A 64,756-nucleotide genomic window follows, 5' to 3' on the forward strand; every position below is an offset into this window, starting at 1 on the left:
CAAAATACCCTGAAATATTCAACCTAATACTATAAGCCGTTATTAATATAGTACTGGTACATCCTTTTCACAGTTTGCATACACATAATGTATTTCAGTTTAACTCAACATAACCCTCAACATTTCCTGAAATATGTTTTTAATACGCTTAGCCTTAGTAATAGTATTAGTAGCAGCATAACTTTTCGTGGCAGTATTAATATAGTATTAATATTAATATAGTATTAGTATTAATATTCCTTTCGATGGTTTCCCGTGTCACTGTTCATCCTTGTGCGGGGTCGGCCATTTGTGAATACGGTCGATGGATTGGCACATATGACTTTCCCGAAGTTTACAATACCGGGCTTTTGGAAACTAAGGTATTCGATTTCAGTGCCACGTTATACAGTCAATACCTAAAGATCTTTACAACAAAATCATTTGTTGTTAGTGAATACGACAAACCATGGATATCTCCAGCTATTAAATCACTAATAAAAGAGAGGTCTCGCCTCTACTCCCGTGGTGATCTAATCAACGGCAAGAAATTGTGAAACAAATAGTCTCTTTGGTAAAGAAAGCCAAAGCTCGGTATGGTCGTGAAACCCTGCCCTCCCAATTACTTACTTCAGACCCCAAAAAGTGGCACAACGCTGTGAAAAAGGTGGCCGGCCAAGCTTTTGACAGCAGTGTAAAGATCAGCAATGATACGGGTCCTTAATCAGTGCAGAAGAAGTGAGTGAATTCTTCACCAAGATCTGTACTACCTATCCAACTATTAGGGCTCATGAAAGTCCACCATATTTGAAAAATGTGAGCCTGAGAACAACATAATAGTCAGTGAGTTTGATGTTTGCACAGAATTACGGAAGATCAAACCGAATACATCTTCATACCCTGGTGAATTACCTGCCAAACTGCTACGTGAATATGCAGCCTTCATAGCATTACCACTGTCCAGCATCATTAACGAGTGTTTTGATTCTGGCTTTTCCCGTCACAGTGAAAAAGGGCCTATATTAGAAATATTCCAAAAAGGCGCGCCACTAGTGCATGTGACGATCTCCGCCCGATCTCACTTACACCTTGTTTGGCGAAAGTAAGTGAGGCCTTTATACTCAAGTTTCTTCTGAAACAAATTCATGGGCGTATTGATAAATTCCAGTATGGTGGACTCCCCAAGTGTAGTACTACAATCTACCTAGTACGGATGTTTGACTGCGTTCTCCAATGGCTTGAAAAAGGTAGCTAATTTCGTCGACATTTGCGCAGTGGATTTCCGAAAGGCCTTTGACCTAATCCGCCACCAGACTGCAGGCATGAATCTCCAGGAAATGGGGGCCAAACGATGTACCTTTGGCCTTGTTCTTGACTTCTTAACTGGCCGAAAACAAAAAGTCTTTGCACTCCTCGATTACGATTCGGATTCATCATGGTCAGATACTTCTTGCTGGGCCCCACAAGGCACAAAATTAGCTGGAATAATTTTTCTGGCTGTAATTAATTCCCTGCTTAACCATCACGGCGACCGTTACAAGTTTGTAGATTATCTGTCCATAGTGCTCGCTCACCTAGTCGAAAACACTATCATAACAAAGCAGTTTTCAGACCAGTTATTTAATCAGCGAAAGACCAAATGCTCAAGTCATGATGTTACCATTAACGTAGCAAAGTCGAAGATAATTCGTTTCAACCCTCTGAAGCGAAATATAGATATGCCTCTAGCCTCTTTCCCGATTGTGAACGAAAAAAAATCTTAGGAGTAACTTTCACTAGCGACTGTAGTTTCAGTGCCCATATTAATTTAACCGTCCACAAGGCTAATGCAAGCCTTCAGACACTTACCAAAATGAGGCGTTTAGGGTGTAATACTAAAAGCCTTCTCCATGCCTACACGTGTTATGTTCGCCCGCTGCTCGAGTACGCGTGCCCGATGTGGGGCCCATCTGCTATCCGCACAGCGTACCTATTACGCGACATAGAGTGCATCCAGAAAGGAGCAACAAGGATTATACTCCGAGACCATGGCATACCCTACGATGAAGGACTACGATAGTCCGGACTACGATAGTCCGGCTGGAACACCTTATTCACCAATTTGGAAAAGTCATCCTAGCCAATAAGAGCCACGGATCTTTACTACCCGAACCAGCCCCTCCCAATAGCCGAACTTATTACAAAATAAACTTTTACCCCCTAAAGTACGAACCAATCGATACGCAAACTCATTTGTGCCTTTTTTCACATCGGTTTTTAATGCTGAGTTGTAGTGTGTGATTTTGTTTAAATGTATGACTTTTGTGAAAAAACTGAATTTAGCTCTATGCTACAATAGTTTTTAAATATACCAATCTCTCTCTCTCTCTCTCTCTCTCTCTCTCTCTCTCTCTCTCTCTCTCTCTCTTCAGCATGCACTGAAAGCTTTAACTTAATAGTATAAGCTGGTTCTCGGAATAGCTGATACACTGTTTTTACAACATATATCTATATATCCGTTTATTCATAGTGGTACTTCCACCGTCAAAATATCTTTGTTCTTGATTTTGAAGTCATAGTATAGTACAATTAAATGTTGAGCATATGTCTAAATACCCTTATTAAGGCATTTTTCCCTTATATAGCTTGAGAATTGGGAAAATTGGCAACGGATAATATTTTGCTTTATATGTTTAAATTTTTCAAGAAAAGCTGAAATTTCACCCATTCTTGTTTAAAATTGAGGCTGCCCTCTTGTAATTGTAAGTTACCCTAATTAAAATTTCTGAATAAATCTGTTAAATATGCGTTGTCCGCTATGAAATTAATCAAGCTCTTTCTTTTAAATCTGAATATTTGCTTTCCCGAAACTGATTCCCTAAAAACTTATTGAAAAATTAATATTTGCAGCCTATACTGATAAGAAAACTCACGCCAACAATTTAGTTCTTCACTATTTAAGTCACATGAATTTTTGTGCCCAGTTAACGAATTGTGGACCTCCTATTTTTTGTCAAGTCAGCGTATAGCTTTCAAGTCTCCCTTTGGCCCCTATGGGTCGACCAAAACCACTTTGGGAATCACTACTCAAGACAAGCTACGCGGTCATTGTGATTTAACTCAATATCCTCCTAAACATTCGCTGAAACTCGAAATTAAGAGTTGCAATAGCTTTAGCAGTAGTAGTAAAATTAGCATCAGTATACCCACAGTACCTTTTGTTTTTTTTCAAAATCCCCCGTTAGAAAAAAACTTGCTGATAGTTTTAATTCAATACCGTGATCAGTTCTAAGGGTTTCACTTATATGTCTTTTTGCAACATGCATGCAAATAGTGCATTTTGAATTAGCTCAACCTTATCAAAGTTTTTCTCCTTAGTATCATTAACTTTTCCCAGATAAAAAATATTATCAGTTGTTGTTGTTCTTGACCCCAACAACAAGCCTCATAAGTTTCTACTACATGCTTCAAGGCGTTCCTGAGATATTGTTGATAATCCTGTTTGAAAACCTGCATGCACAAAATGTTTTTTGATCCAGTCCAACTTCTACTTCGACATTCACTGTAACTTAAATTTTAATACCCTTAGCCCTAGTGGTAGTAGTAGTCACAGTATTATTAGTAGTATTAGCACTAGCAGTAACAGTAGTAGTAGTAATAGTAATATTAGTAGTATACACATGCTGCCTTTCGGTCAATTGACAATCCATTTCATTAGGCCTTGGAATTTTCAACGGAATATACTAGGCCCTTTCTGAGATTTTCCTGATCCACCCTTTTGACAAACATTATTCGCATATTTGTTTTTTGAATTAGTTTAAACTATCCCTCAATAATTTTAACCCGAATGCCTTTAATCTTAGTAAAAGTACAATAGAAGTAGTAGTTGCAGTAGCAATAATAACAGTAGTAGCAGTAGCAGCAGCTTGTATATATTGAATATTTTTCAATTTGTCATCCCTCTCATTAGTATCTGAAAGTTCTAGTTTAATACCCTAAGCTACTACTGATATACACCAATTAGCCAACTTAAATTTACTTAACGAGTTTTGGTTTAGTTAATTTTCTCTAAATACTCCCTTGAATTTCTAACTTCATATCTTTAGTCTTAGCATTAATAGGAGTAATTTTTGCTATAATAGGAGTAGTAGTAAAGATAGTAGTAGTATTATAGCAGTACCATTAGTAAGAACAGTAGGAATAATATCAGTAGCACCCTTAGGAAAAAAGCTGGAAGTTAGGCAATTCTTTCGTTGTTTACACATAGTATATGATATTGAGAAAGGTATGCACGTTTGAACTTTACTTTCCATCAAGACGAAGGGCATTCAGTTGAGCCTTTAAGAGAATGTTGAGGAGAGTTTTAAACTAAATCAAAACAAGTTATGTGTATACGGATTATCAAAAGGGTGTAACACAGGAATAACTGAGTATTATAATTTGGAAAATCTAGAAAATGATAAGGAAGATGATCAAAAAGGCAAAATTTGCATGCTACAACTACCACCACTACTACTACCACAATACTCCAATCGCATTATATAGTGGAAATTTGAACTAAAGCAAAAGGCGCAATGTACATGCAAATTGTAAAAACAGCGTATCTCATGAATTGATTTGGGTATTGAGTAGGAACGTTCAGATAATGCTTAAAGGGGAAGATCGTCCCACCAAAATGCAATATGTGCAAACTACTGCTAATACTACTGTTACTGCCACATTTACTACTATTACTACTTCTTCTGTTGCAACTAATGGTAAGGTTAATAGCATTGGTATGAAATTATTAAGAAGTATATGAAGATATTGGCTATCAAATGGATATATGAGCAGTATCATAGCAATGGCTAATTGTATTAAGTTGAAGCTTCCTGAACCTTATGAGAAGGATATTCTACTGGCCAAAAGGCAATAGGTTAATACTACTAATGCTAGTAGTACTACCACTATTCAATACTATTACTAGTAATATCAATACTACTACTGTGACTGCTATTTTAACTATGCCTAAGGCTATGAAGGTGAAATTTTCAAGGAATTTTGAGGGTGGAAGGTGAAAAACCAAAACATGCAGTCTGTGAAAACAGCAATATCTTTGGAACAGTTGGGTGTGTTGAAATGAGGGATGTTGAACTACCCAAAAGAAAATATTTGCATCCTAATTCTACTACTTTTACTCATACTACTACCACTGTTACTATTATTACCGCCGTACTTCTATTACTAAACAATCAAGAACCATTAGACCACTAACCTTACTTCTACTGCTACTACTACTCCTACTACTTTTAAAACAAAGGATATTAAGGCAAATAGTTTTGTATGTATAGAAATTGTATGGAACTAATTTAAAACACACTATGTCCACAAAGGTTATCAAGCAGACGTATTAGAAATGCTTCAGGAATGGTTGACGGTATTAAGCTGATGGTTTCAGCGTGTTTTGAAGGGGATGTTGAAAAACAAACTGTGACCTAACAAACTATGTGGACTTTCAAAAAGATGACAAAGCAATACCTGAACAAAAAACAATTTTATTAAGTTAGACCTTTAAGGGTAAGTTGAGAGGGATTTTGAACTAGCCAGAAGCCACAACGTGTATACTTTTATTACTACCACTACAATCGCTATAACTAAAAGGGTACTAAGGTGAAATCTTAGTAAACGTTTAGGAGGAGTTTTTATTAAACAAAAAAAATGTTTGCTTGTAGGTTTTCAAAAGAGTATATAAGCCTTATCATAGGTAGCACCACTCTATAAGTACTAGAAATATCATTGAAATTTGTCAAGGAGCTAATTCGGTCAAAATAAAGTATTCTAGTGCCCTATTTAAGAATAAAAACAGATTGGAGGGCAAGCAGCCTTTCTCTCAAGCCCATATCCATTTTAAACGCATCCAGTCACCATTTTGTTAAGCATAATAGAACGGTCCAGCAACTATGTGCTTAGGGATAAGGGGCATGTCAACCCCCCACAATGATGCAATTGGCACATTATGCTTTAAAACTAAATGTTGCTTTAAACAAAACAAAAAGAAATTGTGTTTATGGTTGCCAATAAGACACCAAAATAATATATCGAGAACTGCTGAGGGTATCAAGTTGAAACTTTTGGGGCTACTACTTTTACTTCTACTGCTATTACAATTTAAATAAATAAAAAGAGTGTATATACATCCAGGTTTTCACAGAGCATAGACATAATCTTTTAGGAATGATATTTATTTTATTTTTCAGGTCAACTTCAGGAACTAAAAAATTAAAAATATTGTTTGTGCCAGTATTAAAAATTGTAGAAAAAGTTTCTCTGACACATAAAAAGCAGCCCAAACTATGCATTCTTATAGAAAAAACTGAAAAGATATAAATCTTTTTTCCATGAAAACTGACTATATCGACAAAGTACGAACAGAAAGTAATTTAACAAACTTTCTCAACAGAACAAGTTTTTCAAAGAAAAGTAAAGAACTCCATTTTGGCAAGAATTAGCAAAATAATGTCAAATAATCTTCTAAACGTAAGACCACACAAACCACTAAAAATAAATAAATAAAACACAAAACGAACAGAAATTACAATAAATAGCCATGTCAAAGTCAAAATGAGCAGAAATCAACATGAGTAGGGTAATCCTAATGCCTTCAAAAAAACAGAACATAATTTACAATTTAATGAAAACAAAATAAATTTCAAATGTTTTCACTTTTTTACTATCATAGACAAAAATTGTCAAAAATTTTAAAAATAGATATCAGTATATTTTGGGGGAGTTGGATTGGGTGTTAATTCGAAAAATTGAAAAAAATGAGGTATTTTTAACTTAAGAACGGGTTACCTTTCGGGAGGTATTTTTAAATTTGATATTTAGAAGGAACTCATGTCTCAGAGCTCTTATTTTAAATCCCGAATAGATCTGGTGACATTGGAGGGGGGAGCCTGAGGGGGAAACCGGAGATCTTGGAAAACGATTAGAGTGGAGAGATCGGGATGAAACTTATTGGGTAGAATAAGCAAATGTCGTAGATACGTGATTGACGTAACCGGACTGGATCCAATCTCTCTGGAGGAGTTAGGGGGGTCCAGTGCTATGGAGAGTTCGGTGCTTCTGGACGTGCTAGGACGATGAAAACTGTTAGGCTTGTCAGGGACCTGCACAAATTGACTTGATAAAGTCGTTTTCCCCGATTCGACCATCTTGGGCAGCTAAAAGCAAAGGAAAAAATAGAAAAAAATATGTATTTTTAACTTACGAGTGGGTAATCGGATCTTAACGAGTTTTGATATTTAGAAGCACCTCGTGTCTCAGAGCTCTTATTTTAAATCCCAACCGGCATTTACCCTCTGATTTTCCTCTTAAATCAATCTATTGATTCTTAAGACATTAGTGGAACTCATGCCATATGAGCTCTTGGTTCTTGGCTCTTCTGACCTCATCACAAGTGCCATATCAGCTCTTATTAGTATTAGTTTTAGTTCAGTTTTAAAAAACTTTTTTAAATGTTTGGCCTTGACTAACACTTTTACAAACAATATCGGATTGAATCACATTTTATAGTTATTAAATCCGGAATTTGCTATTGTATTGGGCAGCAAGCCTAGGAGGAGCTAAATCAAGCAAAGGGTTTAAAGCAATCAAAAATTATAGAAAAAACTGTTCAGCTACAGAGGCAGAAATCTCGCACAGTGGTGCTTATCATAGTAGCCTCCAAAAAAACATCACTGCGATAACATTACGAAATGTTGGTTTTTCTGACCTCGTCAAAAGTGCCAATTGAGCTTTTGGTTTTTGTTTTAGTGTTTAATAGACCAGGGAGAAATTTCAGTTTAAAATGGATTCTTTTGGAGAAGTTGTTCACTTGATTAGAAGAAATTGAAGAAAAACTTGAAAACGGTTATTGTAATTTTGGCCTCTACTCCCGTTCCAAATGCAAATACCGAGGAGGAAGCAAACGAGGATTCTCAATGTTTCAGCAGAAATTCAAAACCAGGTTGGATGTTTCTCCTCCGTTGACACAATTGAACTATTGAACTGCAGAAACATCCTTCCCTGCTCAATTAATCCCCTCCTTTGTCTGCTGAAACCTTATTCAGGAAATTGTGGCGTAACAGAAAGCCCCAACGAAACATTTAATGAACCAGTTTTTGCCTTGGAAGTTCTTCAAGGCACCATAGTCCCTGAAATATTTAATGTAGAACATCAAGGCATGGCGAAATCCCCTATTACTATCAATCAATCGCAAGACCAGAGTTACAACATTCTACTATCTGATGGAACAAAAGTCTGAACAAAGCCACCATGACAACTGGCAACCCAGCAGGCGAGTCAAAAGAACCCTCGGTAACCTCTTTGTTTTCGGTTTTTGTTGTTGTAAGGCCCAAATTTCATTATTTTTTTGGTTGGTTTTCCTTAAAAACACCCAAATTTGCTTCGATAAGGGCCTATTAATATCCAATCACAATAACTGTTTAAACATGTTATCATTAAACATTAAAAGTCGTATTGTTTAAATTGGAGGCTAGCTTTTGCCTTTTCACTGTTATTTGCCTTAAAGATTTTAGTAATATTAGTAAAAGTTTAGTCGGTTTTGGAAAGCATTTTGTCTTCTAGAAAAAAATATTCAACACTATCCCTTGGGCTTAATTCTCCCCAAGTTTCAAACATTTACCTCTGCATTCCAAACTTTCTAATCATTTCCGTGTAATGGTCGTGAGACTCACTTGTTTGTGTAGTTTTTCTTTGGAAACCATGAAAGTGGTATTCATGGACTAAAATTTTTCTTATGAATATCTAAACTTCACTGAAATAAGATTTATCATTTTTGAATAGGCTTTTATAGTACTGAACTTCAGGAAACAGGCTTTGTTAATTTTCATGCTTTTGCAAACGTTCCTTAGATCATAGGAAATTATTTTATGTTCCTGTACGTGTCTAGGATCTGTTAACTACTAACCTTGTCTTAGAGTTGATCCTGAGTTCTTGACAGAGCTACACGGCTTAAATGGTTACACTAGTGTGCTAATTACCTGCATTATCTCAAAATTACCAATACTTGTGTATTATTTAGATTGTTCTGAGCAGTTATCATGCCTGTTATCTTGTTCTTCCAAGAAATGGTGTACATACTTGAAATTGAGATTCATTTTCAGACTGTTCTGTTTAAATTAAAGTTTTTAATATTTCACAGAAAGTTCTTAATTTCAAATTTCATTTTGATTTCAATATTTTAATGCAAAGCTTTAAAAAACCAGACGTTTCTAATTTAAAACAGATAACTCGTTTAAAATTTACTTTTTATCTGATCCTGATGGTGAAACAATGGTTACTTATTATGTCTCCACCAGCACCAAAAAAAATAGTAAGCATTCTTAAATCAAAGATAATTTACTGGCAGCTTTTTCGTCCATGACTGGAAGTGTTCTATAAGATACAGTTTTAGATCCAAAAACACCTTTGCAAGTCTCTTCCGTTTATAAAATAATGAAGAAGACTCTGGTGCTTCCATTTCCTGTACTTACGGCTTTGAAACTACTAACCTCAATGAAGAAGATATAGAAACTCATAGAAATCTAAATCTCACATCAAATTTTGAGGATCATAAATTAGATTAGTTTCCTCTTCCACCCTATTTAGTGTACTAAACATACCGTTGTTATTTGTAAACGGTGTCTGAAAACAGATGAACTCTAAGTGGCTTGGGTCTCTTGGTTCCAGTTTTATTCGTTAAACAAAAATATTGTGTGAAATTGCTACACTCTTTGTGAAACTGTTACTGAGCATTTTTATTAATTTCTTAATAAAATTTTCAAGTTCTTGGATATATTTCTAATGAAATTGGTAAATTTTTGGTTTTCTAGATTACTCTGCTAGCTAAAAGAGGATCATAGCACTCCATCCAAATTTGTGACATATTGGGGTCAGATATTACCCTAGACTTTATGTAGAAATGGACGTCGGCTGAATTGGTCGGCTTGCATTGTTTTTTGAGCTTACTGGTAGATTGTGCACAAAGCTAAATTCCGGCCAATCTGAAGAAAATTAGGGGAAATTATAATCTTTCTTAGGCTTATATTTTGCACCGTCTACTCAGGCATATGTCAGGAATGGTTGACCACCACATCAAACGGTCCAGATCCCGAGACCATAGCTCATTTTCAGATGATTGTATAACTCTTTCCTCATCATCAAGGGAACAATAGTGAATTAGCTGATTTTATTGTAGCCTAATCTTATATCTTGCGCCATTAAGAGTGAGGGGATAGACTGAGGAAAATAATCATTATATTTGAAATGTGTTTAAAAGGTAAATCAAGTCCTATGCTCATTTTTTAGCCTGCAAAGTAGTCTTGGAAACTGAAAATTTGTCATAATATTTTAGGCTGCTCTTGCTTTTAACTGCTAAGTTTTATGATTAATTAAAAAGCATATTAACCCAATGAACTTTGGGCAAGCGTCTCAAGGGCTTTTTACTGGAAATAATTTCATTAAATTATTTTGGTAAGATTGAAAATGGATTAGCTTCTTGTTTGTATATTAAAATTGAACCATTTGCTTTTAGGGGGCGCAATATGCAGTTGAAAAATACTAAGAGCAATCAATGCGTCATAATGTAGGTTTAACGTGGTCATTTACAAAAAGGCAGCGGCAGGACGTGCAAGGCTACAATCTCAAATTGAGGTACAAACGAAAGACAAGAAGGATTCAGGTATACAACCTAAACAAATATTGATTCGTCTTTAATCTTTATCTTGAATTTGAATATTATATTTCTGAAACTGATCGAATGTTTCCAAAATTTTTTAATTTTGCCTTTTATCTCAGAATTAAAGTAAAACTACAAACCTAAAAAATAAATTCAGAATCTAAAAAACTAAAAAATTTTATTGACTGTTGATGTATATGACATTTATTATTCCTTTTAGACTTTTAAACTTTTGGATTGACACTTTTATTTCTTCTTTCGTAGTAGTTTAGTTTTGTTAGGACCTGAATTGAGAGCATAAGCGAAGAATTTAAAGTTGCAATTAGATCAGTCAAAGAGTTCGTGGTAACAAACTGTAAGCAAGGAGCGACGCGGCTAAATATTAAGGGAAACTCACGGAAACAGATTTTTGATAACAAGAAATTGAACAAAATAATCCAATCTTTATGCTGATTCGAAGTATGTAGAGTTATTTAAGTTTAAAATTACCCATCAAAAGTTGTGAGCCTGAGGAAATACATCTAATTTTGAAAAAGCGTAAAAACACCTCCAAACAGTCAAATAATTTTAATGACATTGCCATTATCCCAATCAAATTAAGTATTTTAAAGCAATCCACTGTAAAGGTTTCAAGCTTCTTTGTACAAAAATTTTTAATTTTGCAATTTTGCCAGAAGAAAGTTCTCAGATGTGTGATTATTTGTTTGTCTTCCCCAGAGGTGATCGTCTTGAACCGGTCATCTTAGAACATGAAAGAACGGCTCATTTGATAGAAAATAAAAAGTTCCATACCCTTCTTAAGGGACCGAAAAGATGGGACGTGAGCTAGCCCCCGTCTTACGTTTTCCTTCTAAAAATCGCCGATCAAAATTCTGAGATAGCCAATTTGTCCAACATAGTTGAAAGCTTTAATAACTATGTATGGAAAGGGCTATAATTTACAAAAGTTCCTCTATATTTAAATTTATATCTTTCATTTGTTATTGGAAGCAAACAATTGTTTCATTTGTGTGTTGGGGGATTTTCCCGGTGTGGATTTTTTGTTGGGAAGGAAGTTTTCAGGGCTTAAGCTGTCCAGGACAAATTTTACAACTATCTCTGCCGACTAAATATAGTAGGTGATATTTCCAGGAGAAAATTTTCAGAGGGAATGAAACTACTTTTATTATCTCAGTGCTTCTATTTCAAATCTCGACCAGATCTTTTGACATGGAGGGAGGGAGTTGGAGGGGGAAATCTTGGAAAACACTTGGAGTGAAGGAATCGGGATGAAGCTTGGTGGATAGAATATACAAATATCCTTGATATGTGATTGAAAGAACCGTACTGGATTTGCTCTCTTTTGGGGAGTTGGGGGGAGGGGTTTCAGTGATTTTGCGAGTTTGTTGCTTCTGGACGTGCTAGGATGATGAAAATTGGTAGGCGTGTCAGGGAGCTGCACCATTTGACTTGATAAAGTCACTTTCCCAGATTCGACCATCTGGGGCTAAAGGGAGAGGAAACATTCGAAAAAATTAGGTATTTATAAGTTACGAGTGGGTGATCGGATCTTAATGAATTTTAATATTTAGAAGGACATCGTGACTCAGAGCTCTTATTTTAAATCCTGACCGGCATTAAGCCTGTTATTTTCTTTTTTAAATCAATCTATTGATTCATAGGATTTTGTTTGAGCTCATACCATGTGATCTCTTGGCTCTTAGCTCTTCTTGCCTCGTTGCAAGTGCCATATGAGCTCATAGCTCTTGTTGGAAACTTACTCTGTGTTTATTTATTTTTTCTTGAAACTTAATTTGTTATGTTTTTTTTGTGAAACTTGCTGCAGGCTGGTTGTTTCTTCCTGAAAAATGATGCATACTGCATTATTTGTAAAACTTGCTGCAAGTGTATAATTTTTTCAATAAATTTAACGTATACTAATTTATGTTTTTGAAAATCATGTTGTATTTTATTTTTCTAAATGAACGTTGTTGCATGTTGATTATCTCGAATGGTTGATTAGGTTGAAATATTAATCAGGTTAGGTTAGATGGTTTACCATCTAACCTACAGTAATTAGGTTAGGTCAGTTAGATTTAGGCAAGGTTAACTTAACCTACTCCTATGTAAGAAAAAAGGTGTAAAAATTCCATTTAGAGATAAAATCGAGATGCAATAAGTTTAATGACGAAAATTAAATCTATAACGAGTTCCTCGAAAGCATAAGTCAATATACTTTAAGTTTCTAGAACAAAATATTTCCACCTGAAACAATTTTCACGAAAAAAAATCATCAGGCATAATGTTTCACGAAAACATAAACAACAAGCAACAAGTTTCAAGTAAAATTGAATGAATATACAGCAAGTTTCACGATGAAAAATATTACGAAAAATTAAGTTTCACGAACAAAAGTTAGAGCACTACAATTTCCACAAACAAAATCTGTCTTACGAGAAGATAAACGAGTGTACAAGTTTACCGTAGAGAAAAGTCAACATATAACAACTGTTACGAAGAAGAAAGAAAAATATAGCAAATTTCCCAAAGATACAACCAAAAGTAATTTAAATTTCTTGAAGAAAGGAGTTGCTTACAAAAAGTTTCACGAACAAAATCATCAAGTATCATGTATCATGACGAAAAAACCTTATGCATCATGTTTCACGAAGAAAAATATCATAATAAACTAAGTTAAACGACAGAAAAAATACATTAAGTTTCACAAAGAAAATATTTAAGTAAGTTATGCTTCACGAACAGAAAATCAGCCCGCAACAAGTTCCATGAGCAAAACTGCTTTTACGAGGAGAAAAATTAATGTAGTCATTTCAAGAACAAAAAAATCAACACGCAAAAAGTTTGAAAAAGATGTAATATTTCTTCTCGAACATGAGCAAGTTTCTTGAAGACAAAAATCAAGATTAATCATGTCTCTTTAAGAAATAATTTACATGCAACAAATTTTTTTACGAACTGAAATTAGCATGCATCATGTTTCATGTTGAGAGAACTAACAGGAAACGACAAAAAATATCCTGAAAAATCAAGTATCACGAAAGAATAAAACAATGTAAAATGAGCTTCAAGAAGAATAATATCAAGATGAAGTAAGTTTCACGAACAAAAATGAGCCAGCAACAAGTTCCACGCAAAAAACCGGTTTCACGAGGCGAAAAATTATTGTCAAGGATTCACGAATAAAAAAGTCAACATGCAACAAGTTTCATGATTAAATAATAAAAATAAAACATGTTTTTCAATGACATATAACTGTATACATAATTTCACGAACCAAAATCAGCAGCCATCTTTTATTCACGAACAAAAAAACTAACAAACAGCAAGTTAATGGTTACGTTCGCGAAACTTGTTGCAAGTGAATTATTTCTTCATGAAACTTAATGTATCTTGATTTGTTTCTTCAAAAAACTTGTTATTTTTTTGTTTCTTCTGCATTAAACTTGTTGCCTGTTGTTTTTCTCTTCGGTGAACTTGTAAAATGGATTTATATCCTTCTGAAACCAGTTTTTTTGTGGAGCTTGTTGCATACTGTTTTTTTTTTATTCGTGAAACTTTATTTGTTTTGATTCTTTTGGGAAAACTTATTGTGTGTTGATTTATTCTTTCGTGAAACTTAATTTACCTTGGTTTTTCTTCGTGAAACTTGTTGCAGGTTATTTTTTTTCTTTGTGTAAAATGAGGCAAGTTGTTTTTATTTGCAAAACTTGCTGCATATGAATTATTTCTTCTAAAAACTTAATGTATATTGATTTATGTTTTTAAAAAACCTGATCTGTTTCTATTTCTTCTACATAAAACGTGTTGCATGTGGATTTTTCTCGATATATTTATTAGGTTGCATGATTGGTTAGGTTAGATGGTTCACCATCTAACCTAATCTAACCTATTATGTGTAGGATATGTCAGTTACATTTAGGTAAGGTTAGCCTAACCTACTAACATATAAGAAAAAGGCGTACGAGTTTCACGAAGAGAAAAAATAAAAATTCAATAAGTTCATAAAGAAAAAATATATAATGAGTTTCTCGAAGACGTAAATCAAGATACATTAATTTTCTTAAAGAAATAATGCACTTGGACCAATTTTCATGAAAGAAATCAGAAAGTATCAGATGTCACGAAGAAAAAACAAGCATGCAACAAGTTTCACGAAGAAAAATATCATGATTAATAAAGTTTTACTAAAGAATAAATCAACATACTAGAACTTTCACAAAAAACTATTACGATCAGTTAAGTTTCTTAAACAAAACTTAGCACGCAACAATTCCCATGAATAAAAAATTCACTTGCAAGAAGTTGCACGAACAAAAAATTATCATGCATCAAGTTTCACAACGAAATTGACCAATCTGCAACAAGTTCCACGAAAAATAAATCATGGTAAATTAAGTTACACGAAAGAAAATACCAACATACAACAGGTTTCACGAAGACTAATGTCAAGATAAGATAAGTATCGAGAGTAAAAATCAGAATGCAACAAGTTCCATGAGCAAAACTGGTTTCACGAAAAGAAAAATCAATGTACAAGTTTCAAAAACAGAATTATCAAAAGCAATGAATTTCAAAGAGAAGTATTATTTCCTCTTGATCATGAACAAGTTTGAAGAAAACACAAATCAGGATAAATTAATTTTCTTATAGAAATAATGCACTTGCAGCAAGTTTTACGAACAAAAATTTGCATGTATCATGTTTCACAAGGAAAGAACTAACAAGGAATAAGATTCCCGAAGAAAAATATCATGACCAATGAAGTATCACGAAAGACTAAAATAACATTAGATAAGTTATACAAAATACATTAACTTATGCAATAATTTATAATACAAAAACATACACGAAGAATAATATCAAGATAAATAAATTTTTATAGACAAAATCAACGCGCAACAAGTCTTATTAATGACACCTGTTTAACGAGGTGATAAAAATCAATGTTCGTGCTTTAAAACGATAAAAATCAACTTGTAAAAATTTTAATGATTGAAAAATAAAAATATAGCGAGCTTTACGATGACATAAATAAAAATACATTAAGTTTACTTAAGTTATGCAACAAGCTTAATGAATTAAAAAATAAAAATGTAACATGTTTTACTAGGAAAAATATCATGATTAAGTTTCACGGAAGAATACATCAACATGCAATAAATTTTACAAGGAAAATGTCTAGACAAATTAATTGTCACGAACAAAAATCAGGGCGCAACAAGTACCAAGAAGAAAACCGGTTTCACAGACATAAAAATAAGAGTACTAGTATTACGAAGAAAATAAAAAATATAACGAGTTTTTCAAAGACACAAATCAAAATACTTTGAGTTTCTTGAAGAAATAATCCACTTACAAGAACTTTCACGAACAAAAATCATTATGCATCATGTTTCACGACTAAAAATAATAATCAACAAGTTTCCTGCAGAAAATTTCATGATGAATTAAGTCTCCCAAAAGAATAAATCAATATTACAAAAGAAGTAAAAAAAAAGTCAAGATAATTTTTTTTCCTAAACAAAACTAGCCGGGAACAAGTCCCATGAGCAAAACCGGGTTAACGAGGAGAAAACGATGTATAAATCTCTGGAATAGAAAAATATAAATGCAAGTAGTTTCATGAAGAAATTTTATTTCTTTTCTTTTCTTGAAGACAAATTTCAAGACACATTGAGTTTCTTGAAGAAATATACCATATGCAACAAGTTTTACGAACGAAAATCAGCATACATCATATTTCACGAAGAAAAATTTGGCAAGAAACAGGTTTCGCAAAGAAAAGTAACTTTACAAATAAAGTATCACGAAAGAATAAAACGATGTGCAACAAGCTGCACAAAGAAGAATTATCAAGATATATTGAGTTTTCCGAAACAAAATCCGCACACAACAAGTTTCATGAACAAACTTGGTTTCAAGAGGAGAAAAAACCATTTACATGTTTCACAAAGAGAAAAATCACTATGCAACAAATTCCATGAACAAGAAATTAAAATATAAAATTGTTTCGAAAACATAAATCAGTATACATAAAGTTTTTTGAAGAAATTATCCATATGTAACAAGTTCCAGGGACAAAATCAGCTTCCATCACGTTTCACGAAGAAGAAACAACTAACATACAACAAATTTCACGAAGAAAAAGTATAATGGTAAATTAAGTTTCACGTCACAATAAATAAGCATATATATCTTGAAAAAAATTTCAAGATAAATTAAGTTTCTCAAACCAACAAAAATCAGAATATAACTAGTTCCACAAATTAAGTATCACGAAAGAATAACACAACATATAGATTTCACGAAAAAAAAATGTAAGGATAAATTAAGTTTAGCTAGCAAGCATGCAGTAAGTTCCATGACTGAGACTGTTTTGTATCGAGAAAAAATCAATAAATATGTTTCACGATGAGAAGATCAAAAAACAACAAGTTTCATGTAGAATAAATTAAAAATATATCAAGTTTCCCTAGAGATGCATAAGAACTCGTTTGGTTTCCCAAAGAAGAGATTCACATGAAACAAATTTCATGAACAAAATAAGCCTGTATCATGATGCACGAAGAAAAACCTACATTCAGCATGTTTCACGAGAACAATTATCAAGATAAATCAATTTTACCATCAAAACTCAGCAAGCAACAATTTCCACGTACGGTACCTGTTTTAAAGGAGAAAAATCATTACATAAATTTCACAAAGAGAAAAGTCAACATGCAAAATGTTTCATGAAGAAGAAACGAAAATACAACGTGTTTTTCAACGACATAAATCACTAGACATTAGGTTTCTCGAAGAAATAGTCTATTTTCAACAAATTTACAAACCAAAATCAGCATCTGTTTTAACTAAGAGAAAGTTTCACGAAGAAAACTATCATGATAAATAAAGTTTCGCGAAAGAAAAACTAAAACACAACAAGTTTCACTGAGAAAAATATCAAGATAAATAAAGTTTCATTAACGAAAATCAGCACGCGATAAGTTCCATGAATAAAACCTGTGTCACAAGGAGAATCTCATTGTAAAAGTCTGAGAAAAATCAGCGTGCAACAAGTTTCATCAGGAAGAAATGAAAATATAACAAGTTTTTGAAGACATAAATCAAGATACATCAAATTTCTTGAAGAAATAAACTACAAACAACGAAATTCACTATTTAAAATCATTGTGTCACATTTGACGAAGAAAAATATCATGATTAATTACTTTTCACGTAAGAATAATTATCATACAACAAGTTTTACGAGGAAAAATATCAGGGTAAAATGAGTTTCACGACTAATAATATGCACGCAACACGTTTCATGAACAAAACCACATTCACGAGGAAAAAAATTAGTTTTCACGTTTCACGAAGAGTAAAAACAACATGCAGCAAGTTTCAGATAGAAGAATTACAATTAAAGTTTCATGAAGAAGATATAAAAATATAGCAAGTTTTTTGAAAACTTAAATCAGGATACTTTAATATTTTTGAAGAAATCATCCACATGCAGCAAGTTTGATGAATAAAAACCAGTATGCCTAAAGTTTCGCGAAGAAAGAATAGCATGGTAAATTAGGTTTCATGAAGAAAGAAAAGCATGGTAAATTAGGTTTCATAAAAGAATAAAGCAAAGTACAATAAGTTTTACGAAGAAAAATATCAAAATAAATTAAGGTTTAAGAACCCAAGAAAATCAGCCCGCAACAAGTCCTACGAACGAAGTTGATCTCACGTGGAGACAAAATCAATGTACGAGTCTCATGAAGAGAAAAATTAACACGCAGCAATAAACATGAAAAAGAAATAAAAATATAACTATTTTTTGAACCCATCAATCAAAGATAAGTTTTCTGAAGAAATAATCCACATGCAACAGGTTTCATGAACAAAAATCAACATGCGTCATCTTTCACGAAGAAAAAAAATTGCAATACCCTTCAAGTATGTCAGCTAACAACAAGTTTTTCGAAAAAAAATCAGAATATTGCATGTTCCATGAACAATAAATCAACATGTAGCAAGTTTAGAGAACAAAAAAAAATATGCAACATTTTTCACGCAAAAAAAAAGCAGTAAGATCAAATAAGTTTCATGAAAGAAAATTTAACTCACAAAAAAATTACAAAGAAATCTAAACGTACAACAAGTTTCAATAGAAAAAATTAACATGTAATAGCTTTCAGCCAGAAAAGAATCAAGATAAAATGAATTTCACGAAACAAAAATTAACGTAAAACAAGTTTCATGAAGAAAAACTAAAAGTGCAGCAACTTTCACGAGGAAAAAATAACATGCAACTGGTTTCACGAAAAAATAATCAAGATACAAATACAAAGTTTTAATGTACTTTAAATGGAGCTATTTTTCCAATTATTTACAAAACTATAACGGGGTATTGACTAGGTGGTAAATCCCCTCATACATGTAATACTTTAGGTTTATTTTAAGGTTTAATGTTTCTCATTTTTTCAGTTGAGAAAGCTTGTTTTATTAATTTAAATTTTAAAAGGTATAGGAATAGTCCTACAAAAGAAACGGCTAACTTAGACATTTATGTGAGCCGTAAAGACTGTCCCTCAAAAAAGCGGGGCTATCAGGCATTTTGTTATATAAAATAACAATTCTAGTCAAAATAAGTTCAAAACGCTATTAGATAAAACTTCTGAGATATTCAATTGATTCGGTAAATTTTACGCTTACTGAGCTTCGATTATTAGAGGCAGTAATACGAGTGGTGGAGCATTTGTTTCTAAATTTGTAGGTGCTCCTAAGAAATTTGTGAGGTAACTCAACAATTCTTGTCAAACAAGTTCAAAGTTCTATTACGTGAAAATTCTAATATAGTCAATTGATTTAGAATTGTTGAAAAAACTGTATGCACATTTAGCCTCGAATTTTAGAGGCAGTAGTGCCGTACAGGGGCGCGATAACTTTTAAAAGCTGCAAGTAGTCCTATTAAATAAACGGCTAATACAAAATTTTATTTTAACGCTTCATATAACTAGATGATTCGGTTTTGGCTTGAAAAAAATTCTATACACGCTTTAAAAAATAAAAAATGCAAAGCCTGGCCCTGGAACGCCTCTAGACTATTATGACCGGTTGTAAATCGTTAAAGTGTTTTTTGAGCGTCGGCAGATTAAATTCTTGAAACAATGAGCCTCCCTTTCTGTCACCATTAGAAGTCACTCCAGTTGCTTCGAAAAGAGACTCAAATATTTCTAGATATGAGCTGGCGCTGAAATATACCAGCAACCAGTGGAATTGATTGCTAGGCCACCCCTCCCCTGCTGTGATTAGTTGCTAGGGTTCCTCTGGTGGTGAAATATGTTGCTATTGGGGCTGGTGGGATTAAATGTCAAGGGCCAGGTGGGATTGAATGCTTGGGCTCCTTCCGAAATTGCTTGCTAGAGTTCTCACATTTCTTTTATTCATGTTTTTTTACTTATATTTTATCCTTTATAAGCTTTAATCACTTTTTTTTCGTTTGTTGAGGTTTAACTGCTTTTCTCTGTGTTCTAATAATGCTTGTAAGTATGTTGTTTAAAAAAAAATGTATAAATCATTCTTTAGATTTATTATTCAAGAGCAAATCTTCAATATGTTTCACTAATGCAATTTAAGCATCGTTTAGCCTATGTATATAGGTATGCTTGATCATGATTGTCTCTAAAATAATTGCTAAATTTTGTTTAGTGAGGAGGAAAAGAAAGAATTTGATCATATATGACGATGTACCATATTCTAACCATAATAATACTTTCACTTTTATTTCATCTCTGATAATATATTCAAGTCTCAATAGAGTAAAAGACTTTATTACTTAGAAAAAGCGTTATGAAGAATCCCCAATAGTATCTGATAACATGCTCTTAAGCCTTACTTAACATGCTGGTCCATATCAAATGTAAATGTCTTCTAGTAATCGACTTTTCCCTTTGCTTGTAAAATACTGCGGCCATATTGGAACACCGAATTCATTTAACGGTTCTAGAAGGCGGGCAGTTATTTTTCCGAGCCTGCAATAGGTTATCATGTAGAAAGTGTCCCCTAAATCATAATATTAAAGAAGCAATTATAATACACCTGTCTAGCCCACCATTCTATGGCAGCACTATCTCTTTCGAATGCTAATTTGGACAAAAAATATTTGGATTATAAATGATCCCTGATAAGAAAGCCTTGAAAGCAAAAAAGTACTTTGAAAGAAAATGAAATCCTAAAGAAAAAATCTCTGAAATTATATGTAACAACCCACAGTTAGTTCCACTCCTTTACGACTAGGGATTCTTCGCTTGCCTGGTGGACTCTAGCAAGTCCTATTATATAACAGCCAAAATTCAATAAAGCCCATTACGTAATAAGCACATGATGGGTGAAATCGCTCTTTAGGGTCCCCAGTAGCCTCCCAGTAGGATGGTAGGGGCCTCGGTAGGTTTTGTTGCTAGAGCCCCTGTGGAATTGCTCACTGGGAGCTATCACGTTGGATTTGATGTTTTGGCCCCCGTAGGAATAGGTTGCTAGGGGCCCACTGAAACTGGATTCTACTGCCCCTTTGGAAATAGACGCTAGGGCACCAAGGAAAAATGAAGGCAAGGGCCTCCGGTGGTGATTTAAGGTGGAGGGGCCCAGTGAAATTGGTTGTTAAGGACACCGTTAAAATTGCTCTAGGTCTCTAGGTCTTAGGTTGAATTGATTGTTAAGGGGGCCACAAGGTGGAATTGCTCTTTATGATCCCCATGGAATTGACTGCTAAGGTCCCCCAGAAAAAAGCCTGCTAGAGCCCTGTTGGAATGGCTCACCAGGGTCTTCTGGTAAAATTGGTTTCTAGAAGCCTAGTGAAATCCCTCACTAGGGTCCTTCGTTTTGAAGGCTCCCCACTAGCGGGCCTTGTATGTTTTTCCCTCGCCAACGCAGGTTTTTGAGAGAAAATAGTCTCTAATGAGTAATAAACAGACCCTATGAGGTAATATCCAAAGAAATACTTATTTGCTGGGTCCTGAAAGTTTCTCCCTACACCCTTATTCACTCTGAGAAACTGTGACGTCACAATTAAGGAAGACATGATATTATCGAGGTCCTGCAGGCTTTTTTAAGGAATCAAAGAAAACCTATTAAGTTATTAACACATGCATCGTTTAGAAAGCGAGTTTCTAAAAAGTTTCTAAAAAAAAGTGTTAGGACAGTGGACCTTAAAAGCCTACACTACTTACATATAAAGAGTTTTTTTTTCAAATAAATACATATAACACGTTCACTATGTTCTTATATTCAAAAAAATCTAGAAGTCCTAAACTTAATTAAATTTAACGCTTTACCCTTCTGAAAAACACGTGACGGTCGTATTTAAGTTTATTTAAGTCTTTTATATTTCAGGTGTTATCTTATCACTGTTTTATTTTTATTATGTTTATTGAATTCCAGATTGCTCGGACAATTTGGAAGATAACACAGCAAGCAAAGCTCATCCGATATTTTTTTCTTGTACTTTTGCATTGTTTCGTTGCTGTTTAGTTAATAAAATTTAGTCTTCTTTTGTCAGGTAAGTTCTATAGCCTAATCCATCTAATTCACTTATACCCACAACATACCCAGAAAGTTTCAGTTTAGTAGATTAAGTCAAATTTTAATTGTCAAAAGAACACACCAGTTATATCTTAGGAGCGTCTGATGGCATCAAGTTGAAACTTTCGGGGTATGTGTATAAGGGCATGAATTTTATATAAAAGCAATATGTAATACACTTGATTAATAAGGAATGCGGAAATCTCCGTTATCTAAAGGGCGAATCTGATATATCTCAGCAACAACAAATGGCATTTTGCTGAAAGAATCGTTGAGGGGAAGTTCCAATAAAAAAAAACATATTAATTAGAACTAGAACAATATATTTTAATTCCCAAGGTAAATACAGGAAAACTGGGGAAATATTCACAATAAAAATATGACAATCTTTCAACTGTAGTAATGAGCGACCCGGCTCAATAGTAACCAAAACTTTAAAAAATTGAATTTTGGTATCAATAGCTACAGCAAAAGAATTGCGTTTTAATGCTGATTTTAAATATATAAGTTTCATCAAGTTTAGTTTTACCCATCAAAAGTTACGAGCCTGAGAAAATTTGCCATATTTAAGAAAATAGGGGAAAACACCCCCTAAAAGTCGTAGAATCTTAACGAAAATGACACCATCAGATTCAGCGTATCAGAGAACCCTACTGTAGACGTTTCAAGCTCCTATCTACAAAAATGTGGAATTTTGTATTTTTTGCCAGAAGACAAATCACAGGTGTGTGTTTATTTGTTTGTTTGTTTTTTTTTTGCTTTTTTTTTCCAGGGGTCATCGTATCGAACAAGTTATCCTAAAATGTTGCAAGAGGGCTCATACTCTAACGGAAATGAAAAGTTCTAGTGCCCTTTTTAAGTGACCAAAAAATTGGGGGGCATCTAGGCCCCCTCCCACGCTCATTTTTACTCCAAAGTCAACGAATCAAAATTTTGAGATAGCCATTTTGTTCAGGATAGGCAAAAACCATAATAACTATGTCTTTGGGGATGACTTACTCCCCCACAATCCCTGAGGGAGGGGCTGCAAGTTACAAAATTTGACCAGTGTTTACATATAGTAATGGTTATTGGGACGTGTACAGACGTTTTCAGGGGGATTTTAATTTGTTTGGGAGTGGGGCTGAGGGAAGGGGGCTATGTTGGAGGATCTTTCCTTGGAGGAATCTGTCATGGGGGAAGAAAAATTCAAGGAAAAGGGCGCACGATTTTCTAGCATTAATATAAGAAAACAATGAAAAATAAACATGAAAACGTTTTTTCAAATGAAAAGAAGGAGTAGCATTGAAACTTAAAACGAACAGATACTATTACGCATATGAGGGGTTCTAAAAATACTTTAGCATAAAGAGCGAGGTATTTAGAAGTAGATAAATACCTCGCTCCTTATGCTAAAGTATTTTTAGTAATTTCAACTATTTATTCTACGGCCTTTCTGATTCAGGGGTCATTCTTAAAGAATTGAGACAAAAATTTAGATTTAGTGCAAAGAGCGAGGTATTAATGAGGGTACAAACTCCCTCGTATACATAGTAAAAATATCAGATTATGAAAGTTTGTTACGTAAGTTAATTCTTAAGTTATGTATGTTTTTTACTAATAAAAACGTTGGTTAAAAAGTAAAAGTTCTAGTTGCCTTTTCAAGTAATCGAAAAATCTGAGGGCAACTAGGCCTCCTTCTCCACCCCTTATTTCTCAAAATCGTCTGATCTAAACTAAGAGAAAGCCATTTAGCCAAAAAAGAATTAATATACAAATTTCATTTTAATAATTTATGTGCGGAGAGCCAAAACCAAACATCCATTAATTCAAAAAGGTTCAGAAATTAAATAAAAAAAACTATTTTTTTTAGCTGAAAGTAAGGAGTGACATTAAAACTTAAAACAAACAGAAATTACTCCGTATATAAAATGGGTTGTCCCCTCCCCAATCCCTCGCTCTTTACGCTAAAGTTTGACTCTTTGCCACAATTCTACTTTTTAAAACAATTAAAAGCTTTAGCGTAAAGAGCCAGGGATTGCGGAGGGGCCAATCCATTTTATATACGGAGTAATTTCTGTTCGTTCTATGTTTTAATTTCGTTCCTTACTTTCAGCTAAAAAAATTAGTTTTTTTATTTAATTGCAATAAAGAACGAGCAAAATTAATTCTAGAAACTATTTGGGAAAAATATTTTCAAAGAAAAGTAAAGAGCCATATTAATTTTAAAACCAGTAGATCTAGAAAGTATGATGATTCAAATTCAAACTGACCACAAATCATAATTCTAGAATAATTGATCACTCAAATGAACAGATATCATATGCAGCGTAATAGCGCAGCCTAAGTAAAGAGCGATGTTGGGGCGAATTTTATTTTGGACCAAGGCACTTCATTAGGAAAGAATTGTCATATCATTTTTAAAGAAATCATTCCATGGGATACTGAAGGTTCTAGTATCCTCTTTAAGAATGAAAAGACACTAGAGAGCAACCAATCCCTTCCCCCCCCAACTGTTTCTCGACAAATCAAATGAAAACTCTTGGATTGTTGTTTTGTTCAACTTAATTAAAAGGATCGTTAATTCTGTCTTTGGGATGAAAATCCTCCAAAGGCCACAGGGCAAGAGTTTTGAGTCAAACGAGCTGTCATGCTCGTTTTTATGGGAACATGTAAAGTTTTTATGGAAATGATTGTCTTATATACTTCAAAGGAAACATTTAATTGAAAATCCAAAGTTCTGGCTTCCTTTTGAATAGTCAAAAGTGATTGGAGGACAACAAGCCACCCTTCCCCAAGCTTTTCCCTAAATTGCACGCAACAGAAATTTGAGATTACCACTTAGTTAAAAAAAAAAAGTTCAAAGATTACATAACAAAGCTTTCAGAGTTGACACAACCCCAAGAGCCTGGAAGCAGGGGTTAAAAGTCATGCCCTGAGGGCTTACAATCCTCTTATTAAATGAGTGGATGTATAAACTGGAGAGGAGGTTAATTTCATTGTACATTTTAAGTTTTAGCCTGTTTTATAAGTAAAAACTAATAAGTTTTTCTTATTGTCTTCTTAAGAATCGAAAGTGAAAAGTGGGCCACCAGCCCCCCCCCTCTGCCCATCATTAGCTCTCTTAAGATTTCGATTGGACGTATATCCAATCAAAATTTTAAGAGGGTTATTTTGTTCAGCACTATAACCCTTTGGACAATTTCTGTAAGTCAAGTAGTTCGTCCATTTTCTACATGTGGTATATTCAGATTCAGCACAATAGCGCTGCTGAAGTGAAGATTGATGTGGGCACAATTTATTATTTGTTTACTAATACATTTTCTTTTACCAAGGTATGTTGTAAAGACAGATTTGTCACAAAAGATTCAAAAGAAGCATTTTTGATTAGAAACTTAAGGTTCTACTACAGTTTTTGAGAGTCAAAATTCATTAAAGGGCAGCCAGTCCCCTCCCACGCCCATTCTTTCCCAGGACATACCCAGTCAAAATGTTGAGATTACTGTTTTGTTCAACATAAAAGGTCGTAAAAGGTCTAAAGAGTCCTAAAGTTAATAGGCCCAGTAATCATATGTTTTGGGATGACATGTCCCGCACTCTCCTCAGGGAAAGGGCAGTTGGTCATTCTAGTTGCCATTATTAGCTTGTAAAGCTCTTATAGAAGGGCTGGTCGTATAACGTTCGAAGGGGGATTGTTCTATTGTTAATCTTAAGTCCTAGGGTGTTTTATTTTGCACTCTTGAAAGATCCAGTAATTATATCTTTGGGGATATTTAGCCCTCCCTCTACCACCCTCAGGGCAAGGGCTGTAAGTCAGGTAGTTTTGTTATTATTAGGTAGTAGTATATCAGGTAGGTAGTAGTTTTGGTAATTTTGTTATTATTGATGTTTTTTCAAGAGGCAGTTTCTATGGAAGTGTCTGTCGTGTAAACGTTCCGGGGAGCTCCTGTGACTAGAAATTGTATGTTCTAGTGCCCTATTTAAGATATAAATGTGATCAACAGGCAAGTAGTCTCCAGACCCTTTTTGCAAATGCATCTGATCTTAAGTTTAGATAAAAAAGTTAGGTAACCCCCTGACCCTGGGGGTAAGGATTGTAAGTTACAAACCCCGGGCTTATAGGGTCATTTTAGAAGGGAAAGCAGTATAAACTTTGAAAAAGGCTCATTTGATCAGAAATATAGAGTATTAGCTCACTATTTTAAGTCAAAATTGATTGGAGGGCAAAAGGCCCTCCCCATGCCCTCTTCTCTTTTAATACATTCAATTGAAAATTTATGTTTGTCATTCTCTTCCAAATAATCAAAAGAGTATATAATATCACCTCCGAGGTTTACACAACTCCCAGAGTCCGTGTCAAGGGTTTTATGTTGTTTCCAGGGCGCAAATAAGGTTTTTATGGAAGGGGTGGATGTAAAGACTTTGAAGGAGGCTCATTTGATTGGAAACAGAGACTTTTGGTTCCTTTTTCAAGAGTTAAAAGTGATCCGAGGGAAACTAACTCCCTCTGTGGCCTTTTTCCCAAAATGTATGTTCAAATTTTGAGTTTTGTTTTCATTTTATTGAAGGTCCAAAGATCATGCAGCAGTGCCTTCGAGGTTTACATGACTACCAACCCCCTCCCCCCTCCCGAACCCATTTGCGAGGGTCGCGAGGCTTGGCTCAGTGGCATATTGGGTGGTTATACAAACTATGAAGGAGGCTTATTTGATTGAAAATTGAAAGTTGTAGTTATGTTTTTACTGTCAAAAGCAGTTGGTGGTTAATAACCCCCCCCCCTAACTCTTTTTTTCAAATGCGTCAGATAAAAATTTTGTCTTAGCCATTCTGTTCAATATAGTCTAAAGATCATATAATATTACCTCTAGGGTTCACACACCCCCTCAGAACCCAGGAGTAAGGGTTTTAAATTGTGCCCCGAGAGTATGCAAGGTTTTTATTAAAGGGGTTGTCATATAAACTTTAGAAGAAGCTCATTTGAATGAAAGTTCTTATTCGCTATTCAAGAGTCAAAAGTGATTGTTGAGCAACTAGTACCCCCCACGCCCTCTTTCCTGCAATAGAATCCAATCGAATGTTTAAGTGAACCATTTTGTTCTCAATTGTATAAAGGTTAAATAAAAATAGCTCTAGGGTTGTATAAGTTGAGCCCCAAGTATAAATGATTTATAAAAGGAATGGTCACATAAACTTAAGAGGGAACTCATTTAATTAGAAATTAAAACTTTTAACTAAGTTTAAAGAGTCAAAGGTGGTTAAAGAGTAACCAGCGCAACCCTGTACTCCCTTTTCCCCATAAAAATCCGATCAAAATGTTGAAATAATTGCATTATGTTTTCCATATTGGTTTAAATAGTTCATTAGTACAGACAAGATAAATATAGCCTATATAGCTTGCTTTTAATAGAATTTCGGACAAATTGAAATTTGTGTGTGAATAAAACTAGATTAAATATTGTTTTGTGGGTCAGGGGGGGGGCTGGTTGAAGCCATATCTTTGTTTTATATAGTTAAATCCTTTCAATACAAAATATGTTCTTGTTACAAAATATTTTACATGATGATTATTCTTCCATGAAATTTGTTTCAATACCAAAACTGGAGCTTAGGATATAATAAAAAAATTAACTTGCGTTTATCCTAAATTCTATTGCTTAAAACTGTAATAAAGTGATGGCTATGACAGTCCATGATTAAATAAGTTTTCAATTGCTTCATTTGTTCTCAAATTTGATCTTGCTGCTGTTTGCGGTTTGAATTGTTTGACCAAAAGCTCATATGCGTTCATATCACTCGATTATTCTGTGCCCTCTATAATCATTTGTTTGCTTGGGTGTCACTTCAGTCAATATTCACTGAACCAGATTTTGCATCGCTTACTGGTCTGTTGGCGGGGATTATTTACGATTAACACAATTAAAGTAGACAGGGCAAATGCACATCATTCCTGTCATATATGTCCAAATATAAAAATATAACCATATAAAGTATTGATAACAAAAGAAAAAAAATAATACATGTGATGACTCTAAAACAAACTTTTATCAGGGTAAGAAAATAAAATCTTATAGGGAATGATCCTAACCAGTAGTGTTAACAAATCTACCTAAGAGTTTTGCGCTTAGTCGTCTAGCTGACCAAAAGACGTTTGATGTCCCAGAACAGACCGCATTGTGAATGCCTCAAATGCCTTCTTGCAGTAATTTCTTAGTATTTCTCTCTCTTTTTCATATTTTCTACAGTTGACGTGATGTGATGTATTTCTGCATATACTCCACCTTTGTCGCAGCTGGGATACTTTCAAATGGAATAGCGTTTATTTTGTCTTTGCTTGGCCGCATCTAAGACGGAAGAAGCAAGTTGAATGGATGCCAATGTTGAGGTATATTGCTTTTGATGGCTCCTTATAATCATATAGATCTAGGAGCTGGGTATTGAGAAAATGGAGCCAAGCGTCTTCTTCCTTAAAAATTATAAAGCTGATTGAAGACAGGAATTCACGACCATTAATAAACGTTTGAGTGATCAGACCCAGATGGGAGAATTGTCTTGCAGGCTGGTCTGCTAATTCATTTCCTCTTATAACACAGTGTACTAGAACCCATATAATAGGACTGATATACTATTTCTTGTTAGTTGTCTAACCAAATTTTCTATATCAATCGTAAGATATCTTAATTGATGCTCATGGTGTAAAAGGTAATCTAGAGCTGACAGTGAATAAGTGCTGACAAAATACATCTAACGTTTGATCTTTGTTTCGCTAGATATGGCTTGAAGAGAAAACTTAATTGCCATAGTCTCTGTAGAGAAAATTGTCCAGTTTGTAGGTAAACGGTAAGAATGAAGCAGGCTCTGGGAGGGTATAACTACTGCACAACCACATTTTTTCTGTCTTTGAACCATCTGTTTAAACTTGGATGTAGTCCTCGCACTCTGATAACTTTCCCAGGAATGTAATTTTAATCAGTGCTTGGGGAAAGCTTTTCGTTTTTCACAAAATTGATCTTAGGAATAATCATCTTAGGAATCTGATCTTACGAATATTCCCCGATTTTTTGAAGACACTAGGATAATTATTATCCAAATTAACAGTCAGCCTGCCATTCTCCATGAATTGTTCCATGCCAGGAAGGCTGAGGAAATCTCTGGAAAGAAGGCATCTCTGTTAGTTTTAAGCGTCCATCAGGGCTCTGGTGGCTTAAGATTCCTTTGTAGAATAATAATAATGTGGTTCTTCAGTCTTATCTTCTTTGCAAAATATCTTGCAAGGAGATATTTTCATCTGAAGTGAAGAGACTGTATCCCCACTTCAAAATACATAGCTACAATAGGAGTTGATTTTAGGCTACCAAGGGATCTTCGTAAGATTACAATGAGGGTGGTGTCAAGTTTCTTCAGGAGACATTTCTTAGCATATCCATGCAAAAATGAGCCACCGTCTATTTCGGATATCACCACTGACTTAATAATAGTTAAAGCAAAGGCTGTGGGTACTCCTCTTCTTCCAAGGCAGAGAGCATTAAAAAAGTTATGTCTTTGTTTCAGACTGCTAAACAGCTCATCCAAATGAGGTTTCCATGTCATTTTTTGGTCAAATACAACTCTCAAAAAGCGTGCATGTTTTCAAGCTAGAATATCTTGTCTACTCAGTTTCACCAGTGGTTTGAAAGCATTCAGGTTATGGCAACATATTTGACCCTCAATTACATAGCAAAACTTGACTTTGATCATTCTGGTAAAAGGAGAGGGTTGTGAGAAAAATGGCAGAAAAGCACCAAATTCGGCCCTCAATTACACTGCAAAATTAGAATTTGAACATTCTTGAAAAAGAAGGGGATCAAAGAGAGCTGGCTTAAAGCGCCACATTTGACCCTTAAATAAACTGCAAAATTTGATTTTGTTCATTCTGGAAAAGTGAGAGGGTCAAAGACAACTGGTATCAAGAACCACGCTTCCCCTTAATTACAGAGATAAATTTGAATTGGTTGATTCTTGAAAAGGGAGAGGGTCAAAGAGATCTGACCTGAAGCTCCACATTTGTACTCCACCATTAATCATGTACCGAAATTTGAATTGTTTGGTTCTTAAGAAGCGAGAGGGTCAAAGAGAAGTGGCCTAAAGCTCCACATTTGACCCTCAATTACACTGCTAAATTTGAATTGGTTCATTCTGGAAAAGGTAGAGGGTCAAAGAGAACTTGCTTAAAGTACCACATTTAATCCCTAATTACACAGTAAAATTTGAATTTGTTCATTCTGGAAAAGGTAGAGGGTCAAAGAGAACTTGCTTAAAGTACCACATTTAATCCCTAATTACACAGTAAAATTTGAATTTGTTCATTCTGGAAAAGGGAGAGGGTCAAAGACAACTGGTCTAAAGCACCACACTTGAATCTTAATTACACAGTGAAATTTGAATTGGTTGGATGTTGAAAAGGGAGAGGGTAAAAAAGAACTGGCCTAAACTCCACAGTTAACCCTTAATAACACAGCGAAATTTGAATTTGTTCATTCCAGAAAATGGAGAGGGTAAAAGAGAACTGGCAGTAAAGCAACACATTTGGCCCTCAGTTACACTGCAAAAATTTAATTGGTTCATTCCGAAAAAGGGAGAGGGTGAAAGGAAAACTGGCCTAAGATACCACATTTGACTCTCAAGTATACAGCTAAATTTGAATTTGTTTAATTTTGGAAAAGCGAGAGGTTCAAAGAGAACTGGCCTGAAGTACCACGTTTCACCCTCAATTGCACTGCTAAGTTTGAATTCGTTCATTCTGGAAAAGGGAGTGAGTCAAAGAGAACTGGCCTAAAGTACCACATTTGATCCTCAATTATACTGCTAAATTTTAATTGGTTCATTCTGGAAAAGGGAGAGGGTCATAGAGAACTGGTCTAAGGCACCACATTTGACCCTCAAGTAAACAGATATATTTGAATTTGTTCATTTTGGAAAAGGGAAAGGGTCAAAGATAGTTAGCCTAAAACACCATATTTGACCCTTAATTACACAGTAAAATTTGAATTTATTCATTCTGGAAAAGGGAGAGGGTCAAAGAAAACTGGCCTACTGCACAACATTTGACCTTCAATTACATAGCAAAATTTTAATTTGATCATTCTGGAAAACAGAGAGGGTTTAGAGAGAACTGGCGGTAAAGCATCACATTTGGCACTCAATTACACAGCAAAATTTGAATTTGATCATTCCGGAAAAAGCAGAGGGTAAAAAAGAACTGGCCTAAAGCACCACATTAGCCCCTCAATTACACAGTGAAAATTCTTGCTAACACTGATAAATTGTGGCATCTCTTACTTTATGATTATTCAACTCTTATGGCGTTTAAGTGTTATTTCCACATTTTTCTAAATATGTCTCCGTTTCATAAACAATGACGTAAGGAATCGTCGACATAATATTGTGCAAAAAGTAATTTTATATCTTGTTATCAGTTTTGCTTGGTTTTCTTTGTTGTTAATTTAAGAAATTTTGGATTTTTCGGTTTTTGGAAGTTTTATAAATTTATTCTTCTATATAGCCTATTAAAAGTGAAATTTGACGTTTTTTAATTTTGTCAGGCTCCTCAACATCAGACTTAAACAGTTTAGGAACTTGAACTGTGCGTAAAAACAAGATTTTGTTCAGAAGTCCTTCGGAGGTTATATTCAAATTTTGTTAGGTGGACCAAAATCTACAGTTTTCAATTGTATTTTTGTTTTCAGAATTAAAAATCCTTCAAATGCATTGGGACAAAAAGTTATAACCCTTATTTTCTAATAAAAACCAAAGTGAAGTATCTAGAGAAAACAGTTTGTATAATATTCCACTCTAGTGCTCTTACCGCTCATTTATAATGTCAAAACGGTTTCAACTTTTATGATCAACAGGAACCGAGTATATCTCCCACTATCAGCCCATTTGATGATTTTTCCGGTGATTTCTCATTTCTCCAGTGCAAACCCAAGTGGTGCTCCTGTCCCCCACTTCCTTAGAAAAAGGGAAGTTTTTCCTTTCAATGACTTCTGTTTGCTATAAAAATTTGAAATTCCTTTAGTATTTTCAGGATATCCTTAGGATATCAAATTAATTGATATCATCAAGCTAAGGTATATCCGTTTTTCAGTTGAAAAGCCCAAAGATACATAAAGCGTAATTACTAATCCATAAAATTTGAATATATGTGAATGGGTTCTGAAAGCTTGATTTTGGAATATATGTTGTGCTTAAAATTATAAATTAGGACCAGACTATTTTACAATTTGCAATTGTTGTTGAAAATGTTGAAAATATTAAATTTGTGGTGCTTGGATTACTTCATAAACAAAGTAGGCTATATCATAGAGGATGGGGAATTAGTCACATTTTCGGGGACAATGAAAATAACGAAGTTAATTATTTTAGCTGAAACCACGGCCAGTGTTTTTTATACAAATTTGCTTAAATGATAGCAAACGTTAAGACTTTGCTGGTTATATAGTAAAATAAAAAATATTTTTCCCATTTTTTATTCCCGCTGCTTCTATAAGTCAGCCGTTTTTTTGTGGAACAGACGTAAACGCCATTATTAAAAAAAATTGAGATACTGGTACTTTCTATAGTAAATTTTCGCGTTCTTTCCATTGGTGCCATCTACATTTGTCTCAGTTAAACAGTTTAGAAGTTGAAATTTTGTCAATAGACGTATATTCACAATTTCTCTTGCTTTTATCAACTTTTCTTTTTCAAAAACACGTATATCCTAAGCCCAATCAAAGCTGATTCCTTTGTCACGTGGCTTGATATACATCTTTGTCTTTTACCAAGAAAATGCACCTACGTCTGTTTCAAATGATCGTATTATAAATGTTGGTTGACATAAGTCTCTCTTATTTGGGTACTACAGCACCGTTCGTCTGTTTCAATTGTAGAGCTAAGTCAGAACTATTTATGTTTTAGTGAACTTGTCTTAGCTCATCCAAAGCTTTGTGAAGGAACATGTCTCAAATAGCTCAGACCATGGTTCAAATGGCTCGTGACATAGCCGCCAAAAGGTAAGGAGAAATCTGATTCGTCTTCTTTATAGTTTAACTGAAAAGGAAAGTGATTGGAAATTTAGGTACCCATTACTTATTAACTTGAAGATGCTTGAAGACCCGATGCAAATGCGTTACTTTTTTTTCAGCTATTCATGAATAACCAATTTTCAAATAGTGGAATTTCACTGTAGTTTGTGAAAGATCTATCTGCAAAAATCTCTATTTATCTATTTCAATCTATACAAAAGCAGCTTTTGTCAGTATTGTATCACGAAAAACAACTATTCAACAGTTAACGAAAGCAATTCACGAAAAACAACCGCTCACGCAGTGTGCCAACTTCCTGGAGCTGACCACTGACCACAGAAAAGAAGTGTTTTTGCTGAGATTCCAATTTCCCTCGTAATAGAGGAAAAATAAAAAAAATCTGTTAACGCAATCAGCATAATCCATCAGCAGGGTCTTATTATTCGAAATTCGAGTGTCATATGATTTAGTTTGTTTGCTGTTGTATATGTATGTATACGGCCTGAAATGGCTTTGAATGAAGTCATTCATTCGTTAAAAAACAAGTGCTTGCTTGTAATTTGTACTGTTGTTTAATTTCTTTGCTTGTTTGTCATTTATTTATACTTATGTGTGTATATGACCCATGGGGTTTTGAAATACACTTATCCATTTATCTATCTAATGAAGTATATTCAGTTGAATGATACAAAAATAAGTTTGCTTTTCAATTAAACTTTAAGGTTGCTCGATGAACACTTAGTTTACTCAAGTCTAGGTGTCTTGACTTTTGCAGTCCTGTTGGATTTATTGGCTTTACTATTTTTGCTTGGTTTAATTCTCTTTTACTGTAACACAAGTGGTAATCAAGGGTTGAGGGTCCTTTTCACTGAAATATTATGTTGTTCTTAATACATATGTCTTATTCGTTTTTACAAGAAGCCAAGTGGTTTGGAAGATAGGCAAAATGCTTTGTATATTTTGCTTCCAGGCCAGTCAGTGGACTGGGAAGAGTTTGGCAGGGACGTCAACGACATGGTGGACGGTTGCCTTGGAAAAAAAGTGACTGGGAAATTTTACACTCGTGCTGTTAATTGTTTTGAAGTAATTGGCAAGGAAAATTGGAAGTGATTGGTAAGCAAAAACTCTATAAATAGCAATTGGTCGGTAGCAATTTCCTGAGTTGGAACTATCTTTCTTTTTAGGACATAAATTGAAATGCCGAACATATACAGTTTCAACCAGTCAACAATTCATGAAATTAACGATACTGGGATTGTTATAAAACATTACCAAGTTGAAATTTCGCACGACAAAGAGATTGGTGACACCAACAAATCCCGATTAACTGAAAGAGATATTTTAGTTGGGAGAACTGAGATGAACTTGGAGTATGAGCAGCAGCCGACACTTCAAGAAACCTTTAATGTTCGCATAGATCTAGAGCTTCAGGCATCTAGCGGAGAAGTAGAAGATATGGGCATCTCCGGGCTAACATATATTCTTGCTAACACGAATGATATGAGCTTTACACCCCTTCTCAATCATGCTTTGCGAGACGATTTAGACAACCTCAGTCTTGCAGTATCAGTAGTATTATCAAGTGACATCCAAGAAGATCAGGCTCTCTCGATGAATAATACGTCTACTTTGTCTTCTATCCAAGTCTTCTCAGCTGATGCTACTGAGGATGTCCTGCCATTAGCAGAGGGACTACATGGCACTGACGTTGACCAGTCCAGGTCACTTATCAGTGAAAATGAGCTTAGTCCACTTACTCTTTCAACAAGTTCGCGTATTCAACCAGCTGCAAAACCAGTTATTGAGATTGACGAAGAAGTGTCTTTGATCAAAGAAAGACCCATTCTCTCTGGGCGTGATTTGGGGAAATGTAAGCTTCAGTGCTTACTTATTACCCAGGAGCTGCGAAAATGGCTAAATCAGTCTTTTTGGTCGTTGGGATTTGAGCAGAAACTCAAATGGCTTATGCCATACATCACTGCCAGCTAGCTAAAGCGAAGGCGAGTCGAAATTGCAGAAAATTCTTCTATCAGAAAAAATAAATCTACAATTTTTTGCTTCCCAGTTGATTCTGAACTTAAGCGGGTCTGCAAACAAACGTTTTTGGCAATCTTGGGCTACCCCCCAAAATCCGACAAGATCATTCAGTATATTCTTCGCAAGTACGAAGAAGATTCACTCAAACTCAGTATAATGGTGGACAAACAAATGGTGGAGAAGCACGAAATATGCTCATTAGACAACACATTATGACATTTGAGCCTTCTATGATGCACTATAGGTGCGTCTTTGAGAGACATGAAATGTCTCTCAAAGGAAATTACCACTACTTTCCTAGTAAAGGATTTTAAAGAAAAAAATCACGAAGTGGAGATTGGTTTGAATATGTATCAAGAAGAACTGAAGATACAACATGTGTCCTTGAAAATGCCTTCTATTGATGAATGTGATACCTGCTCAAACCTATCAGCCAGAATCAGTGCCGGATCAGCTTCTGAAATTAATGAAACAAAGCTGAAAAAGCATCAAGAGAAGTATAAAATGTGAGGAAACTTTACGCTACTGACGCCAATCGTGTATGGAAAAACACCGAAGGGGGCTACAGCTTCGACTTGCAGAAGATTCTTCTTCTGCCCATGATGCCGTCTTCGAAAAACGCTTTTTTCATCAGTCGTCTCATTACCTTCAATGAGACCTTGGCAAGCGTTAAGACAAGGAACCCGACTTGTCCCTCTTATTGTGTGACTTGGCACGAGGCAATTCCTGGAATAAATGCGGAGAAAATTGCAAGTGCTGTTCTTGGAGTGAAAGACATCATAGTGTACTGTGACAACTGTACCGCCTAAAACAAGAATTGAACACTATACTGCTTTGGTTCAGATTGTCAACGCTTCAGAAAACGCAATCAACCGAATTGATCTTCGTTACTTGACCTGTCAAGTTTCTAGTTTTATGTAAATCATTTTCTTGTTGGGTTTGCCAATGAGTTATCTTGTATTATCAGGGCTCATAAGCTATTCAGCATCGACTTTTCTGTATCTACCCTGAATAGTTAAGCTGCAATTTTCCTTGAAGGGTATACATTTATATAAATATTTATCTACTACTTCTTTACATGAGTAACGTTGAATTTGTATACATTTAAAAAGCAACTTATATCATACTATTGAGCGATGAAGAAGCACAAAAGAATCTCTGATTAAAGGCAACCGAAAAAACAACGCAGTTGCAATGTTCAACGGCAACAAGCTGCGGCACAAAACCTTGTTCTAACCATAATCAGTTAACTACAAGACATTGGGACACCTCAGACTTGCTTGTGTTGACTGCAGAACCCTACATTTTCCCCAAAGAATGAGTAGCAAGTAGGGGTTGTTATAGTCCAACAGTTCCCAAGCAAATTTTTTCGCCTTTTCTTATGACGTCAATCGTTCGCTAGTAAGTTCCACAAGCGAATCTGATACTTAAACTCGTGTTTCATTTTAGCTCTTTTCGATGTAGTTCTATTCTATATGTTGTATTCTATATAGTTTCTATAATACATAACTCTATTGTGTTTTATATTCTATCTAGTTCTAATCTAATCTACTTTCTATATTAATATAGATCACCTTATTTGGGGATTCGATTGCTCGACTATGTAAGTAATGATCGACCATCAATAATTGCAATGATTTTCCATTCTAAGTACCCTAACAAATTTACAAAAAAACGAATTTGAATGCATATCTGTTAATAAACACTTTTCGAATCACCTTCATATGGCCAAATTTAATTTTTAAACTCACTTTTAATCCCACTATACTTTTTTAAATGTAGTTTTTATTGTTTACGAACTTATTACACATTTTCTAAGCTAAGAAATAAGTAGCAAATCAATAGATCTGTTAGAAGATAGATTGAGAGCCCAAAAACAGTTATGCCAAGATTTATATGAGGATTTGAGAAATGGAGGATGATGTAAGTTTTCGTAGTGCAGCAATAGGACTTCAACCACTAAATGTGCAGTTTATTCTTATTGTGCATAATCCCACTTAGAGTAGACCTTTCTAACTTTTTATAATTCTAACCTTTTATGTGTAAGAAGCTATGTGTTATTCTTACGCTCAACACTGGTCACAATTTTCCTTCAAATGTGATTGTCATAAAACGATGCAACAAAATTTTTGTTACTTTGAGAAACATCGGCTACCGTGCGGAGACCTTTGCCTTTCAATTGATTTATCCACTTGGAAAGCCAGGTGTTTCAGTAGGCTTGCCACTTCAAATACCTAGTGCAAGTCACCCTTATCCAAAATGACTTGACTTAAGTGAAACATTGTGTTGCTTTTCGGTTTGAACACGTCAAACTCTTTCATTGCAGGCTGAAACACAATCCTAACGTTGGACTTTGCGCTTTCTATTTTGTGTAAAAACTAAAATACACCATCTTAGCAAAGATGACACAAAAAACGAGTGGGAATTCATTTCTGAAAGAATTTATAATATTGGGGTTAAAAAATAAAAAATATTTAAATGTATTTTATTTTTGTTAAAGTCCAAATTGTTTTTTAGTATTTACAAATCTTAGGGGAGGGGAGGTTGTCAGTCCTACCTTTTAAGTTTCTACTTGTTTTAGTTTGATTCGTTGATTGTTGTAATTTCTGTTCGATTTGGGTCTAATTTTGTTATTGATACTGATTCGTTGTAGTTCTATGATTGAATTATTATTAAAATTTTGATATTCATCTTTGGTTTAATATAGCTCTTTACTTTTCTTAAGAAAATTTCTTTTGTCAAAAAGGGTTTTTGAATTATTTTTCATCATTTTTATTTGGCAAATTTTTAAATCTTTCTAGTTTTTTTTTATGAAAAAATCAACATTTTGCTGTTTTATTTTGCTCGACAAGATTTTTCAACAGTTTTTAATAGTATATTCCCTTCCAAAAATCTGGACTGACATAATATCCCTTGATTTAGTTTTATACTTTCTCAATCTTCCCTGAAAAATAAACCCTAATACCATGTCCTCTTCCCAGAAACATTGCATCGATCGTATTCTGGCAACCTGGGTGCATTTACACTCAAAATCTTCATGAAAAGGCCCTGAAAGTTCTACAATAACGCCACGAGCCTAAAAATATGGCACGTATGTCTATTACTATTACTGTAATGGCAGTAGTCTATTACTGTTAGTATCAATAGTATGCCAATAATGTATTTTTATTAGTTTAACTTGGCTCTCAATGTATCCTGAAAAATTCGACCTAATACTTTATGCTGTTGTTAAGATAGTACTGATGCATCCTTTTGAAAGCCTGCACACACATAGTGTATTTCAGTTCAAATCAACATAACCTTCAGCATTTCCTATGAATATATTCTTAGTACGCTTAGCATTAGTAATAGTATTAGTAGTAGTAGCAGCAGAAGTTTTGGTGGTAGTATGAATATAGCTCCTATTGATGTTTTAATATCCTTCTCAGCATACACTGAAAGATTTTACTTAATACTGTAAGCTTTTCCTAGGATATAGGCGATGCGTTCCTTTTACAACATGTATCTATGCGTCCGTTTATTTATGTTGGTATTTTCACCGTCAAAATATCTTCATATGTGATTTTGAAGTCATATTGTAGTGCAATTTAATGTTGAACGTATGTCTGAATGTCCTCATAAAGACATTCTGCCTTTAACAAGCTTGAAAGTTGGGAAAATTGGCAACGAATAGTGATTTGCTTCACAAATCTTATTTTTTCAAGAAAAGCTGAAATTGCACCCATTCTTGTTTATAATTGAGGCTGCCCTCTTGTAATTGTAAGTTAATCTAAATGAACCTTCTGAACAAATCTGTTAAATATGCTATGTCTGCTATGAAATTGATCAATTTCTTTCTTTTAATTCAGGATATCTACTTTCCAAATACTGTTTCTTTAAAAACTGATTCAAGATTAATATTAAATAACCAATATTAAATATTAAATATTAAATATTAAATATTAAATATTAAATATTAAATAACCAATTTTCAAATAATGGAATTTCACTGTAGTTTGTGAAAGATCTATCTGCAAAAATCTCTATTTATCTATTTCAATCTATACAAAAGCAGCTTTTGTCAGTATTGTATCACGAAAATCAACTATTCAACAGTTAACGAAAGCAATACACGAAAAACAACCGCTCAGGCAGTGTGCCAACTGCCTGGAGCTGACCACTGACCACAAAAAAGAAGCGTTTGTGCTGAGATTCCAATTTCCCTCGTAATAGTAGAATTTTGCACAGTGAGGACGATTTTAGATATTCTGAACGTTATATTAGAGGAAAAAGTGAAAAAAGATCCTTTAACGCAATCAGTATAATCCATTAGCATGATCTTATTATTCGAAATTCGAGTGTCATATGAATTAGTTTGTTTGTTTTTGTATATGTATGTATACGGTCTGAAAAAATGGCTTTGAATGGAGTCATTCATTCATTAAAAAACAAGTGCTTGTTTATAATTTGTACTGTTGTTTAATTTCCTTGCTTGTTTGTCATTTATTTGTACTTTTGTGTGTATATGGCCCATGGGCTTTTGAAATACACTTATCCATCTATCTATCTAATGAAGTATATTCAGTTGAATGATACAAAATAAATTTGCTTTTCAATTAAACTTTAAGGTTGCTCGATTAACACTTAGTTTACTCAAGTCTAGTTGTCTTGACTTTTGCAGTCCTGTTGGATTTATTGGCTTTACTATTTTTGCTTAGTTTAATTCTCTTTTACTGTAAGACAAGTGGTAATCAAGGGTTGAGGGTCCTTTTCACTGGAATATTATGTTGTTTTTAATACATATGCCTTATTTATTTTTACAAGAAGCCAAGTGGTTTGGAAGATAGGCAAAATGCTTTGTATATTTTGCTTCCAGGCCAGTCAGTGGACTGGGAAGAGTTTAGCGGGGACATCAACGAAATGGAATAAATTGCCTTGGAATAAAGGCGACTGGGAAATTTTACATTCGTGCTGTTAATTGTTTTGAAGTATTTGGGAAGCAAAATTGGAAGGGATTGGTAAGCAAAAACTCTATAAATAGCAATTGGTCAGTAGAAATTTCCTAAGTTAGAGCTATATTTTTTTTAGGATATAAATTGAAATGCCGGATGTATACAGTTTCAACCAGTCAACAATTCAAGAAATTAACGATACTGGGATTGTTATAGAACATTACGAAGTTGAAATTTCACACGACAAAGAGATTGGTGACACGAACAAATTCCGATTAACTGAAGGAGACATTTTAGTTGGGAGAACTGAGATGAACTTGGAGTATGAGCAGCAGCCGACACATCAAGAAACCTTTGATATTCGCATGGATCCAGAGCTTCAGGCATCTAGCGGAGAAGTAGAAGATATGGACATCTCCGGGCTAACATATATTCTTGCTGAAACGAATGATATGAGCTTTACACCCCTTCTCAATCATACTTTGCGAGACGATTTAGACAGCCTCAGTCTTGCAGTATCTGCAGTGTTATCAAGTGACATCCAAGAAGATCAGGCTCTCTCGATGAATAATATGTCTACTTTGTCTTCTATCTAAGTCTTCTCCGCTGATGCTACTGAGGATGTCCTGTCATTAGCAGAGGGACTACATGACACTGAAGTTGACCAGTCCAGGTCACTGACCAGTGAAAATGAGCTTAGTCGACTTACTCTTTCAACAAGTTTGCGTATTCAGCCAGCTGCAAAACTAGTTATTGAGATTGACGAAGAAGTGTCTTTGATCAAAGAAAGACCCATTCTCTCTGGGCATGATTTGGGGAAATGTAAGCTTCAGTGCTTACCTATTACCCAGGAGCTGCGAGAAAGACTAAATCAGTCTTTTTGGTTGTTGGGATTTGAGCAGAAACTCAAATGGCTTATGCCGTACATCACTGCCAGCAAGCTAAAGCGATGGCGAGTCGAAATTGCAGAAAATTCTTTTATAAGAAAGAATAGATCTACAATTTTTTACTTCCCAGTTGATTCTGAACTTAAGCGGGTCTGCAAACAAACGCATTTGGCAATCCTGGGCTACCCCCCGATATCCGACAAGATCATTCAGCATATTCTTCGCAAGTACGAAGAACATTCACTCAAACTCAGTATAATGGTGGACAAAAGAGGAATGGCTGCAAGAGAGAATGCCAAGATTTATAGAGAAGCACGAATAATGCTCGTTAGACAACACATTATTACATTTGAGCCTTCTATGGCAAACTATAGGTGTGTCTTTGATAGATATGAAATTTCTCTCAAAGGAAATTACCCCTACTATCCTAGTAAAGGATTTTAAAGAAAAAAATCCCGAAGTGGAGATTGGTCCGAATATGTATCAAGAAGAACTGAAGATACAACATGTCTCCTTGAAAATGGCTTCTATTGATGAATATGATACCTGCTCATACCTATCAGCAAGATACAGACCCGGATCAGCCTCTGAACTTGAGGAAACAAAGCTGAAAAAGCATCAAGAGAAGTACAAAAAGTGAGGAAACCTTACGCTACTGACGCCGATTGTGTATGGAAAAACACCGAAGGGGTCTACAGCTTCGACTTGCAGAAGATCCTTCGTCTGTCCATGATGCCGTCTTCGAAAGACGCTTTTTTCATCAGTCATCTCATTACCTTCAACGAGACCTTGGCAAGAGTTAAGACAAGGAAACCGACTTGTCCCTCTTATTGTGTGACTTGGCACGAGGCAATTCCTAGAATAAATGCGGAGAAATTTGCAAGTGCTCTTCACAAATTCATTGAAGTTTAGGCTGTTCTTGGAGTGAAAGACATCATACTTTACTGTGACAACTGTACCACCTAAAACAAAATTGGACACTCTATATACTGCTTTGGTTCAGATTTTCAACGCCTCAGAAAGTGCAATCAACCGTCTTATGGAAATCATTTCCTTGTTAGGTTTACCAATGAGTTATCTTGTATTATCAGGGCTCAGAAACTATTCAGCATCGACTTTTCTGTATCTACCCTGAATAGTTAAGCTCCAAGTTTCCTTGAAGGGTATACATTCATATAAATATGTATCTACTATCTCTTTACATGAGTAACGTTGAATTTGTATGCATTTAAAAAGCAACTTACATCATACTATTGAGCAATGAAGAAGCACAAAAGAATCTCTGATTAAAGGCAACCAAAAAAACAACGCAGTTGCTATGTTCAACGGCAACAAGCTGTGGCACAAAACCTTGTTCTAACCACAATCAGTAAACTACACAAATGTTAACTACAAGACATTGGGACACCTCAGACTTGCTTGTGTTGACTGCAGAAACCTACATTTTCCCCAAAGAATGAGTAGCAGGTAGGGGTTGTCATAGCCCAACAGTTCCCAAGCAAATATTTCGCCTTTTTTTATGACGTCAACCGTTCGCTAGTAAGTTCCACAAGCGAATCTGATACTTGAACTCATGTTTCATTTTAGCTCTATTCCATGTAGTTCTATTCTATATGTTATATTCTATATAGTTTCTATAATACATAATTCTATTGTGTTATATATTCTATCTAGTTCTATTCTATTCTACTTTCTATATAATTCTATGTAAGCAATGATTGACCATCAATAATTGCAATGATTTTCACTTCTAAGTAACCTAACAAATTTACCAAAAAACGAACTTGACTGCACATCTGATAATAAACACTTCGAATCACCTTCATATGGCCAAATTACTTTTTAAACCCATTTTTAATCCCACTATGCTTTTTTAAATATACTTTTTATTGTTTACGAACTTATTACACATTCTCTAAACTAAGAAATAAGCAGCAAATCAATAGATCTGTTAGAAGATAGATTGAAAGCCCAAAAACAGTTATGCCAAGATTTATCGGAGGATTTGAGAAATGGAGGATGATGTAAATTATCGTAGTGCAGCAATGGGACTTCAACCACTAAATTTGCAGTTTATTCTTATTGTGCAAAATCTTACTTACAGTAGACAGTTCTAATCTTTGATGTGTAAGAAGGTATGTGTTATTCTTACGCTCAACACTGGTCATAATTTTCCTTCAAATGTGAATGTCATAAAACGATGCAACAAAATTTTGTTAGTTTGAAAAACATCGGCTACCGTACGGATACCCTTGCCTTTCAATTGATTTATCCAGCTGGAAAGCCATGATTTTCAGTAGGCTTGCCATTTCAAATACTTAGCGCAAGTCACCCTTATCCAAAATGACTTGACTTAAGTGAAACATTGTGTTGCTTTTCAGCCTGAACAAGTCAAACTCTTTCATTGCAGGCTGAAACACAATCCTTACGTTGGACTTTGCGCTTTCTATTTTGTGTAAAAACTAAAATACACCATCTTAGCAAAGATGACACAAAAAACGAGTGGGAATTCATTCCTGAAAGACTTTATAATATTGGGGTTAAAAAAGAAAAATTATTTAAATGTTTTTTTATTTTCGTTAAAGTCCAAATTGTGTTTTAGTATTTACAAAGCCTAGGGGAGGAGAGGTTGTCAGTCCTTCCTTTTAAGTTTCTACTTGTTTATAGTTTGATTCGCTGATTGTTGTAATTCCTGGTCGTTTTGGGTCTAATTTTCTTATTGATACTGATTCATTGTAGTTTTACGATTGAATTATTATTAAAATTCTTATATTCATCTTTGGCTTAATATAGCCCTTTACTTTTCTTTAAAAAATTTATTTTGTGGAAAAGGTTTTTGAATTATTTTTCATCGTTTTTATTTGGAAAATTTTTAAATCTTTTCAGTTTTTTTATGAAAAAATCAATATTTTGTTGTTTTATTTTGCTCGACAAAATTTTTCAACAGTTTTTAATAATATATTCCCTTTCAAAAATCTGGACTGACATAATATCCCTTGATTTATTTTTATTCTTTCTCAATCTTCCCTGAAAAATAAAGCCTAATACCATGTCCTGTTCCCAAAACATTGCATCGATCGTATTCTGACAACCTGGATGCATTTACACACAAAATTTCTTGAACAGGCCCTGGAAGTTCTACAATAACGCCACGAGCCTATTAATATGGCACTAATGGCAGTAGTCTATTACTGTTAGTATCAATAGTATGCCAATATTGCATTTTTATTAGTTTAACTTGGCTCTCAATGTATCCTGAAAAATTCGACCTAATACTTTATGCCGTTGTTAAGATAGCACTGATGCATCCTTTTGAAAGCCTGCACACGCAGAGTGTATTTCAGTTTAACTCAACATAACCTTCAGCATTTCCTGAAAATATATTCCTAGTACGCTTAGCCTTACTAATAGTATTAGTAGCAGTAGCAGCAGAAGTTTTGGTGGTAGTATGAATATAGTTCCTATTGATGTTTTAATATCCTTCTCAGCATACACTGAAAGATTTTACTTAATACTGTAAGCTGGTCCTAGGATATAGGTGATGCGCTCCTTTTACAACTGGTATCTATGTGTCCGTTTATTTATGTTGGTATTTTCACCGTCAAAATATCTTCATATGCGATTTTGAAGTCATCGTGTAGTGCAATTTAATGTTGAACGTATGTCTGAATGTCCTCATAAAGGCATTCTGCCTTTAAAAAGCTTGAAAGTCTGGAAAATTGGCACCGGATAATGTTTTGCTTCACAAATCTTAATTTTTTAAGAAAAGCTGAAATTGCACCCATTCTTGTTTAAAATCGAGGTTGACCCATTGTAATTTTAAGTTAATCTATTTAAACTTTCTGAAAAAATTTGTTAAATATGTTATGTCCGCTTTTAAATTGATCAAGTTCTTTCTTTTAAATCTGGATATTTACTTTCCAGAAACTGTTTCTTTAAAAAGTAATTCAAAGATTAATATTATCAGCCTATACGGATAAGTAAAGTCAAGCCAAAAATTTAGTTCTTCATTATTTAAGTCACATGTATTTTTCTGGAGTCCAATTTAAGAATTATGAACCCTTATTGTTTCACGTCAAAGTCTCCCTTTGGCACCTGTGAGTCAACCAAGACCACTTTAGAAATTGCTACTCTAGACATTTAGCGTCAGGAGTATCAATGGCTGTAGCAGCAGTAATAGTTTTAGCAGTACTACCACTGGTAGTAGTAGTAGTAGTAGTATAGCACCTTTTGTGTTTTTTTCTAAATCCCCTCCAAAACATTCTAAAAGTTTCAACTCAAAACCATAATCAGTTCTAGGGATATCACTGATATATATTTTTGTAACATGTATGCAAATAGTGCATATTGAATTTGCTCAACATTCTTTCAACATTCCCCGAAATCTTTTGTTTAATATTATTACCTTTTGCCTATTAAAAAATATTGAAAGTTGTCGTTCTTGTTGACCCAAACTCAAGCCTCATAAATTACAACCTAATCTTCCAAACTGCTCCCAAGATAATGTTCATAAGCCTTTTTGAAAACGTGTATGCCCAAAATCTGTTTTGATGCAGTTCAACTTCTCCCTTAACATTCACTGAAATGTTCACTTTAATACCCTTAGCGTCAATGGTAGCATTAGTCATAGTTTTATTAATACGAGTATTATTAGTAGTATTAGCAGTAAAAATAGTAGTAGTAGTACTAGTAGCATTAGTAGTATACACATGCTGTCTTTTGGTCAATTGACAATCCCTTTTATTACGCCCTGGAAGTTTCAACTGAATCCGCCCTTTTGACAAGCATTATCCACATATTGTTTTTTGACTTAGTTCAAATTCTCCCTCAACAATTTTCACCCTAATACCTTTAATCTTAGTAAACTTCACAATAGAAGTAGCACATGCAGCAGTAGCAATAACAGTAGTAGTAGTAGCCGCATGCACATATTGCATTTTTGGTCAATTTGTCATCCCTCTCATTATTATCTGAGCGGTTCAGTTTAATACCCTAAGCCATTCCTGGGATACACCAATTAGATAACTTTAATTTACTTAACGTAGTTTGGTTTAGTTTAACTATCTCTAAATACTCCCTTACACTCCACTTCATATCTTTAGCCTTAGCATTAATAAGAGTCACATTTGGCGAAGCAGGAGGAGTAAGTAGTATTGTTAGAGTAGCAATAGCAAAATTAGTAACAACAATATCAGTAGCATTATACACGTATTGCCTGTTAGTCAGTTGAACGTCCCCTTATTATTCCGTAGAAGCTTCAACTTCTTCTTCAACTTCAAACTCAACGCTGAACAGTTCCTAAGTCATTACTGATACGCCCTTTTGATGACTGGTGTGCATAAGCGTGTTTTCATTTAGGTTCATTTTCACTTAATTTTTCCTCAAACTTTCACTGTCATGTGCAAAACCTTAGTAGTAGTCGCAACAGAAGTAGCAATAGTTGTAGCATCAGTAGTAGTAGGGTTAGTGTACACATGTTGTATTTTGGCCAATTGATCCTCTTTTTCATCAATCTTGTTAAGTTCTAACTTAGTACCCTAAGTACTTCTTGAGAAACACCCTCTTGGCAGACCGCATACACATACTATGTTTTGATTTTCGCTCTACACTCCCTCAATATTTCCTGAAAGTTTCAACTGAACACTTTTCATCTTTTTAGACACAGAAGGTAAAACAAAACCCCTTACCCAATAATTTTGTGAATATGGAAGTGCCAAGAATGATTCTTGGCATAAATTGATCTTGTCTGAGAAAAATCTTTTCAAATTTTGTATGAAAAAAATAGCCTAAGAATCACCTATTGTAAAATCATCACTATTCCTGTTAAAATCAAAACCTAAATTTTGGTATTTATGTATTTCAAAACAATTATGTCATATTTTGGGTTTCTCAGACAAGACTATGATAATTTATACATTCAAAAGAAATATGTCACTTCCACGACAAAAAATGCCTATCAATTGATAAATGAAGCTCAGAACAAAGAAAAAATTAAAATAAGTTATCACATAAAATATCAAAATAACTGATGACACTTATGAAAAAAATCCTTAAATGAGCAAAAATTAAAAGAAAATCTTGAGTCGAATTTAAAATGAACAGTAATTACTACAACGAATACTTTCCTCTATGCTTTCTAAAAGCTAAGTGTTTCATATACACTTCTCTAAAAGGAAACTTTTGAATATATAAATCTTTTTATTTTAAAATTGTAAAATCGACAAAATGAAAATTTATGTTAATAAAAATCTTAATTTCCTGTTTTTCTGAGATTCTTAGAAATACAGTAAATATTATATAGTAAAAATAAGGTTTATTCATATTAGTTAGTTCCATTTTTTCTTTTATTTATTGTTATTAGTTCCAGTTTTTCGGTATTAATCCTTGATATTTTGAAAAATAAACTCAAAATGTTCAAAATATATTGAGTTTCATTAAAATCAAACGGCACAATGACCATGAGAAGTGGAGTGGGGGAAAGCAGTAACAATAGTCCTTCCGGTTCCTTGCAAGTTTAACTTGATTGTTTGTTTGATGTTCTCCATGTTTCATGGCTTATTTATTAATTTGTATCAACACCTATTATTTTTATGTTTAGTGGGGCTATCTATTTTAGTTTCTTTGTCTGGAGTTTGTTTATCCATCGGTTGTAATTTCTGTTTGTTTTTAAGTATGTGTTATTTTAGAACTTTGTTTTTATTTGTTCTAGGTTTTAGGCACCTTATTTCCTTTCTGAAACTTGATTTTCTGAAAACGGCTTCTCATAGTGGTTGGAAAAGCAAACACTTGAAATAAATAAATTATTTTTAATTCTCTTTTGTTAGAGTATTAGAGCTATTTAGAGTATTAGAGTATTAGAGTTAGACTTGTTAATTAAGTTCATTTAAACAGCTGTTCAATATTTCTACTTTATTTACACTCTTAATTTTAGTCAGATTCAGACGAAAGAATGTCTTTCCTACTAGTGGAATTCCCAGATTCGGAACAAACTATGGAATTACCACTTGAAGATGATGACACCCTACTCTTAACCACTCTCAAAAGTAATTTCCCAAATGCAAATGGATTGTCATATTATTGCAAATCAGCATGTTCAACAAGGGGACTAAGGTTAAGTGAAGGAAAATTCTTGCCTCCACAAGAAGGATGGTTAAAGCCAAACATTTTCACCTACAAAATCCTTTGTGCCAAAGGTAAGGACCAGTTCAATCAGATTTCAAGTTCCATCTGTACAAGATTTTCTAACTATGAAATGTTAATATTTCGGCTCTGATAATTAAAAGTGTGAAAAACGTCATTCTTGTAAATTTTCGGGAGAATACCAAAAACGGGAAAAGTTTGTTCATGGCGTTTGTCTCTTTTTATCTCCATATTTTGTCCATGTCCAAAATTGATGTTTATGCCTTTTGCATCTTTGTAACGGTATGAGATAGGACAATCGTGAATGTGCCGTTTAATTCCTCGTTTTCAGTTTATCCACGACACATGCGTGAGTTATTTTCGACCAAAATGGCATATGTTGCCTTTCTAGTTATCACAGTCGAATTTGTATTGCATAGTATATTCCCTTGTATATTTTCTAAATTACGTTGTAGCATGGCATTATAATAAATTAAATCCTATAGCATATAATGTGTAGGCCTACGTATAATTAGAAGTTATTTATTCATTATCGCCGCAACATAACAAATTTTATTGAATATTAAAATTGTGAATTGATATAATAATAATAATAATAATAATTTATTTTTAACCCACATCATAACAAGTTATGGCACTTGTGGAGTAACAAAAAGAAAAGAAAAAAAAGTAAATACACTACAAGTAAAATACGCTACAAATAGAAAAAACATTATGCTACATTGAGATTAACCGAACAGACGGACCAAAGGATGATGAGGCGATAAACGATAAAAAGCTGATTCCGACAACATTCCATACATGAGGGCCAACTTTGCACTTATATCAGGGACATCAAACTTATGAATTATCTTCCTATTGCTATACCAAGGGGGGAGATAAAGTAAAAATTTACAATATCTGAAATAAAAAATCCGAATCTGATTAATATCTTTTTTCTTTAGAAGGGGATAAAGACCAGAAAGGTAAAGGACAGAATGATCACAAAATGTAGCATATAGTCTACCGAGTGCACGTCTATTATACTTCCCTCGATTAGCAACTATCTTAGAATAGCCCGTTTGAATATTCTTTTGAACATCACGAACAGTGCACTGCCGTAGGCAAGAAATTGAATTCGTAACAGCAATACCCAACCACCGAAAGGTGGAAACAAAGGGTATTGAAAAACCGCGACAAGCTAAGGGAGCATTAGAGGAATTCGGACCATTAAAAACTAGAAATTCACATTTCTCAACATTGAGAGAAAGACCAATATTAGAAAATAGACGTGAAACTTTTGAGACCAACGAGAGACCTTGCTTATTTTTACACAAAAGTAAAAGGTCATCTGCATAAGCAAGATAAGAAACATCTGAGAGTCCAATAAAATAATTTGATCTAATTTCATCTAAAATACCAGAAATGCACATTTTGAATATACTAGGTGATAAAACCCCTCCCTGCTTGACATCTCGACATAAACGGACAAACGGAGATCCAGATTTATTAATTCGGACAAAAGAATTCTCATACCAAAAACGAAGAAGAAAAATGACTGAAAGATTTACACCATTATTAAAAAGGGAAAAAAAAGCTTGACTGTGAACTACATTGTCAAAAGCTTTAGAAAGGTCCAAAGTACACATATAAAGTGGCGACCCCTCAGCCATACTATTCTTAAGGGCGGAAGAAAGAACACAGTGTGCATGTTGACAACCAATACCAGCTTGAAACCCGAATTGATTCGATCCGAAACTTATATTTTCATTTAAATGAGGAATTAAAATATATTCAAGGATTTTACCCAAGTTACACGAAGTGGTTATAGGGCGATAAGATGAACATTGAGAAGGGAGTTTTCCCCGCTTTAGAATTGAGGTGATATATATTATATATTATAGCGTAGTATAATATATATATATATATATATATATATATATATATATATATATATATATATTATAGTGTGGTATTTTCCTTAAAATGTGCTTTAGTTCTGGGAATTAGAAGAATCTAAGATTACAAGAGCCTTGTTAATCAAATAGTTCGTGGTTACCACAGCTTAGATGTATAGTACAGTTACAAAACTCTATTTACTTTTGGGACAGAGTGTGCGGTAGTGATTCTAGAAGCTGGAGACAGAGAACTGGCAGTCATAATCAAAAGATCAAAGATTGGACAAACAAAACAAAATTGCATTCCCGCCTATGGTGCTGTTGTACGATTTAGGAAACACCAAGTTCAGAGCTCTGTACACCTGTACAAGCATCTCATGGGCAAGATAGGAGTTTTCACAACTGTATTGTATATCTAAGCTGTGGTTGTAACGAACTGTAGTAAGGAGTGAACCTGCTCAATAGTAAACAAACTCTAAAAACAGAATTTTGACATTTTTTATTGTGTTTGACAAGGTTTTTTAAAGTATGAGACAAGGGTAAATTCGTGAAAATAGTAATTGGCAAACTTTGGTGATTTGTTGGTTGACGCACATATTAGTGGTGATCATCAATACCTCACTCATTACGATGAAGTTCAAAACTTGTTACAATTCCTTAAGAATAACCCCTCAATTACAAAGACCGCACATCGTAAAAGACCTAAATCATTAGTAATCATTTATATAAAGTAATCAAACTTACCAAAAATTCTTATAGGGAATAAACACATTTAAAATCGATTAAAGGAATATGGAGGAATATCAAAAGATGTTTTTTAGTCGTTTTTGAAAAATACTAGCATACCAAGTGGGGGTGAGGATTTAAGAGATATCAAGCGAAAGCATCATTATATCAGCCCATCGTCTATTAGTAGCCTATTCAAAAGGGTAGTGGATGCTTGACTCTAAACTTACGTTCAAAATGGCTCAAGTTTTGAAGTGTTTATGAAAACATTTGTGATGCCCGAAGTTCAGGCTCCTCCGCCACACTTGCTCTAATCACTGTAATAAAACAGAAGTTATTGACAAAATATTTACAGAATGAACCCTGATACTCTCTTCATCGAAATCATAGACATTGTGGTGTTTATTGATAACTAAAATCGTCTTTGCCGTTGTCGATATTACGAGCAGATCTGTTTGACTTTCGACGAGATTCAAAAACGTCACAAAAGTCCGTATAAGTATACCTAAGTTTTGTTCCTTTTTGTTTGTTTATTTATTCCTTTAATTGTCTTGTATCGTTTTTATGGCCCTTGGTATTTACCAAGTGACATATAGCGATCGCAATTTCTGTCGGTATGTCTGTCTGTCTCGTTTTATACTAGTTTGACTACTTCTAGATAAGCTAGCACGATGAAATTTGGCAGACATATCAGGGACCACAGCAGACAAAATTAGAAATAGTTGGCTCGACAGTTTAACCATCTGGGGGGGGGGGGTGGCGGTGGTGGTTAATTCGAAAAAATAACAAAAACTAGGTATCTTTAACTGACGAACGGGTAATTGGATCTTAATGAAATTTGATAATTAGAAGGATTTCGTGTTTAAGAGCTTTTAATTTCAATCTTGACCGAATCCGGAGACATTAGGGAGGTGGGATGAAAAGGAGTTTGGGAGATCGGGATGACACTTGGTTGGTAGAATAATCAAATGTCGTAGATTCGTGACTGTCGTAACCGGACTGGATCGGCTCTCTTTGCGGGAGCTAGAGGGGTCCATTTCTTTGGCAAGTTTGGTGCTTTTGGACGTGCTAGGACGATGAAAAGTAGTATGTGTATCAGGGACCTGCACAAATTGACTTGATAAAGTCGTTTTCACCAATTTGACTATCTGGGATGCTGAAGGGAGAGGAAAAATTAGAAAAAAATAGATATTTTTAACTTACGAAAATTATGTTATCCTATGAAAATGGAACGTTGGTGAGCAAAAGCAATAATTTTCCAAACGGTGGAAGTTATATACAATTCATGTTGACGACTCTAATATCCTACAAGAAATTAAGAGTTTTAGTTATTAGATATGATTTTAAAATGGACAATGACAATAGGAATATACTTAGAAATTTGACAACTAAAGATATACTCTTGCCTGGAAAAATAAATCGTGAGATTTTTAGTATTCCTCAGTAGTTGCCACCCAAAATTAAAATTGATATAAAGCTTCATTTTTCTCTCTCCAATTTTATTCTGAAAAGAGTAGTTGCCGCTTAAGCTGGTGTAATAGTCTTTCACCTCGGCAATACTTATGTATCAAAAAATAGGCCATGAGCTATGTTGCCTTGGAAATTGAGCATTACAAACCTTTTGGATATAATATCAAACTGCTTGATCCACACGCAGTCACGAATGAACAACATATGATTACGGATACACCAACCTACACTGATTCAACATATATCGACGCGAAATAGCTTCAAAATTCGCTTTGACTTTTGTGAAAACTGCCAGTGCAATTGAGTCATGGAAAAATTCCCCTTATAACCGTGTTTCCAAATGCATCTCTCTCTCTCTCTCTCTCTGTTGTTGGCAAATCTCTTCATTGATTCAATTGAAACCTTCACAATACACAGTGTTAGGCTCTCCGTTTGTTTCTGGGGTAGATTCATGAACGATGTGGCTTGTATTTGGAAACACCGTTTAGAGTCCTTAGATCTTTTCCATTTACATTTAAATAGTTTTGATAAAAATTTACAGTGGAGTTTGAGGAAAATGACAAACTACCTTTTCTTGATATCCTATTGAATCAAAGTGATTTCCATTCACTGTTCTCAATATATAGAAAGCGTACAGACAGTAACATATATTTGAACTTTCATTTGTGCCACCCTATTTTAGTGAAACGAGGGGTTGTGATTGCACTGGTGGATAGAGCTTTCAGATTTTGTTCCCGGAAGTTTTTAGATTCAGAATTGTTGTATTTGAGGGATATTTTATTTTGTAATAGTTACCTAATTAAATTCATTGATAAAATAATAAAAAATAGACGCATTAAACATAACAATAGGGCTATTGGAGTTTCACAGTGTTTCCAATCAGTGAGACCATTAGTTAGTTTTCTTAATTATGGGAAGGATTTAAAGAATTTAAAGATATATTTCCAACGAAAATTTATTTCCAACAAGAATTTATTTCCAACGAGCTCTAGCCTAGTTTGAAGGGCGTACAAAATTTCTTGTTCTTGTGGGAAGTCTTATATTGGTAGAATTCACCAACAATTTATTGAAAGATTTATTGAGCATCGCAACTCAATAGAAAAAAACCCTACAATTAAGAAAGTCTACTTAAACTTTTGTTTCGGCCCTGGTTGAACATACATTCTTTCATCCTGAATATATTATACAATTTGACAAGGCTACAAGCATTTCTAATGATAGGGGTTTTCTCTCAGTGGGTGATGGAAGCTATAGAAATTAAAAATCAGATGTTTGCTAATCTTTCAATAAAAAGAGACACGGGGAATTTAAATATTGACCTAATTTATGATTTCTTTTGAAAAATGAACAAGTAGTCAATAATGGAATAAAATTTTATACGATCACCTGGGGACCAGATTACCTACTAGACCAAAAAGGGTTGCTTCAAAATTAGCTGACAAGAGGATCATTTTGCAACAGAATGTTTAACTTAGTTTCAATTTTCATAGTTTTTCCTAAGTTGCTTTGATATTATCATTGAGGTAACTCTAATAGCTTCTTTTCCCTCCGTGAATCTGTAGCAATACTTGTATTTGTTATTATTGGGGGTGGTTTTATTTTTATTTAGTTTAGTGTGTTTTCTTTTTATCTTGTGCTGAGGACGCCTAGTCTAGATACAGGTGAAATATCCACGTTATTTTTAGTGATTCTCTCTACTGGCTGCTGTCTCGTTTGAGAATTTTTGTTTTGAGTTTTATCCCGGGTTAGCCGACAACTGGGTGGACAGAGGAAGCATAAATCCTTAAAGAATAGGAAGTGTGATGCTAAATTTACTTAGAAGCACGAAGAAGCAGATAGTCGCATTAGTTCTATAAATGATACCTTTAACATGGACATATACTTTAAATTAGAAGAAACTGTCACTCAAATTAATTTCAAAGAAGACGCAGAAATTCCAGGAATGATAGGATTTGATAGGGAATGATAGAGAATGTCTTTTGGGAAAATTTATTTAAGTGCAATGACCTGTTGTTGTATTCTTTGCAGACGGAGGTGCAACGTAACCCTCGTGGATCCTCACCTTCTTTGAAAATTATTTGCTTCATTTATATTCTTCCTGGGAGTTGCCAGGATGCCTATTCTTCCTGGGAGATGTCAGGTTGCCAAAGTGGGCAGGTATATTCCCGAAGTGGGTGGACAGAGGAAGTATAAATCCTTAAAGAATAGGAAGGGCGATGCTAAATTTATTTAGAAGCATGAAGAAAAAACAGACGCATTACCTCTATAAATGATATCCTTAACATGGATATCTACTTTAAATTAGAAGAAACTGTCACTCAAATTAATTTCAAAGAAGACACAGAAATTCCAGGAATGACAGGATTAAAAAATTGGGCAGAAGTTAAGAAAACACATTGGCATTGTCATATATTTCGATTTATTACTCATGTTATTTCAAGGTGTTTGGCTAGTAAATGCTGAAAGTAGGTTTCGACGACTGTTTGGTATTTGGCAACTTCCATATGTTAGGTTTTTCCTTAGCCAGGTACCCGTAACTGAAAAAGGAGGAGCCTAAAAGAGTACTGCACAGGAAAGGATTTGAAATAACGATTTTGATATCTGACTACCTGTGATCAATTTGATAAGAAATAGGCAACAACTCTCACCAGGAAAAATTTATGTTCAATGCACTGACGTATTTCTCAACTAATGTAATGTGGTTAACAAAGTCAAATCCTTTCGATGGTCAATGGAAATTAAGTTTAACTAGGACTTCTGCTTTTCAAGAATTTTTCCAATGTATTCGATAGGGAAAAAAGTAATGGGAGTTAGAAGCGGATTTCAGGATCTCAAATTGCCTCAGGTTTATATGACGTAGTATTTTTTACTTAAGGCAATGTGCAAAAAAATCTTCAAATATCAAAAACAAGGGTTGTTATTGCTAATCTTGCGTTTTTGCAGGTAATCTCAAAGGTTTTTTTGCAACTAGTTCTGTGTTGTCTAGTGTGTTGTCTCTGTGAAGTCTACTGAGTTTTATAAATATTTTGTAAGATGATTTTTAATAAGATTTGTGTATAGAGCATTCATTGAATATTCCCCCACGTCCCTATTTAAGGAAATATTACTTTTAATCTTAAGTCTGATTTCAGTTGCTTCTCGAACTACCTGCTTTATTCCTAGGTCATTGCTAATAAGGGAGGATTATTCAGAAAGTATCAAAAAGGGGCATCGGGTCATGGGAATGTACTTCTGTACCAGCTTTTAGATCAATTTGATTTAATTCTGATAACAACTTGTGTTCATTACTCTTGTGCAATTAAGACTTTCTGCTTTAGTAATTTAAAAAAGAATTTGGGAAACGTCACAGTTGATGATTTAAAGTAATTCTTGAGTCGGGTTTCAATTTTTATTATGGGATCTAGGATAAGCAGTGTAAGTGGTGGAATTATTTTGGGTGTCGGGGAGGGGGGGGGGGAGAAATTTACGAAGCATTATTTGTAAGGTGAAACGGGTTTCTAGTTGAAAATAAAGGATAACAATTTTGATTTGCTACATGATAATTTCTGAATGCAAGAACCCTTGAACCTGAGTCTCATTAATAGGGTAGTCATAACAGACAATTTAAATAGAGGGAGAATGCCCTTCCCCGGCCAAGACGGGTTAGGGAATAACCAAACGTGGGCTTGGCAAATACAACTTACTTTTATTCACCAAATTATCGGACGAAAAACGTGAGCTCTAAAAAAATATATCTTCAACTTACTCGAACTAGATATATCAGGGACAATGCTATAGCCATACTTACAGTGAAGGCCATAAGCCTTCAATATTTTGTTGTTATTGATGTTTTTTTTAAGAGGCAGTTTCTATGGAAGTGTCTGTCGTGTAAACGTTGCGGGGAGCTCATGTGACTAGAAATTGTATGCTCTAGTCCCCTATTTAAGAGAAAAAATGTGATCAACAGGCAACTAGTCTGCAGACCCTTTTCGCAAATGCATCTGATCAAAAGTTTAGATACAAAAGTTAGGTAACCCTCTGACCCTGGGGCATGGATTGTAAGGTTCAAATCCTGGGCTTATAAGGTCATTTTAGATGTGAAATCAGTATAAACTTTGAAAAGGGCTCATTTGATCAGAAATTGAGCGTACTATCTCACTATTTTAAGTCAAGAGTAATTGGAGGGCAAAAGGCCCTCCCCATGCCCTCTTTTCTTTTAATACATTCAATTGAAAATTTAAGTTTGTCATTCTCTTCCAAATAATCAAAAGAGTATATAATTTCACCTTCGAGGTTGACACAACTCCTAGAGTCTGGGTCAAGGGTTTTATGTTGTTTCCAGGGCGCAAATAAGGTTTTTATGGAAGGGGTGGATGTGAAGACTTTGAAGGAGGCTCATTTGATTGGAAACAGAGACTTTTGGATCCTTTTTCAAGAGTTAAAAGTGATCCGAGGGTAACTAACTCCCTCTGCGGCCTGTTTCCAAAAATGTATGCTCAAAGTTTTGAGTTTTTTTTTTTCATTTTATTGAAGGTCCAAAGATCATGCATCAGTGCCTTCGAGGTTTACATGACTACCAACACCCTCCCCCCCCCCCGAACCCATTTGCGAGGGTCAAGAGGTATGGCTCAGAGGCGTATTGGGTGGTTATACAAACTATGAAGGAGGCTTATTTGATTGAAATTGAAAGTTGTAGTTCTGTTTTAACTGTCAAAAGCAGTTGGTGGTTAATAACCCCCCCCCCCTCCCTTGACTCTTTTTTTCAAATGCGTCAGATCAAAATTTTGTCTTAGCTATTCTGTTCAATATAGTCTAAAGATCATATAATAATACCTCTTGGGTTCACACACCCCCTCAGAACCCAGGAGTAAGGGTTCTAAATTGTGCCCCGGGAGCAAGCAAGATTTTTTTTAAGGGGTTGTCATATAAACTTAAGAAGAAGCTCATTTGTTTGAAAGTTCTAATTCACTATTCAAGAGTCAAAAGTGATTGTTGAGCAACTAGTACCCCCATGGAATATTTCCTGCAATAGAATTCAATCGAATGTTTAAGTGAGCCATTTTGTTCTCAATTCTATAAAGGGTTAAATAAAAATACCTCCAGGGTTGTATAATTTAAGCCCCAAGTATAAATGATTTTATGAAAGGAATGGTCGCATAAACTTAAGAGGGAACTCATTTAATTAGAAATTAAAACTTTTAACTAGGTTTTAAGAGTCAAAGGTGGTTAGAGAGTAACCAGCGCAGCCCTGTACTCCCTTTTCCCCAAAAAAATCCGATCAAAATGTTAAAATAATTGCAATATGTTTTCCATATTGCTTTAAATAGTTCATTAGTACAGACAAGATAAATATAGCCTATATAGCTTGCTTTTAATAGAATTTCGGACAAATTGTAATTTGTATGTGAATAAAACTGGATTAAATATTTTTTTTTTGTTGAGCAGGGGGGGGGGGAGGTGGTTGAAGCCATATCTTTGCTTTACATAGTTAAATCCATTCAATACAAAATATGTTCTTGTTACAAAATATTTTACATGATGATTATTTTTCCATGAAATTTGTTTCAATACCAAAACTGGAGCTTAGGATATAATAAAAAAATTAACTTGCGTTTTTTCCTAAATTCTATTGCTTAAAACTGTAATAAAGTGATGGCTATGACAGTCCATGATTAACAAGTTTTCAATTGCTTCATTTATTCTCAAATTTGATGCTGTTGCTGTTTGGGGTTTGAATTGTATGACCAATAGGTCATAAGCGCTCATATCACTCGATTATTCTGTGCCCTCTATAATCATTAGCTTGCTTGGGTGTCACTTCAGTCAATATTCACTGAACCAGATTTTGTATAGCTAACTAGTCTGTTGCGGGGATTATTTATGATTAACACAATTAAAGTAGACAGGGCAAATGCACATCATTCCTGTCACATATGTCCAAATATAAAAATCTAACCATATAAAGTATTGATAACAAAAGCAACAAAATTCTAAATGTGATGACTCTAAAACGAACTTTTAAACGGGATAAGAAAAAAAAATTTTATAGGGAATGAGCCTAACCCAGTAGTATTAACAAATCTACCTAAGAGTTTTGCGCTTAGTCGTCTAGCCGACCAAGAGGACGTTTGATGTCCCAGAACAGAACGCATTTTGAATACCTCAAATGCCTTCTTGCAGTAATTCCTTATTATTTCTCTCTCTTTTTCATATTTTCTACAGTTGATGTGATGTGACGTATTTCTGCATATACTCCACCTTTGTCGCAGCTGGGATACTTTCAAATGGAATTTTGTTTATTTTGTCTTTGCATGGCCACATCTAAGACGGAAGAGGCAAGTTGAATGGATGCCAAAGGTGAGGTATATTGCTTTTGATGGCTGCTTATAATCATATATTTCATATAGAAAATGAAGCCAAGCGTCTTCTTTCTCAAAAATTTTTAAGCTGATTGAAGACAGGAATTCACGACCATTAATAATCGTTTGAGTGATCAGACCCAGATGGGAGGCTTATTTTGCAGGCTGGTCTGCTAATTCATTTCCTGTTATAACACAGTGTGCTGGAACCCATATAAATAAAACTGATACACCCTTTCTTGTTAGTTGTCTAACCAAATTTTCTATCTCAATGGTAAGATCTCTTAATTGATGCTCATGGTGTAAAAGGTAATCCAGAGCTGACAGTGAATCAGTGCAGACAAAATACATCTAACGTTTGATCTTTGTTAGGCTAGATATGGCTTGAAGAGAAAACTTAATTGCCATAGCCTCTATAGAGAAAATTATCCGGTTTGGAGGTAAATGGTTAGAATGAGACAGGCTCTGGGAGGGTATAACTACTGCACAACCACATTTTTTCTGTTTCTGAACCATCTGTTTAAACTAGGATGTAGTACTCGTACTCTGCTAACTTTCCGAGAAATATAATTTTAATCAGTGCTTGGGGAAAGCTTCTCGTTTTTTGCACAATTGATATTAGGAATATTTTTCCTTAGGAATCTTATCTTACGAATATTCCCCAATTTCTTTGGAGACACTAGGATAATCATTATCCAAATTAATAGTCTGCCTGCCATTCTTCATGAAGTGTTCCATGCCAGGAAAGCCAAGGGAATCTCTGGAAAGAAGGCATCTCTGTTAGTTTTAAGCGTCCATCAGGGCTGTGATGGTATAAGATTCCTTGTAGATATTGTGGTTCTTGATTCTTATCTTCTTTGCAAAATATCTTGCAAGGAGATATTTTCATCTGAAGTGAAGAGATTATATCCCCACTTCACAGAACATAGCTATAATAGGAGTTGATTTTAGGCTACCAAGGGATCTTCGTAAGATTACAATGAGGGTGGTGTCATGTTTCTTCAGGAGACATTTCTTAGCATATCCATGTATAAATGAACCACCGTCTATTTCGGATATCACAACTGACTTAACAATAGTTAAAGCAAAGGCTGTGGGTGCTCCTCTTCTTCCAAGGCAGAGAGCATTAAAAAGTTCTCTCCTTTGTTTCAGACTGCTAAACAGCTCATCCAAATGAGGTTTCCATGTCATGTTTTGGTCAAATACAACACTCAAAAAGCGTGTAGGTTTTTCAGCTAGAATCCCTTGTCTACTCAGTTTTCACCAGCACTTGAAAGCAGTCAGGTTATGGCAACATATTTGAACCTAATTACATAGCAAAACTTAACTTTGATCACTCTGGGAAAAGGAGAGGGTTTAGAGAGAAATGGCAAAAAAGCACCAAATTTGGCCCTCAATTACACTGCAAAATTAGAATTTGAAAATTCTGGAAAAAGGAGGGGATCAAAGAGACCTGGCTTAAAGCACCACATTTGACCCTTAAATACACTGCAAAATTTGAATTTGTTCATTCTGGAAAAGTGAGAGGTTCAAAGACAACTGCCTCAGGAACCACGCTTACCCTTAATTTCAGAGATAAATTTGAATGGTTGATTCTTGAAAAGGGAGAGGGTCAAAGAGATCTGGCCTAAAGCTCCAGATTTGACCCTCAATTATACTTCTAAATTTGAATTGGTTCATTCTGGAAAATGGAGAGGGTTTAGAGAGAATTGGCAGTAAAGCACTACATTTGACCCTCAATTACACAACAAAATTTTAATTTGAACATTCTGGAATAGGAAGAGGGTCAAAGAGAACTTGCTTAAAGCACCACATTTTACCCCTAATTACACAGCAAAATTTGAATTTGTTCATTCTGGAAAAGGGGAGGGTCAAGACAACTGGTCTAAAGCACCACACTTAAACCTTAATTACACATCGAAATTTGAATTGGTTGATTGTTGAAAAGGGAGAGGGTAAGAAAGAACTGGCCTAAACTCCAGAGTTGACCCTTAATTACACATCGAAATTTGAATTTTTTCATTCCGGAAAATGCTCCAACCTTAATCATGCACCGAAATTTGAATTGTTTGGTTCTTAAAAGCGAGAGGGTCAAAGAGAACTGGCCTAAAGATCCAGATTTGACTCTCAATTATGACTTCTAATTTGAATTGGTTCATTCTGGAAAATGGAGAGGTTTTAGAGAGAATTGGCAGTAAAGCACTACATTTGGACCCTCAATTACACAACACAATTTTAATTTGAACATTCTGGAATAGGGAGAGGGTCAAAGAGAACTAGCTTAAAGCACCACATTTCACCCCTAATTACACAGCAAAATTTAATTTGTTCATTCTGGAAAAGGGAGAGGGTCAAAGACAACTGGTCTAAAGCACCACACTTAAACCTTAATTACACATCAAAATTTGAATTGGTTGATTGTTGAAAAGGTAGAGGGTAAGAAAGAACTGGCGTAAACTCCACAGTTGACCCTTAATTACACAGCGAAATTTGAATTTGTTCATTCCGGAAAATGGAGACAGTAAAAGAGACTGGCAGCAAAGCACCACATTTGGCCCTCAGTTACACTGCAAAATTTAATTGGTTCATTCTGGAAAAGGAGAGGGTGAAAGGAAAACTGGCCTAAGGTTCCACATTTTACCCTCAAATATACAGCTAAATTTGAATTTGTTTAATTTTGGAAAAGTGAGAGGTTAAAAGAGAACTCAATGAACCTCAATGACACTGTTAAATTTGAATTGGTTCATTCTGGAAAAGGGAGATGGTCAAAGAGAACTGGCCTAAAGTACCACGTTTGATCCTCAATTATACTGCTAAATTTAATTGTTTCATTCTTGAAAAGGGAGAGGGTCATAGAGAACTGGTCTAAGGCACCACATTTGACCCTCAAGTAAACATATATATTTGAATTTGTTCATTTTGGAAAAGGAAAGGGTCAAGATAATTAGCCTAAAACACCATATTTTACCCTTAATTACACAGTAAAATTTGAATTATTCATTCTGGAAAAGGGAGAGGGGTCAAAGAAAACTGGCCTACTATACCATATTTGACCCTCAATTATATGGCAAAATTTTAATTTGATCATTCTGGAAAATGGAGAGGGTTAGAGAGAACTGGTGGTAAAGCATCACATTTGGCCCTCAATTACATAGCAAAATTTGAATTTGATCATTCTGGAAAAAGGAGAGGGTAAAAAAGAACTGGCCTAAAGCACCACATTAGCCCCTCAATAACACAGTGAAAATTCCCGCTAACACTGATAAATTGTGGCATCTCTTACTTTATGATTATTCAACTTTTATGGCGTTTAAGTGTTATTTCCACATTTTCTAAATGTGTCTCCTTTTCGTAGATAATGACGTAAGAAATCGTCGAGATAACAATGCGCAAAAAGTAATTTTATATCTTGTTATCAGTTTTGCTTGTTTTCTTTGTTGTAATTTAAGAAATATTGGATTTTTTGGTTTTTGTAAGTTTTATAAATTTATTCTTCTGTATAGCCTATTAAAAGTGAAATTTTACGTTTTTTAATTTTTGACAGGCTCCTAAAGATCAGACTTAAACAGTTTAGGAACTTGAACTGTGCGTAAAAACAAGATTTTGTTCAAAAGTCCTTCGGAGGTTATATTCAAATTTTGTTAGTTGGACCAAAATCTACAATTTTCGATTGTGTTTTTGTTTTCAGAATTAAAAATCCTTCAAATGCATTTGGACAAAAAGTTATAACCCTGATTTTCTAATAAAAACCAAATTGAAGTATCTTGAGAAAACAGTTTGTATAATATTCCAATCTAGTGCTCTTACCGCTCATTTATAATGTTAAAACGGTTTCAACTTTTATGATCAACAGGAACCAAGGATATCTCCTACTATCAGCCCACTTGATGATTTTTCCGGTGATTTCTTATTTCTCGACTGCAAACCCAAGTGGTGCTCCTGTCCCCCACTTCCTTAGAAAAAGTGCAGTTTTTCCTTTCAGTGACTCCTGTTTGCTATACAAATTTGAAATTCCTTTAGTATTTCTAGGATATTTTTTAGGATATCAAATTAATTGATATCATCAAGCTAAGGTATCTCCGTTTTTCAGTTGAAAAGCCCAAAGATACATAAAGCGTAATTACTAATCCATAAAATTTGAATATATGTGAATGGGTTCTGAAAGCTTCATTTTGGAATATATATTGTGCTTTTCATTATAAATTATGACCAGACCGTTTTACAATTTACAATTGTTGTTGAAAATGTTGAAAATAATAAATTTGTGGTGTTTGGATTATTTCATAAGCAAAGTAGGCTATATGATAGGGGATGGAGAATTAGTCACATTTTCGGGGACAATGAAAATAACAAAGTTAATTATTTTAGCTGAAACCACAGCCAGTGTTTTTTACACAAATTTGCTTACATGATAGCAAAAGTTAAGACTTTGCTGGATATAAAATAAAATAAAACATATTTTCCCCCATTTGGTTATTCCCTCTGCTTCTATAACTCAGCCGTTTTTTGGTGAAACAGACGTAAACGCCATTTTGAAAAAAAAACTGAGATAGCTGGTACTTTCTATGGTAAATTTTCGTGTTCTTTCCATTGGTGCCATCTACATTTGTCTCAGTTAAACAGTTTAGAAGCTGAAATTTTGTCAATAGACGTATATTCACAAATTCTCTTGCTTTTATCAACTTTTCTTTTTGAAAAACACGGATATCCTAAGCCCAATCAAAGCTGATTCCTTTGTCACCTGGCTGGATATACATCTTATCTTGTACCAAGAAAATGCACCTACGTTTTTTTCAAATGATCGTATTATAAATGTTGGTTGACATACGTCTCTCTCAGTCGGGTACTAGATCACTGTTCGTCTTTTTCATTGTAGAGCTAAGTCAGAACTATTTAGGTTTTAGTGAACTTGTCTTAGCTCATCCAAAGCTTGTGAAGGAACATGTCTCGAAGAGCTCAGACCATGGTTCAAATGGCTCGTGACATAGCCACCAAAAGATAAGGAGAAATCTGATTGGTCTCTTTAAAGTTTAACTGAAAAGGAAAGTGATTGGAAATTTAGGTACCCATTACTTATTAACTTGAAAATGCTTGAAGATGCGATGCAAATGCGTTACTTTTTTTTCAGCAATTCATGAATAACCAATTTTCAAATAATGGAATTTCACTGTAGTTTGTGAAAGATCTATCTGCAAAAATCTCTATTTATCTATTTCAATCTATACAAAAGCAGCTTTTGTCAGTATTGAATCACGAAAATCAACTATTCAACAGTTAACGAAAGCAATACACGAAAAACAACCGCTCAGGCAGTGTGCCAACTGCCTGGAGCTGACCACTGACCACAAAAAAGAAGCGTTTGTGCTGAGATTCCAATTTCCCTCGTAATAGTAGAATTTTGCACAGTGAGGACGATTTTAGATATTCTGAACGTTATATTAGAGGAAAAAGTGAAAAAAGATCCTTTAACGCAATCAGTATAATCCATTAGCATGATCTTATTATTCGAAATTCGAGTGTCACATGAATTAGTTTGTTTGTTTTTGTATATGTATGTATACGGTCTGAAAAAATGGCTTTGAATGGAGTCATTCATTCATTAAAAAACAAGTGCTTGTTTATAATTTGTACTGTTGTTTAATTTCCTTGCTTGTTTGTCATTTATTTATACTTTTGTGTGTATATGGCCCATGGGCTTTTGGAATACACTTATCCATCTATCTATCTAATGAAGTATATTCAGTTGAATGATACAAAAATAAATTTGCTTTTCAATTAAACTTTAAGGTTGCTCGATTAACACTTAGTTTACTCAAGTCTAGTTGTCTTGACTTTTGCAGTCCTGTTGGATTTATTGGCTTTACTATTTTTGCTTAGTTTAATTCTCTTTTACTGTAAGACAAGTGGTAATCAAGGGTTGAGGGTCCTTTTCACTGGAATATTATGTTGTTTTTAATACATATGCCTTATTTATTTTTACAAGAAGCCAAGTGTTTGGAAGATAGGCAAAATGCTTTGTATATTTTGCTTCCAGGCCAGTCAGTGGACTGGGAAGAGTTTAGCGGGGACATCAACGAAATGGAATAAATTGCCTTGGAATAAAGGCGACTGGGAAA

General features: G+C 34.5%; 1 long non-coding RNA gene across 1 annotated transcript; it reads left to right on the forward strand.

Annotated features, from left to right (window-relative positions):
- Nucleotides 1–28,450: 28,450 nt before the first annotated feature.
- Nucleotides 28,451–58,628, forward strand: LOC136027835 (uncharacterized). Its single transcript, XR_010617668.1, has 4 exons — nt 28,451–28,574; nt 33,128–33,222; nt 48,021–48,282; nt 58,504–58,628. It is a non-coding gene; the product is annotated as an uncharacterized LOC136027835 (long non-coding RNA).
- Nucleotides 58,629–64,756: the final 6,128 nt, after the last annotated feature.

The sequence above is a fragment of the Artemia franciscana genome, chromosome 6 (genome assembly GCF_032884065.1).
Source record: "Artemia franciscana chromosome 6, ASM3288406v1, whole genome shotgun sequence".
NCBI classification, from domain to species: Eukaryota; Metazoa; Arthropoda; class Branchiopoda; order Anostraca; family Artemiidae; genus Artemia; species Artemia franciscana.